The 72,089-nt window shown below is 36.3% G+C and overlaps 6 protein-coding genes and 1 non-coding gene across 8 annotated transcripts; 3 read left to right on the forward strand and 4 right to left on the reverse strand.

Moving 5' to 3' along the window:
- Nucleotides 1-9,964: 9,964 nt before the first annotated feature.
- Nucleotides 9,965-14,137, reverse strand: LOC131010684 (putative nucleobase-ascorbate transporter 10). Its single transcript, XM_057938342.1, has 13 exons — nt 14,104-14,137; nt 12,501-13,678; nt 12,154-12,428; nt 11,975-12,075; nt 11,828-11,903; nt 11,663-11,722; nt 11,427-11,596; nt 11,255-11,351; nt 11,076-11,162; nt 10,940-10,998; nt 10,768-10,859; nt 10,512-10,589; nt 9,965-10,437 (listed from the first exon to the last, which is right to left on the reverse strand). The coding sequence occupies exons 2-13, from the start codon at nt 12,649-12,651 to the stop codon at nt 10,058-10,060; spliced, it is 1,626 nt and encodes a 541-aa protein (XP_057794325.1). The 5' UTR covers nt 12,652-13,678; nt 14,104-14,137; the 3' UTR covers nt 9,965-10,057.
- Nucleotides 14,138-15,367: 1,230 nt separating this feature from the next.
- On the forward strand, nt 15,368-17,714 carry LOC131010706 (uncharacterized). 2 transcript variants are annotated; one of them, XM_057938371.1, is made up of 2 exons: nt 15,368-15,973; nt 16,113-17,714. In XM_057938371.1, the coding sequence occupies exon 2, from the start codon at nt 16,129-16,131 to the stop codon at nt 16,843-16,845; it is 717 nt and encodes a 238-aa protein (XP_057794354.1). In that variant the 5' UTR covers nt 15,368-15,973; nt 16,113-16,128; the 3' UTR covers nt 16,846-17,714. The 2 variants fall into 2 exon arrangements, with proteins under 2 accessions (XP_057794354.1, XP_057794353.1); XM_057938370.1 differs by having other exon boundaries at nt 15,370-15,951.
- An 18,060-nt stretch (nt 17,715-35,774) lies between these two features.
- Nucleotides 35,775-38,064, reverse strand: LOC131010710 (LIM domain-containing protein WLIM1-like). The gene is made up of 5 exons (XM_057938376.1): nt 37,379-38,064; nt 36,706-36,802; nt 36,563-36,606; nt 36,385-36,474; nt 35,775-36,189 (listed from the first exon to the last, which is right to left on the reverse strand). The coding sequence occupies exons 1-5, from the start codon at nt 37,511-37,513 to the stop codon at nt 35,995-35,997; spliced, it is 561 nt and encodes a 186-aa protein (XP_057794359.1). The 5' UTR covers nt 37,514-38,064; the 3' UTR covers nt 35,775-35,994.
- Nucleotides 38,065-42,480: 4,416 nt separating this feature from the next.
- Nucleotides 42,481-42,552, forward strand: TRNAP-UGG (transfer RNA proline (anticodon UGG)). Its single transcript has one exon. It is a non-coding gene; the product is annotated as a tRNA-Pro (tRNA).
- Nucleotides 42,553-44,191: 1,639 nt separating this feature from the next.
- On the forward strand, nt 44,192-49,341 carry LOC131010697 (GPN-loop GTPase QQT1). Its single transcript, XM_057938360.1, is given in 11 exon segments — nt 44,192-44,494; nt 44,731-44,775; nt 44,891-44,954; nt 44,956-44,971; nt 45,095-45,169; nt 45,773-45,876; nt 46,025-46,181; nt 46,270-46,357; nt 48,268-48,340; nt 48,419-48,549; nt 48,927-49,341. Coding segments are annotated over 11 exon segments (933 nt in total). The 5' UTR covers nt 44,192-44,402; the 3' UTR covers nt 49,015-49,341.
- Nucleotides 49,342-51,491: 2,150 nt separating this feature from the next.
- On the reverse strand, nt 51,492-52,405 carry LOC131009809 (uncharacterized). The gene is made up of 2 exons (XM_057937217.1): nt 52,231-52,405; nt 51,492-52,145 (listed from the first exon to the last, which is right to left on the reverse strand). The coding sequence occupies exons 1-2, from the start codon at nt 52,403-52,405 to the stop codon at nt 51,541-51,543; spliced, it is 780 nt and encodes a 259-aa protein (XP_057793200.1). The 3' UTR covers nt 51,492-51,540.
- A 16,120-nt stretch (nt 52,406-68,525) lies between these two features.
- On the reverse strand, nt 68,526-70,046 carry LOC131010705 (uncharacterized). The gene has a single exon (XM_057938369.1). It carries the CDS (start codon nt 69,655-69,657, stop codon nt 68,875-68,877), a length of 783 nt encoding a protein of 260 aa, XP_057794352.1. The 5' UTR covers nt 69,658-70,046; the 3' UTR covers nt 68,526-68,874.
- Nucleotides 70,047-72,089: the final 2,043 nt, after the last annotated feature.

A 72,089-nucleotide genomic window follows, 5' to 3' on the forward strand; every position in this document is an offset into this window, starting at 1 on the left:
GGATCCGATAGCTCTTTTGACAGCTCAATTGACCGCCATGAATAACAAGATTGATGCTATGTCAATATCAAGGGTAGAGCCCGTGGTTGAAGAACAAACTAGCTTCGAGGATGTGAACTACATCAACAACAACAACAACCGAGGCCAAGGGAATTTCCGGCCTTCACATCAAGGTGGTTATCAAGGCCAAGGGCAAGGGCAATACAATCAAGGATTTCAAACAAATCGCCACCCAAATCTTGCCTATGGTAATCCCAACAACTTCTTGCAACCACCACCCGGATTTGCGGTAAGTGATGGTATGATCAAGGAAGAGAAGAAACTCAACCTTGAAGAAATTTTAATGAAATTCATGACGGCCACTCAAGCCCACATGACGAGAACCGATGAAAGGTTGGAGGCTCAAGCGACCCAATTGAAAATGCTTGAGATGAAAGTGGGGCAAATTGCCGAATCCTTAAGCAATCAACGCCAACAAGGGCAATTTCCAAGCAACACAATTGTAAACCCTAAGGAGCATTGCAAAGCTATTAACATACTAGGTGAGACAACCTTTGAAGAGTCCAAGATGTGCTTGGGAGAGGAGGACATGGTTGAAATAGAGAAGAGCAATGATGGAGACATTTCTTCAAAAATGCAAAATGATAAGGAAAAGAATAAGGAAGTGTACAAAGCTCCACCTCCTTATTGCCCACCAATCCCCTTTCCTCAAAGGCTTCCCAAGAAGAATGTGGAGAGTGAGTTCTCCAAATTCCTTGAAATCTTTCGGAAGGTGAATATCAACATCCCTCTTGTTGAAGCATTGCAACAAATGCCCAAGTATGCAAAATTTCTCAAGGAAGTTCTATCCAAGAAGAAGAAATTAGAAGAATTTGAGACGGTCAACCTCACCGAAGAATGTTGTGCCATTCTTCAAAAGAAGCTACCCATCAAGATCAAGGATCCCGGGAGCTTTACTATCCCATGTGATGTTGGAAATGGTCGTTTTGGAAAGGCCTTGTGTGATTTGGGAGCAAGCATAAATTTGATGCCTCTCTCCATCTTCAACAAGCTTGAAATAGGAACCATTAAGCCAACCACGATTGCTTTGCAAATGGCGGACCGTTCCGTTTCATATCCAAAAGGGATAGTGGAGGATGTCTTGGTGAGGGTTGACAAATTCATTTTTCCGGTGGATTTTGTGGTGTTGGATATGGTTGAGGACAAGGATGTACCTTTGATCCTTGGACGTCCATTCTTGGCGACGGGGAGGGCCCTAATTGATGTTGCAAAGGGCAAGCTCACATTGAGAGTGAATGATGAGAGTGTTACCTTCTCAATCCACAAAGCTCCCAAGCACAAAGATGGGGAAGAAAGAATGAGAGTGGAGGAATGCAAATTGATGCAAGTGATTGAACCTTGCATCAACATGAAAGAAAAATTGAAGGGAGAAAGGAAAGAGGAGGAAGCCCAAGGCTTGGAGTTGAAGCTTCTCCCCACACACTTGAAGTATGCATTCTTTGGTGAGAATGAGATACATCCAATGGGGCAAGACCGTGTACTCCAACTCAAAGAGTTAGATGAGTATCACGCATTTGAGAAGTCAAGCCTCTACAAAGAGAGGACAACAAGTGCTAATGACGAGATGATGCACAAACGGGAGTTTGCACCCGATGATGAAGTCCTTCTCCTCACCTTCCGTCAATCACTACCTCCGGAAAAGTCAAGATCAAAATGGACGGGTCCTTTCAAAATCAACAAGGTTTTCAACAATGGAGCAATTGAATTGAGAAAGAAGGATGAAAGAACCTTTGTGGTTGAGAAGGAAAGAATCAAGGCATTTTTGCCCTTGAAACCAAAAGTTGAAGTGTTCGTTGGAACCACCCCCGAGCCATAACACCATCATGGAGACGTCTAGCTCATGACGTTAAACTAAGCGCTAGTTGGGAGGCACCCCAACAAGGTACCCTTTAATTTTTGTATGGTTTATTTTTTTTTATATGTTAGTTTTTTTTGTGAGTCCGAGACAACTTCTCCTTCTCTTTTCTTCCAAACTCATTTTCACTTTGTGTGAAATAAGTTTGGGGGGAGGGGAGAGATGGATTAGTTGTCTCATCTATCTTAAGCTTTACTTGTTTTTTTGTTTGTTTTAGTATTGTTGTCTTGTTTTTGTTATTGTTGAATAAATGAAAGCTTGAGAGTTAGTTGGGTTGATATTTTTGTTTTTGTTTTGCTTGGGATAATTGTAGCAAATTTTGTGACGATGAATTGTTTGTTGTTGGGCTTACAATATGATTGTTGTTTTTTGAAAAGAAATTGTGTGTATCACTTGTGGATTATGCATGAAAAGTTTGAACTTGTGACAAGTGAGTTAAATATTTTGCCTCCAAGAACTTGATAATGAGCTTGTAAGAATTGAGCCATTGATTGTCATATTATCACAATCTCATTTCATTCTTGAGTGTAAATCAATTGAACATGCTCGTTAATCTCTAGAACTTGCCATAAGTCCTCTCTAAAAAAATGAAAGTAGATGTGTTATGGATATTGAAGTGATTTAAGGCCATCCTTGCTAGCCACTTGACTTAAATTATGTCCAAATTCTCATATGATCATAGTTTACCCACTTTGTGCCTTATAGCTTTTTTTTGAATTAACCAATGAAAAGGGGTAGAACGTTGATTGTTGGTGGTTGCTTTGATGAAAATGGTTGAGAAATCATTGAAATTGCTTGTCATACTTTGATTGAGTGAAAATCACTAGTCTCCTATAAACTCAAAAAGAAAAAGAAAGAAAAATGAAGAGAAATGTTGAACAAAATAGTATAAAGGGGAGTGATTTGCCTTTTGAATCATGGTCTTGATAAAGTATTCATAGGATGAAAAAGAATAAATGTGGAGATATTGGTTATTGATTGATTAGAAAAGAACAATGGTGAATATGACTTATTCAATTTGGGAATTGTATGGGATATGAGTCACTTTGCCTATAAACACCTCACCTCACCAAAGAGCCCTCATTGCAACCTAAAGAAAAGCCCTTGTTGATCATTATTTGTAGCACATTGAAGCATAGAAAGTTAGGACAAATGGCAAGCTTATGGTAGATTGCATGCATTGTTTCAATTCGAGTGCAAACACGTCCATTCTAAACACTTGAGAGTTGAGTGCACCATTGAAACATTCACCTTGTGAGGATTCAAACTTGGATGCTATAATGTTGAACTCACTATCACTTGTGACTTCTTAGAATGCATTTTACTTGTGATACACTTTTGAAAGATTTTTGAAATTGTTGAAGCCTTGAAATGACATCAATTCATGCTCACATGTTTGTTTACTTTTATTTCTAGTCTTTTTGTCGTTTGGGGACAAACAACGCCTTAAGTTTGGGGGGTTGACAAACATGGTTTTCGTACCTCAATTCCACATGATTTGTTGTCATTTCCCTTCATATTTTGATTACTAATATGTGTTTGTATCCCAATTTTGTCCTAACTGTTGAGTTTTGATGCTTGGTGTAGCTTTTGGAGTGATTTCAGGGAAAATCAAAGATTAATTAGAGAGTTTTGAAAACATTAGGTTAAAGTTCATCTCGAGAGGAATCCGTGAGCGCAAACGGCGACCAAATCGGAGTTCGGACGAGGGAGAACGGAGCCGAACAAACGGACTGCGCATAAAGCCCAGGCGCCCGCGGTCCGGGCCGCGGCCACGGGCCCGACCGCGGGCCTCTGTCCAAAATTGCCCAGTAACCCGCGGTACGGGCCGCGGCCGCGGGCCCGACCGCGGGCCTCTGCTCCAGAGCAGTCCAGAACGTTTTTGACAGGCACCCGCGGTCCGAGCCGCGGCTGCGGCCCATGACCGCGGCCTCCCCTGCTTCCAGCCGCGTTCTCAGCCGCGGTTCATGCCGCGGCCGCGGGGAAGAGGCGGAGATCCGTCTTTTGGTGGGCCCAGACGCGATTTTTGCCCCAAAACTCCATTTTTCCCCTCTTTTCTCATATCTTTCATCTTCCTCACCCATTTTTCCATCTTCCCCAATTCCTCCACACCAAACCCTAGCCTCCATTACCACATTTTTTCACCAAGATTGAAGGCATTGAAGAGGAGAGAAGATTGAAGAAAGCTCATTAATAGGATTTGTCATTTCTTACTCTCTCTTTCATTTATGTACACCTTTAACTTTGATTTATTGTGTTTGAACATGTTAAGCTAATTTCCCATTGGTTTGGGGATTAGGCTAGATGGATGTTGTATTGGATTGAATGTTATGCTCAATATATTTCTTAGTTATTTCTATTGCTATTATCTTTTCAAGCCCTAGATTTATATCTTGTATGGATTGTTGGCCACTCTCTATGCATTTCCAATTTATGTTTTGAATTGGGAGAGGATAATCATAATAGATTAGGTGCTTGAAACATATCAACTCAATAAACCGAGAGGTTGAGAGTTGGGTGAGAGTTTGTCGATCTTTGTGTGCTTTTGGAAGTTATAGGTTAGAAGTTGACCGGGGACGGCAACTATGACCCGTAATCTACCGTTTTAGTCGTCCGGGAGGGGGCTAGAACTAGTTGGAAGATCACTCTAGATAATTAGGAATGTTAAGATTAATATTGAGCTATTTGAAATCCATTACTTGTCCATTGATGCCTAGTCCCTAAATCACCTTCATCACTTGTTTAATTCTCTTTGTTTGTTTGATCTTATTAGTCTTTGAAATTGCTAGATAATTGAACCTTTCACCTCATTGTTTAGTCTAAATAGCTCTAGCATAATGAATTAAGATAATCACTAGATTGAACTACTAATCCTTGTGGGATACGACCTTGCTTCCATATATTGCAACTACCCGTATACTTGCGGTGTGGTGAAAATAAATAGCGAACACAGTGTACGAAACCTTAAATCCTATACCACAAAGTAGTTACTCCTAAAATATTTCATTGGATTTCATGCCATATTAATATATAAATCCCTCGGTCCCCATCGATTCAGCTTATTTCTTTTTGGTATGATTATTTAGAAAGTTAAGCTTACATTGTAAAAGTGTTTGAACTCATAATTAATGTAATATAAAATAATTATCGAAAAAGAAAATAGTCCAAATTAAATGGAACAATCCAGAAATGAATAGAGACCAAATCAAATTTTTATAAAAATCTAATTTAAGTGGCAAAACTAAGTCACTGAAAATCTTTCATTAATAAAAAGATATTTGGTCCAAGTCCTACCTAAATGTGAATTATTTGGCCATTATATTTAAATATGATCTAATATTTACTAATTGATTATTCTGCTAATTATTCAGAATTATTTAAAATGCACATTCAATTCATAATATATATATATGTATGTATGTATGTATGTATAATGTACGGTAATATTCATATATTATAGGTTCAAAATTAGGTCAATCGTGGCAAAAATATGTCATATTGTGCTGCGCACAAATAATTAATTATGGCTTCCTTTTAGTGAATGCTTTCATTATAGTCAAATGTTTGGCCAAACGTTGATAGATGTATTTGTCCACAGCTTAATAAAAAAACAATAGTTTGGCCATGGTGATTGCCCCAATTATTATTTTCTCTAACACTTAGTGCACCAATTATTGAATAAATCCATGCACGCACGTGACCTACATTTTGGCGCGCCTATGACTATCAAAGGATAGGCACCTTTAGTGAAAAATTCCAACCTTCAAACCAAAATAATTAATACTCCATCCTCTCAATAATAACATCCCAAAAAAAGGACATTTAAATTAAAAAATATAGATAAAATAAGATAGAGATAAAGTAAATGAGAAAAAAGATAAAAAATAAAAATAAAAAAAATAAACGTGAAATAAAATAAATAAATAAAAAGATAAAGAAAATCGATAAAAGTAAATTATTTCTTTGTTTGGTTCAGATATTATAAATGAGATGCTCATAAAAGAAAATTTGAGGCGTGATTATTAGGATGAGGGGAGTATTATTAGAGCTTGTGTGTCTTCAATTTCCACCTATATACACACTACAAATTCCCTTGTAAGTTAAATTACGAATTATCATAAAATAATAGATTTATTGTGAAAAATGACAAATTATTATAAAAAATTAATAAATTAAAAACAAAATACATTTTTTGCCTTCATGAAATCCAAAATTTATACACTTTTGGGTGATTTTGGTGAATTGAAATATTTGGCTTAGTTTATCTTATGATTCTAATTGTAGAACTAACGGATTCTTTTAATTTGGTGGTTTTTACTAAATTGTGTAGGAACTAGCATGATTTTTGAAGGTTTCGAAGTTAATTGAATTGATCATACGTGATTATGGTTAGAATTGATTATTGGTAAATTGACATATTAAGATTAAGGGAAAAATAATCTTAATTCAATAATTATGTGTCAGAATTTATTAATTTTGAAACGAATTTCTCTAGAATTTAGTGTGGTCGAGTCATTAAATTTATAGAGTATCCCTTACTATTGTCAGCCAATTAAGTAAGTAGTTAGTCATGTGTTTTCCTAATTACCGATTAAAAAAGGAGAGATTAAATAGCATTAGAAGCGTCTTCAACTATTATAACTGATTTGTTTGCATAAATTAAAATAATATTTCTATCAAGGATTATAATATCAAGTTAGGGTTAAATTAATTTGAAGTCCACATCTCATAAAAACCTTTGTTCTTCTAGTTAATTTGAAGTCCAATCTCATAAATTTGAAGTCCACATCTCACTATTTTTATGTATTTATTGTTTGTTTATTAATTCTTTACTTATTAAGTTATCACTAATTTGGGTGGTTATTTTGCAGGTCGAATTTCAAGAAAAATTTTGATGATCCCTTAGGAGATTATTTTTAGCTTTTCATTGTCTATGAAGCGTGAGCATACCGATTAACTGTCAAAATATTTTTATTAAATATCCGATAAATAACTAAGTGCTAATTATTAAATATTAATCCTTCCATTCCATTTAAAATGTCTCAATTTTCTTTTTAGATTGTTTTTTTATTACTAGCAAAAGAAACGTACGTTGTAGGTGTAATTAATGTTGTTTTAATTGATAATCTATTATTTAAAAAAATCTATTAATTCATTACTTTTATTTTGGATGGGTATATTTATTTATAAGCCTTATCAATAGCTATAGATATAAAGTATTCTTTATAGATTTGGGTGACAAATAAATGTATATCAAAATAGATTTATATTTTATAAATATAATAATAAATATATAACATGGGTAAAATAGGCAATCCACAAGTTGTGTCTTAGACTGTCTTAGGCTCTTATTCTATTAGTATATGTTGAGAACTTAATGAAATATCATATCCCTAGTTTTGATGATACCAAAACTCTCCTTGGTCTTTTTCATAGACTAGAACTTTTTTGAACTCAAGTGTTAGAGTTCATTCTTTTTATTATCTGAAGACTGAAGACCACGACTGACGAAAGCTGGAATAGACAAGTCAAAATGCAACAGTTTTGAATGAATGAGAGCTTCACTGAACCAACAGTGAAGTTTAATGCCTTGATGCGGAGCAAAGGAATCAGCGGACTGATACTCCTGACAAGTATCAGTTAACATTCTTCATCGGACTGATATCCTTAAGATAACATTAAATGCTCCTACAGCCGCATTAAATGCAGAGATATCAGAGATCGTTCTTTCTCTGCAGAGAGCTCCTATTTGATGCAACATGTCTCAGAGGCACCCTACCGGATGTACGATGAGACGATGTTCTTCACCAAAACAGGAACCTCGAAGATTGCAAACTCAGCTAGATTCAAATCTACTCTCACAACGGCAGAAAACTTGAAGACCATCTCTCCAACGGATCTATTCAAGATTTCGCCTATAAATAGAGCTCGATGATCAACTGCAACCTTCACTGATTCAAACGTACAAGCTGAAAAATTTCCAAAATTGCAGCTCAGCCGTTAAACTGCTATCATAAGTTTGAATCGAAGAAGAGAATCATCAAAGCTCAAATCAGTTCTCTGATTACACATATTTTCTTATTTCTTAGGCAAATCTTTGTATACACAAAGCCTAAGATTTTGATTACTTGAGAACCAAATCTCAGTAATCCTAGTTGGAAGAATACAAACCTCTTTTCAACCGTAGCGAAAAGTGAGTTGGAGTGGTTGTTGTTTAGTACCGATTTAAAACTAAACAGGTTCGGTTACCTTGTCATCGAGAAAGCCAAGAGGGAGTTCAATTTAAAGGTTCTGACTCCAATGACCTTAGTGTTTCACTGTGTGGGCACGAGAGTGTCAGGGCACGCTAAGTGTAAAATCCAACTAAGAGTGGTGTTGGTAGGTTTGCAATGCACCTCAAGCATTAGTCCGGAGTACTTGTCAGATTGATCATCTGACCGTGGAGTAGGAACCTTGTTTCCGAACCACGTAAAAATTCTTGTGTTGTTCTCTGCTTTCTGTTATTGTCTTTTCTGTGTTACTGTTGCTTTCTACTGAAACTGACTAACTAAAAAGTGTAATAAAAAATTTATTTGTTTCACTTGTTTTAAAGGCTAGTTAAATTAAGATTACTTTATGTTGCTTGTGTTATCAATCTACTGATTTATCCTATGATAATCAGGAAGGCTTTTAACACTACTCTGCATTCTTTCAAATTTGACTGAAGCCTTATTTGGACTAAAGTTATCAGACTGACTCGGATAACTCGTCACCCACTGATTGTTTCATCAGTATCAATTTTGAAAACTATTAGTTCACGCTTACTTCTTCAAATCAGTTTTCTGAAAAGATTTACCCATCAGGTGTATTCCTCCCCTCCCCCATACACCTGTTCAAAGACTCTCTGGGACCCCAACAATATAGATTATTATTATTCATCCTTTTTAGATTGTTTTATTTATAATGTCTCAATCCATAAAATGAAATAAATTAGGGGCCTAATTGTACTTAAGGGAACATGTGGCTCCCTCTCATTTTTTGATTAAAGCCTTTTAAGATTTCTCTCTTCTCTTTAAACTAGGGCTGGGGAAATATACTGAAAACTCGGTATATCGTTCATAACTTCATACTATATCAAAAAATACCGAACTTTTCGACAAGGCATGATATTGTATCGATTTTTTTTAATAAGTTAGAGGTACGTGTTTTCCAGATATCGCAGTATATATATTGAACTTTTCGGTAAGGTATGATACCGTATCAAAGATTTTCGATAAGGTAAAAGTATATTGTACTGTCTCACCCCGACTTTAAACAAGTGGGGAGTACCGTCACTTTATGCCCTAAACAATCATCCATTAATTTGTGTGTCCCAATTTTTTGAGATATTATTAATGAGACAAGGAAGTACTTAGTAGTGTTGATTCAAGTTTTAATTAAAATTTATTATTCACAATTAGGATTTAGTTATATATGAATGTGACTTTCAAATAATTAACTAATTTATTAATGATGATTGCTAACCATTATATATCATCAGTGTTTACACCGTCAGCAAAAACTAACAGTTCTGTTATAGGGCGTTTACTTCAAATGATTAACTTTGATAGATAAAAATAGTAAGGTTAATCCTTGTTTACTTTGATGAATTGCAACATTGAGATATCTCAAAGCCCTTTCAAAATAGTTTTGTTTGATTCTTATCCTATGGAAAGAGAGAGATTGAAGATATCATACTCTTAAAGATAAAAATACTCAATCATTCATATAATCAATCATGCAAAGTAAACGCCTCCTTAGTGAAAATAGAGGGAGGTTAGATAATTAGGATAAAAATTTAAAAACAAAAGTACTTAAAAACTCGATTATTTAATTTATTTCTACAATTTATCCTTGTATATAAATGGTGAATTTATTCGAACTCGTTTTGATTCCATGCCCACATTATTTATACTCCATCTTTGGTTCAACTCAACTCATGATTTTGAGTCAATTTCACAACAAAGGTTTTTGCAGACTTAAAAAGTTACAGAACCTAAGTTGGGAAAACATACAAAAACAAGAAAGAAATTAAGAACATGATCATCAAATGCAAAACGATATAGTTTGATATCTCCAAAAAGAAAGAAAAGAAAAAAATCAACTAGGAAAACATCAAGAAAATTAGGAAGATGGAAAACATTTATTGAGGTGGGCAGGCAGCTTATAGAACTCATCATTTCTGATATCCTTGCCATACACAATGAACTTATCCCACCAGCAAGAACCGTTGTCTTTCCTGGCCTGCTCCGAGCCACGATCGAGGCTGCAGTCCAGCACAAGCGCCACCACCCCGCCCACAGTCGCATGGGACATCAACACCACCGAGATCATGTCGTTGAACCATCGTGCGTGGGTGTGGACGGGGCCGCCTCTCGAAACCAGCTGATGCTCTCTAAAGTACTGCGGCAGAGACATCCCCACGAAGAAGGAGATCCCCACTATCAGTTTTGTTCGGAAACTGTTTAGGTTGCAGAACTGGAGATGCCCTAAGCCTGCAGATGCTGCATAGTCGTAGAATGGTTAATGTCTAAGGCTTCGAGTCACGCAATCTTTTTCTAAGAAAAGATCTACGTACAGACATAGCCCAAGAAGATGCAGTAGGACGCTGCTATGATCGGTAGGGGTATTGATGCGAAGATGGCGCCAAATTTTCCTAAAGATTCATGTCATAAAAACTATGTTAGGTTGTGGACAACCAAGTGAAACTCAGTTAATAAAAAGCTCTGTTATAGAATTGGGCCCATAAATTTTATTGAGGGAATACAACTTGAACAAATTCTTTTGTGAGATTTTTGAACATATATATTTGGTGTTGGAAGAGAAGTGTGTACCTGAAATGGAGAAGAAGATCATGAAGATGGACGAAATTTGAATGACTCTTCTGCTCCCGGTTTTGGTGAGGGCTAAGAGGCCTACGTTTTCTCTGTGCATGCAAGAGAGGCCTTCAATATCATATATATGTTGAACTATACTTTATGTGTATGTTGAGAGAAATTTTGTTACACTGTTGCTGTAGAGCAGGTGATGCTGCCAAAGAGGGCATTGAGCAGAGTTCCAATCCCCTAAAAACACACACACTCACATTAAGCAAAGAATGTATAGTTTTTTTTCATGAATTGAAGTAGCACATATAGCTGACCAGCCAGCCGACGCCTCGGCTGATCACTGAAGGTGGCACCGGCGTTGCACTGCCGTATCTGGCTGCTGCGATGAACGAGCCAGTCGACTGCCAAGAGAAATGCCACAAAAAACTTGAAGAGACGCGCGCAAAAGATGTATGGATGTGATGTGAGAAAGACATGTATATATGTTTAAGACCTCAATGAGAGCTACAAATGAAGCGATCATGGCTGTGAAAGTTTCTCCAGCTGTGAAAGTTGGAGGCCCCCATTGAAACGGAAACGGTATGTACAACCTGCAAACTCAATTATGGCCTCAAATTCAAGAATATGGCATACAAAGAAGAAGAAGAAGATGATGATGACGATACCAAGGCGTGGAGCGAATGAGGCCGGAGCCATCAGTGCGGCAGCTAGCTTGCTTCGATTTCTTGAAAGCGCCGCTCATTGTTAGGATCTCGGCATACATCCACACGATTGCAACGGATATAAGCAGAGCGTATCTGTCGCACATTGGCCTCTTCATGTATTTTGGGATAATCTGCAACAGCTTCATGTTTATATAACACTATCTATTTATATATGCATAAAAAGGCAGTTCACTTACCTGCGAGAAAACAAAGATTAAGACAAGCGCTGGCAGGCCGACTTCATAACATTTAGCTATCTACAAACAAATTAGGACAGACTTCAATATATATTATTATTCCTTTTTTTTACACTACTATATATTATTCCTTAAAACATGATAAAAATCAGTAAGTAATTTCACCTGTGGGAAGCCAAGATAGTAGAGACCAAGTCCAGTAAAAGTAACCAGAGGGGCGGTGGACAAAGGCGTAAGCAGCCTAAAATGAAACATATATTTAATTATGGTCCATCACATGGGAGTAAAACTTGCATAAGAAATGAGCAGTACCTTGTTATGTTGCGCCACAAGCAGGTGAATCCGAAGATCATTTGGAAACAAGAACTCATGATCAAAGCACCTTGTATCTCCCTCATTGTTAGCACAAATCTCTGAAAAAACAAAATAATTCAAACATACCAAACCAAGAAGAGTGTAAGAGCATTGAATTGATCTATTGGTCATCAAACCTGCCCGGGAGGATGCATTGATGCGTATCTCTTGGATTGGATAATGGAAGTCACAGGGATGAGGAATGCGTAAGAGCCGCCTATGACCGAAGGCAGCCTCGTCCCGAAAAGGGAATGCAATAGAGTGTTTACACCAGAAACAAATAGTAAGGTTTGTATCACCTCTGCCTTGTCTTTATCACTACCACCCATTTGAGGAACTAGCAAACTTGGGATTAAGACAGTTGAGCCAAGCGCCAGAACATAATGCTGTAACCCCAACAAAATTGCATCCACTGCAATAACAAAATCAAAAATGACAAACCCAAGCAAATATTTCAAAAAAAAAAACAAGTATGGGAACTGACGCATAGGTGGTGAACTGTTGATGCAGTACTGGACTCCGGGAAGCTGCTCGAGCGCTGGATGCGACGGTGGTGGTGGCGGCTGCTGCTGTTGTCTATTGTTATTGTTATTGGTATTGCTATTGTTATGGTTATTGTTATTATTGTTTGTCATTTTCGCACATGAGAGCAAAAAAGGGAATGGGAGAAGTAGCTAGCAGTAGATGGAGATTATCATGTTTTTGGGTTTCTTGTAAATGGAATTTGAACTGATTGCAGAATCTTTCTAATGATATGTAACTTATCAAAGAATTTAAATTGGTATGAATTCTAAAGTTATTGGAATCAAAACCTGAAACCGTTACAGTACAGACATAAATAACAAGTTTATGAATCATATATGTCATATTTAATTTCCATTTGAAATTTGTGTTTCAAATATAACGAGCCATAGAGTGAGTCCATTTGTGCTGTCCTCTGTAATTCTTCACCTAACAAAATTAATCACAAAATTTTAGTTTGTCCATCAACTTAAATTTTAGTTTGTCCATCAACTTTTGGAAGTGAATTATGTTCATAGTTGTGTGCCTTTGGAAAGCTGTATGATTCTAGTTTCCAATTAAAAAAATGGAGCTAAAAGTAATATTTTTCTAAAAAGTTATGATTATTTTAAAGGTTAATCATGTTTTACGTCCCCACTTCTTAATGAATTCCAAAAGATATCTCGAATTTTTATTTTTTATTAAAAACTCCTTTCAACATTTTCCAAAAAATGTCTGGTTATACAAAACTTGGCGAGGAAATGACGAGTCACCTTGGAATGGCGTTATTTTATTGGGGAAGATTCCAAAAAAAAAAAAGCTGAAAGCAGACACATGAAACATCACTCGTAATGAAAAAAGCTCGAGATATAACTAAATGAGAAGCTCTTTTTCCTGTTTCCATTAGATATAGGCAGCATATGTAAAGAGTTACATTACATGACAAACCAATCTACTTACCTATGTTTAGTGTGAGCATGCGATAGGTCAGAAAACTACATGCGTTTCCTTTTCACAACACAGCATTTTTGGTTGTTGTGAATAAGCAAACCCAAAGATACATAGAAGAAGTATTCAATAGCAATAAACGACCTCTACCAACAGCGATCACATTCACCAACATTGTCCACTTCACCATGAGTCGTGAGAACATCAATCTCTCTATTGCCACCAGTTTGTATTTGCATTCCGGTAGGATTAGTAAATAAATATTAGGCCATGGAAAACTAAAGATAGATGATGCAACAGCTGAGACATGATATTGGTGATGAACCTAACTTAAGTTGTGTGTTTTAGTGAATAGCACTACAACTACATCGTTCGACAAATCAATAACCTTCTCAAGTTATTTGATTGAAAAGCTGTGTCTACTTGTATTAGAACAACTGCAAGAACCATAGCTAATTTGGCTACGCAAGAACTCTAAAGCATATAAAATATGAAAAAGTAATCTCAACAAGTCACAAGCAAGCAAAACGTTGCAGCTATAGCAATAGCATCAGCAGAATTAGCAAATAACGAAGCAGAAAATGTAAATTAAGCTCAAGTATCATTTACAAAGCAGATCAGTCAATGGAGAAAGTTACCCAAAGAAGCTAAGTTCAGCAGGCATCATGCATCTGTAAACACAAATTTTATTGTATTCAATAAATGAAATACAAAAATGTGTACAAATCCAAAATATGTGGATTGAAATGAATTTGATGCGGGTTGCGATTCTCTACTTTAATCCTCTGATTCTCCTCTTCAAGCTTCTTCAAATCCTTGGAGGGAAATATAATTTCTTTATCTCCTTGAACTTGAATGTTGACTTGAATTTGATTTGATAGCGTCAATCCAGAGGGCTTCCACCTTATTTCTGAATCAAACGTTGACTTGGATGAATTTGATGAAGAACTCGTTGACTTCCTTGTAGAACGCCTTGATTGTTGGAGATGACTTCGTCGTAGAGAATTACTCCTTCAATGCTTGAGCTCTCAAAATGATTTCTGTCCCCTTTGACTCCACAAATGACCCATATTTATAGGTGAAGAATGGAGTGGGCTGTGGGCTTGGCCTGTCATATTGGGCTTTTAGGGCTGAGGTGGCGCGATTTGATTGGCTCCTCAATATTTGTATTTATCTACATAAAATATTTAATATTTTATGTAGATTTTCCACATGTCTATTTCTGATTGGTCAATAAATCCACATAATCAAATATTAATTATATATTTATTTAATCTTGGAATTATATTTAATTTAATTCCAAAATATAAAATAAAATATATAATTTCATATTTAATCTATAATTTCCACATGGCAGAATTTAATAGGCTATAAATTTAATTGCCTACAAATTGCCCCATCGAGACTTGTTCATGAACATCTTGTCTTTGGAAATGGACGAGTCTCGAACTTATTTAATAGTTTAAACTCATATTAAGGAGTTCTTGAATTTGAATTTTGACTTTGTAAATAGTTTATACTCGTATTTAGGAGTTCTTGAATTTGAATTCGAATTTGACTTTGTAAATAGTTTATACTCGTATTTAGGAGTTCTTGAATTTTGAATTTGACTTTGTAAATAGTTTATACTCGTATTTAGGAGTTCTTGAATTTGGATTCAAACTTAATTCAAAAATGAGACCATTAATTGTAATAGTTCATTTCGTATCAATTGAACTTTGCCCCAAATATAATTGAAGAAATGCTTTTATTTCTACTAATAATTTTCGAAAATCAAACTTGTCTTTGGCCAACAATCAAGCTATAGTCCATTTGATTTATACCAAAGCCACGTAGGTCAATGAATCATTTCCATTTGAGCCAAAAATTGGGCAACATAACATTTATTAAATCAAAATCAACCAACTTTAGTGGTTAACTTTCTTCATCAATTTAACAAAGTCAGGTTTGGGCCCTATTAAGCCTTGATGGTCGAAAATCAGAGGCCCACTTAATAGCATTTCTTTTCTTTAAGTAATTTGAAGGCACCTACAGACTTCCATCTTGACGCGAATGTACAGAAGGATAGCTTGCAAAGCCTTTCGCTTTCAGACTTCTCCAATGACACGATTTCTTTGTTGTTTCAATTTCTCTCCCATCTGGATAACCATTAATCTTATCAGAACAGTAACATCTCATATTTATCCATGTTGTGAATGTACGTACGCAGCAATGACCAACTCATGATTATCCATAAATATGAAATCATTGAGCTAATCCTGACTCCGAATTTCAGTGTATTTGGAGTTATCACCTATTAATTCTGATAAGAATTCGGAGGTTACCTCCAAGTAGTTCAGTGGGAATAGACTTCTATTCAACATAGGAAACCACCCCTATATAAAGGTGTTAAAGCTCATATTTTTCTTCAAACTCAAGCTTGAATTGCAGAAATCCTCTTCTTCTTTCGGTTGTCTTTCATTGACAGCATTGGTGTTGAAATCTTGGTGAATTCTTCTTTCCATTGCTGTGAGAAAATCACCTTTTTTTTTCGTTTCTGCATGCCATGTGTTCGACAAATTGCTCGAAAGAGGATTTTGTTTTCTTGAAGTTCTTTCTGCTGCGTGCATTCCTGACCAGGCTCCTTTTTTTTTTTTTTTTTTTTTAGGAGTTGGAGATTTTGCATGCGTCAATTTAGGGAGCTTTGCTTGGTATCTTTGGAGCTTTTGCACCTATCAATCAAGGAGCTTTGCTTGGAGTTTTTGGAGCTTTGCACCCATCAATTAAGGAGTTTTGCTTGGAGCTGTTGGAGCCTTGCACCCATCGATCAAGGAGTTTTGCTTGGAGTTTTTTTTTGGAGAGCTTTTCTTGGAGCTTTGGAGCTTTTGCACCCATCAATCAAGAAGCTTTGCTTGGAGTTTTTGGAGCTTTGCACCCATCAACAAGAAGTTTTGCTTGGAGCTGTTGGAGCTTTGCACCCATCAATCAAGGAGCTTTGCTTGGAGTTTTTGGAGCTTTGCACCCATCAATCAAGGAGTTTTGCTTGGAGCTGTTGGAGCTTTGCACCCATCAATCAAGGAGTTTTGCTTGGAGTTTTTTTTTTGGAGCTTTGCACCCATCAATCAAGGAGCTTTTCTTGGAGCTTTGGAGCTTTTGCACCCATCAATCAAGGAGCTTTGCTTGGAGTTTTTGGAGCTTTGCACCCATCAATCAAGGAGCTTTTCTTGGAGCTTTGGAGCTTTTGCACCCATCAATCAAGGAGCTTTTCTTGGAGCTTTGGAGCTTTTGCACCCATCAATCAAGGAGTTTTGCTTGGGTACAATTTTCTTCTTGGAAGCGTGGATATTTTGCTTTTGCGTGGGCTATCTCGTCTACTCCAACATGGTTCGGGTGATGTTTAACTTGCACTTTAGGCAGCTCAATTGGCTTTTATTCAGATTCTGGGTGCGCTCGGATCTGGGCCATTGCGAGTTCGACCTTTAAAGATTGCTTGTTACATCTTCTCTTGGCGTGCTTCTATGTGGACTAGATGACTCAATTCTTTAATAGGTCTTGGGTGCGCTCGGACCTAGGATTGCTCGAGTCTAGTTCCAATGGAGTTGTTACTTTTGGCGAGCGCATGCTTCTACTCCGTTGCTAGGTGTTATAAAGCTCGAAGCTCAATGCATACTTTGGAAGCAAGGCGAAGCCCTCCACATTGGCGTATACTTTGAAAGCAAGGCGAGACCACCCTCCACATTGACGTATACTTTGGAAGCAAGGCGAAGCCCTCCACATTGACGCATACTTTGGAAGCAAGGCGAAGCCCTCCACATTGACGCATACTTTGGAAGCAAGGCGAAGCCCTCCATATCGATGTATACTTTGGAAGCAAGGGGAAGCACTCCGCATCGACGCATACTTTGGAAGCAAGGCAAAGCACTCCGCATCGGCGCATAAAGCTCAAAGATCAAGTTTAAGAAGATCGAAGACACAACTCTCAAAGGCTGCTCAAAGACCATCCAAGAATCATCTTGAAGATTGGAGAGAGCTCTTTCAAAGTGTGTTGAAGCTAGATGTGGAGACGCGGAGTTTAAATTTGATCAAGAAAAAGCTTCGAAGGTTTGGACCCGTTTTGTCACTTGCCTCTTCACTTGTATTATTTCATAACTTTCAAGCAACATTCATTGTTTCTTATGAATTAATGTACCATTTAACTTCAACCATCCACCATTCATTTTATTCACCAACTTTGAATGATAATAATCCAACTTGAAAAGACAACTCCAAATCATGACTGAACTTAGAAATATCTAAGCTGCCTACGTATCCTTTTGAAAGGAATCAAGTCAGAACGTAGTTCAAAGATCAATTTGAGTTTTGATAGGGGGGCGCCGTACACAGTTTATACTCTTGCGGGCCAGGAGTGACTATTTATTTTACCACTATATAGACAAAGTGGGGCATATAATAGTTTAGCCACATAATTTACCTTTTGGTGGGAGAAGTTTAGCAGTTTAACCACATACACTTTCTTTGGTGGGTGCCGTGCATAGTTTATACTCATATGGGCCAGGAGTAACATGCAGTTTAGGCTCGTGCGTCACGGAGCTGTCTTCATATTTTTTTTTTTTTCTTTTTTCTTTTTTTTTTTTCTTTTTTTTTTAAGGATAGTAGCGCTTCAAGAACTTCCCATTTATGGGTCCAACTCTCACATTGTCTTCCGAAAGCAACTTATATGCCCCATTGGTGTAGACTTCTTTGACGACATATGGGCCATCCCATCTTGATACAAACTTGTTTCCAACACGATGAGTGGTGATAATCGGCCTTCTCACTGCAAGCACCAAATCTCCAACTTGGAAAGAGCGTGGTCGTACCTTCTTGTTGAAAGCCTTTGACAATCGAGCTTGATAACACTCCAATCTTTGTTGAGCTTCCAATCTCCTCTCATCCAATGCTTCTAACTCTTCCAAGCGCAGACGAGCATTTTCTTCTTCGGTCAAGCCTTCTTGTATGGCAATCCTTAGCGAGGGGATCTGCTGCTCGAGAGGAATGACAGCTTCTACACCATACACTAAAGAATAAGGAGTAGCTTGTGTTGGAGTCCTATGAGTTGTTCTGTACGCCCATAATGCTTCTCCAATCCTTTCGTGCCAATCACGCTTTGTCTTCGCAACCACCTTCTTCAACAAGTTGCACAAGGTTTTGTTGAAAGCTTCCGCCAATCCATTAGCAGGTGCATTATACATGGATGACTTTCGCTGCTTGAACCCAAATTTCTCACAAAGTTTATTTATCAACGCATTGCTGAAAGGTGTTCCATTATCAGTAATGATATATCGGGGAACTCCATAGCGATAGATGATGTGGGTCTTGATGAAATCAGCAACAGTTTCTTTCTTTACTTCTTTTAAGGGTAGTGCTTCAGCCCACTTAGAGAAGTAATCAGTCGCAGCTAAAATGTATAAGTGTCCCCCTGATGATTTCGTCAACGGGCCAACAACATCCATGCCCCAAGCATCAAATGGCCAAGACGCGACTGTGGGATGTAGTGGCTCAGGCGGTTGATGAATAAGGTTCGCATGGAATTGACAAGCTTGACACCTCTGTGCAAAATCCAAACAGTCTTTCACCATGGTTGGCCAATAGTAACCCATTCTTTTGATTCGGAAATGTAGCTTAGGTCCCGATTGGTGAGCGCCACAGACACCAGAATGCGCTTCTTCCATAGCTTTGATAGCTTCTTCATTGCTTAAGCACCTTAGGAAGACTCCATCAAAAGACCTCCTATAAAGTGTTCCTTTAAAGAATATGAAACGAGTGGCGCGTCGCCGAATATCAACTTTTCTACGTGGATCACTTGGCAACTTGTCGTATTTCAGGTAATCTACCAACAATTGGCGCCAATCTTCTTCTTCTATCTCGAAGACTTCAACAGCGTTGGTTTCATTCTCTTCACAATCCTCATCTTCGAAGACAGGTGGTATGACCCAACTTTCGCAAACTGGTATAGCAACTTCTCCTCCAACCATGGCTATTGTAGAGGCAAGTTTCGCCAATGCGTCAGCTTGTTTATTCTCACTTCTCGGGACATGCTTAAGTTCGACGTCTCCCAATTGTCCAATGAGTTTTTGGGCATATTTGACATATGGGAGCAGATCCGGTTTCTTGACTTCATATAATCCAAGGATTTGATTCACTACCAATTTGGAGTCTCCATAAACCTTCAAGTGTAGCTGCTTCGCATCCATTGCCATTTCCAAACCAAGGATGAGCGCTTGATATTCTGCTACATTGTTTGAACAATTTTTGGTCAAGGTGAAAGAATATGGCAACACTTGTCTTTCCGGTGACACGAACACTACTCCTGCACCAGCTCCATCCTGATGAGATGCTCCATCAAAGTACATTGTCCAAGGTGGGGAGATTTCAATAGCAAGTGCGTCTTCGTCTGGGAGATCGTCAGTTAATTCCCATTCTGCGGGGATTGGATGATCTGCCAAAAAGTCAGCCAAAACTTGCCCCTTTACCGCTTTCTGAGGGATGTAGACAATTTCAAATTGTTGCAACTGAAGGTACCATCTTGCAAGTCTATCAGATAACACTGGTCTCGACATGACATACTTCAACGGGTTTGCCTTGGAGATGAGTCGCACCGTATGAGCTTGAAAATAGTGCTTGAGTTTCTGGATGGAAAATATCAAAGCTAGACACAACTTCTCAATTGGTGAATACTTCAACTCGTTTGGCGTCATCGTTCTGCTCAAATAGTATAAAGCATTCTCTTTCCCATTTTCATTATCTTGTGCAAGCAATGCTCCCATCGAACGTTCTTGAGCAGCAATATACAGAGTCAAAGGACGGCCTGCTATAGGTGAAGCCAAAACCGGGGGTTTCATCAAATAGGCTTTGATGCTTTTAAAAGCATTGCTACATGACTCATCCCATTCAAAAGGTATGCCCTTCTTCATGATTCGGCTAAATGGTTGGCACCGCCCGGCTAGATTCGAGATGAACCTCCGCAAATATGCTAACTTTCCTTGAAGACTTTTCAAATCATGGATGTTTCGTGGTTCTGGCATCTTCAATATTGCATCTATCTTTGCCTGTTCAATCTCTATGCCTTGGTGGCGGACGATGAACCCAAGAAATTTGCCAGACTTTACTCCGAAAGCGCACTTTAATGGATTCATTTTCAATTGGTACTTTCTCAATCTCTCGAAGATCATCCTCAAATCTTGTAAATGGTCGCTTCGTCTTTTAGACTTCACCACCACGTCATCCACATAACACTCAATATTCTTATGAAGTATATCATCGAAGATTTTCTGCATGGCTCTTTGATATGTAGCACCAGCATTTTTCAATCCGAATGGCATTACTTTGTAGCAATAAATTCCTTTAGGAGTACGAAATGCCGTTAACTCTTCATCTTCTGACGACATGCGAATTTGGTTATAGCCTGATGATCCATCCATAAAAGATAGTGCCTCATGTCCCGTGGTTGCATCAATCATTAACTCAGCAATTGGTAGAGGAAAATCATCTTTAGGGCATGCTTCATTTAGATCTCTAAAGTCGACACACACTCTAATCTGTCCATTCTTCTTTCGTACTGGTACAATACTAGAAATCCATGTTGGGTACTTGACTTCTCTGATAAATCCGGCAGTAATGAGCTTGTTCACTTCGGCTTCAATCAACGGCACCAACTCGGGTCGAAATCGTCGTTGAGTTTGCTTGACGGGACGTGAATCCCTTTTGACAGCCAAATGATGTACAGCTACCTTTGGACTTAACCCTGGCATTTCTTTGTATGACCATGCAAATATGTCTTTAAATTCTTTAAGCAATTCAACATATGCACATTTCTCATCTTTTGTCAATAATGCACTAATGAAAGTGGGTCGTGGCTCATCAATGGTACCCAAGTTAATCTCTTTTAGCTCATCAATGGTGGACTTAACGCCTTCTTCAAACTGCTGAGGAGCCATCTCAGCGTCTTCTTCTTCCATGTTCACCTCTTCACTTAGGGTGATATGATTTGATGAGACGACTTCACTTCTTTGCTCGGGGTCTTCAAAGGCTATGCATGTCTTCATCGTTTCACTCCTTCGTTTCACATGAATTATGCCCTTCACGTCACTTGATCTAATTACGCCATCCTTGATTGATTGGTCTTGAACCATGAGAGAAGCAATGTTGGTAATGTAATAGGATGATGCCACACTTTCCCTATCATCCTCAAGAATCCTTGTTTTGGAAGAGTCCACACTCTCTCTATCATCCTCAAGAGTCCTTATTTTGGAAGAGTCCACACTCTCTCTATCATCCTCAAGAGTCCTTGTTTTGGAAGAGTCCACACTCTCTCTATCATCCTCATCTTTGATTGCCTTTGTAAAGACAACAGTTTTCATCTTGGCTTTCAATTCCCTTCCACAAGAAACCGACAATGTGGTGCATCTTTTCATACGAGAAGGCACAAGACTTCGTAACTTCCGGGTCATTTGCAACTCATCATTTCCTTTTGGTGCACCATGCTTCATCTTCTTGCCTAGCCTCTTGAAAACCGATGTTCGCGGGACCTCTTCATAGTGAAGCCTCTTGAAGGCAGATACTCGCTGAATTGGCACTTCCCCCTCGACAATATGGTTTGTAGTTGCTCTTTTGATGGCAATGCGAATGGGGTTTTGATGAGTGAATCCTAATCCCATCTTCGTGTTTTGGCCAATTGGAACATTCTTTTTCAACATCCTTTCGCTAGTGTTACCATCGTGCTCTTTCTTACTTGTGGTTTTTGTAGGAGATTCTGACTTGGAACCTTTCTGTGGGTCATATCCAGCTTTAACAAGGAGTCCATATGCTTTTGGACCGAAACACTTTGCGATTTCACAATCGGATAATTCTCCGTGCTCAATTGCAGCGCTTTGTTTTGGTCGAACAAATCCTTCCAATGGTGGAGGCATTGGCTTTCCAATATCAATCTTGGTCAAAGGCATGGTGAGTCCTTCCAAAGATTTGGTGATGGATAGTTCTGGCTTGTTCTCATGGCCATCTTCTGATTCTTTCACATTCTCAATTTGGACGTCATTCACAACTTTTGCCTTTTTGACATAATATTTTGCATCGGCCAAGTATGATTCAGCTTCTGTAAAGGGCTTATGATCTCCAATTATTTTCTTTACCACGCCGTCTCGACAATACTTGAAACATTGATGCAGTGTTGAAGGGATTACACCATTTTCGTGCAAACATGGTCGACCAAGGAGCATGTTGTAAGATGTCTTAGCATCAATTACTTGGAACAGTGCGGTTGAGTTCATATCTTCAATCAATAAGTCTAACCTTATGCTGCCAAGGGCTCTTTGTCCTTCGTGGTTGAATCCTTGGATCATCAACCGACTACTTGAAAGCTCACCCACTTGAATTCCCAACTCATTAAGTGTTCTTAAGGGCAAGATATTGACCGCAGACCCTCCATCGATGAGTATCCTGTTCACCTTTTGCTCATAGGTATAACAACTCACAAATAATGGCCTATTGTGAGGTTCGGCACCAAGTTCCAAATCTTCATCGGAGAATGTTATCGCGAAGACATTCTCTTCAACAACATTTGATTCAACTCTATCTTCTTCTTGGCAAACTGAGTCATGCAAGATTTCAACACCCTCCACCATATTGTTGGACTCAATAGTGACAAGATTGGCGGTGGACTTATCCTCTTCAAGTGATATCTTCCCATGTTGTTCTAATTGCATAACTTTATCCTTGAAGATGAAGCAATCATGTATGGGATGTCCAACCAGTCGATGATATTTGCAGTACTTTGGATCATCAGTTTGTCCAGCTTCATTTGGCCTTTTCATCTCTGGCAATTCGATAAGTCCTTCTCTAAGTAGATCATCAAATATCCCGGAAACGTCAGAGTCTAAGAAAGGATATTGCTTTTGCTGCATTTCTTTCAAAGTAAGCTTTCTGTACCCCGCGTCTTGAGGAGTTTTCTGCTTGTCGCCTTTGCTGTCATCCTTTCTCAAGAATTTGACGGAGGTTGCTTTTACTGCCATAGACTCTTTCTTCGGGGTCTTATCAAAAGACTTAGCTCCCTTCTTAAATTCCTGCTTCTCCTTGAATTTACGAGATTCTTGGAGTGGTGGTCCTTCAATTCCGCTTGCCGCCATACTCAATTCCATGTCATGAGCTCTAGTGGCTAACTCTTCGAATGTTCTGGGCTGAATTCCTCGCAAGATGTATTGTAATCCCCAATGCATCCCTTGAATGCACATTTCAATGGCAGACGATTCTGACAATCGATCCTTGCAATTGAGGCAAAGGTTTCTCCACCTATTGATGTAGTCAATCACCGGCTCTTCTTTGAATTGACGAGAACTGGTAAGTTCTACCATGCTGACAGTTCTTCTAGTGCTGTAAAAGCGATTGAGGAATTCGTGCTCCAGTTGTTCCCAACTATCAATCGAGCTTGACTCTAAGTCTGTATACCAATCAAAAGCATTTCCCTTGAGTGAGCGAACAAATTGCTTGACCAAATGATCTCCATAGGTGCCAGCATTATTGCACGTTTCCACAAAATGAGCCACATGTTGTCTAGGATTGCCCTTTCCATCGAATTGTTGAAACTTGGGAGGTTGATAGCCAAGAGGCATCTTTAATTGATCAATTCTTTTAGTATAAGGCTTAGAGTAGATCATGGATGACTTGGAGCTGCCACTAGCTTTCATTGTCCCTTCAATGAACTCCTTGAGTTGATCAATCTGAATGAAACCGTCGGCAGAAACTTCAATGTTCTTATGAGATGTCTTTTCTTCACGGTGCTTCTCGAATGATTCTGAATCATCGCTCTCCTCATCCTTTTCATCATGCACTCGACTTCCTTCTCCTTTCTCTAAGATGAGCTTTGAGATCTTGGCGTCTTGCTCCAATATATGCTTGTTCATATTTTCAACAAGCTTAGCTAGGCCAGCAATTTGTTCCTCCAGAGTAGAAGCATTTGTCACCATGACGGGAGCTTCAAGAGAGTAGCTAGCGGCTGAATACTCCTTCCTTGCTGAAGCAGACTTGGACATCTCCTCCAATAGCTTAGCTTTGCCTCGAGTGATAACACCAATGTTCTCCAAAGTGATGTTTAGGGCAGCGCTTGAAGCTTTGTTCTCCATTTGAATTTGCTTGAGTTGTTGTTGGTGAAGAGGAGAGATGAGAGGTAGAGAGGTCCCACCGGGCGTGCCAAAATTTGTAAACACAAATTTTATTGTATTCAATAAATGAAATACAAAAATGTGTACAAATCCAAAATATGTGGATTGAAATGAATTTGATGCGGGTTGCGATTCTCTACTTTAATCCTCTGATTCTCCTCTTCAAGCTTCTTCAAATCCTTGGAGGGAAATATAATTTCTTTATCTCCTTGAACTTGAATGTTGACTTGAATTTGATTTGATAGCGTCAATCCAGAGGGCTTCCACCTTATTTCTGAATCAAACGTTGACTTGGATGAATTTGATGAAGAACTCGTTGACTTCCTTGTAGAACGCCTTGATTGTTGGAGATGACTTCGTCGTAGAGAATTACTCCTTCAATGCTTGAGCTCTCAAAATGATTTCTGTCCCCTTTGACTCCACAAATGACCCATATTTATAGGTGAAGAATGGAGTGGGCTGTGGGCTTGGCCTGTCATATTGGGCTTTTAGGGCTGAGGTGGCGCGATTTGATTGGCTCCTCAATATTTGTATTTATCTACATAAAATATTTAATATTTTATGTAGATTTTCCACATGTCTATTTCTGATTGGTCAATAAATCCACATAATCAAATATTAATTATATATTTATTTAATCTTGGAATTATATTTAATTTAATTCCAAAATATAAAATAAAATATATAATTTCATATTTAATCTATAATTTCCACATGGCAGAATTTAATAGGCTATAAATTTAATTGCCTACAGCATCCAACTTGTTTTCTTTTTTCACCCATTGCATTTTACAGTAACCAGATATTTCAGGCATTGTGTATCTCCTTCCACTCCCAAAACCTCCTCTCTGTCTCTCGTGTCCACAATATCCCCTCCCGTAGCCCCTGTTTTGACCGTTTCTTGCAAAAACCTTACGATCCACCTTGTTCTCAAGCTCAACTGCCACTATCTCACCATTTAAGCCTTCCCCTTCAACTCCATCCTCTTTAGCCTTGTTGTCACGCCCTCGGATTTCAACTGCTCGATATCCCGTCCAAGAGCCCACATTTTCTCATTTTCTAGCTAAAACTCTATCCTCCACCTTCTCAATCTCAACTGTCACTTTATCACTATTTGAGCCTTCCCCTTCCCCTTCAGCTCCATCATCCTCTTTGGCCTTGTTGTCTCGCTCCCAGATTCCATATTCTCGACCTCACCTCCAGCCCCTGTTGTCACCTTTTCTTGGTAAAACCTTACGGTCCACCTTGTTCTCAAGTTCAACTGCCACTACCTCACCATTTGAGCCTTCCCCTTCAACTCCATCCCCTTTTGCCTTGTTGTCACACCCCCGTTTTTCAATTGCTCAATATCCCTTCCAAGAGCCCCCGTTTTCTCCTTTTCTGGCTAAAACCCTATTATCTACCTTCTTCTCAATCTCTGCTGTCACTTTATCACTATTTGAGCCTTCCCCTTCAGCTCCATCCTCTTTGGCCCTATTGTCTCGCCCCCACATTTTATTTCTATCTCCAACTTTCAAACTAGCTATTTCACTACAAACCTCAGAAATTCCACCCTGATCAGCCTTGTCTTCCAACTTCAAATCCACTTCATTACCCTCTAAAACAACAGGCCTACATTCCTTAAACATGTTTATCTTCCTCTCCGGATCGCCTCCATTTTTCCCTCCTCTCCCTCTATCCCCCCAACTCTCACTCCCTCTCCTTCTGTCTCCCCCTATCTCCCTCCCTCTTCCTCTATATCCCCCCCCTCTCACTCCCTCTCCTTCTATCTCCCCCTCTCTCTCCATCTTCCTCAGCCCCTCTCCCTCTATCTACACCTCTACCTCTCTCACCCACACGCCACTTGTTACCACCCCCGTTTTCACCCTCCTGCTTCAACACATTCACTCTAGGTGAACCCTTATCTCTGCCATTTTTCTTGAATTCACCTCTCAAATCAGTTCTATTCACATGCGCAATCTCTCCATTTCTTGGCAAAACCTCAACCACACACACATACCCTACTTCCTCTACCCCGCTTGTCCCACCGCCACTTCCGCCTTCCCCACTCAACACCTCAGCCTCAGCCCCAACTTTCCCCTTTTCCTCAACCGCTGCAGCCCCTCTGAAATTCCTTTTTTTTTTTTACCTTTTTGTCGTTTTATCTTGTTATTTTCTCCTCCATCACCGGGCCCACCAAGGACTATATCCTTCCCCTTCCCTTTCTCTTCAATCACGCCCGTCTCTTTCTGATTCCGATTCCGATTCCTCTCATTCTGGGCCCGTACATCTCTCTCTCTCTTCTCATCTTCTTCCTGTTTTTGCTTCAGCGCCAGCGATTGTTTCTCTCTCTTCTTCCGGCTTTTGCTTCCGCTTTATCTCTTCTTGCTTCTGCAGCCATCGCTCTTGGAGTTGGGCCAGCGAAACGTAGTCCGGCGGCAGCGACGCCTCCTCCTTCCATCTAAGCCACCACAAAATCGCACAGAAAAAAAAGGATCACGAACAAAAACCCTTAAAAATTCCCAGTTCAATTACTGTTTTCTACCCTTTCGGAGTGCCAAATATTGTACGTATGTAAGGATTTGATTTGACCATAAAGTATTAATCACTGGACAAATGCGGGAGAGAAAGAAGAAGCTTGAAATTGTTGGAAATGTCTTAGCTGCGCAATGCGCAATGCGTTTCCCTGCTAAGATTGAGACACGTCTCCTGACACAATATTCCTTTTTATTTCATTTCTTTTTTTCAGACCGGTTTGAGCTTCTATAATACCGCCGGTTATTTAAGAAATCATTTTATACAATACCACCATTTTATTTATGTTTTCATGGCAGCACAAGATTGAGACACGTGTCCCTATGTGTTTATGGTTTGTGTCTACAAACATCTATTCAAATTGGGCTTTTTAATTTTTTTTACAAGGGGACATGTACTGATGTACTCAAAGTAAGGGTGATTCTATTAATAGCCCACATTTTACTCTTTACAGCCCCCTATTTAGTTAATAATTATAAATAATTAGAATTTTACTAATTTACCAAATACTCTATAGCCTCTAAATTAAATTAATTTATCTTCCTTTCCACTTTCTTATCGCTTAAATTCTTTGATTTGTCAAGCAATTTTCTCTCCGGCCATGTTTTCTGATCTCCCGCCAGCAGCTTGGCCTGGTTATCAAGCACAGAGGTCGACGAAGAGATCTCAAAATCAATATAGCTAATATTGTCGAGTCTGAAACGAAACAAAATCCATCAAAAGCAATATAACATAAAGCGATTTCTCTCATTGACATAGATCCAAAATTAACAACCATTAAAAAAATCACAATCTAAAAATCGACCAACCCTCCTAATCGATAGTCTGCGTAATATCCTCGGAGGTGAACTTGGTGCCCTTCTCCTTGTCGGTGGCGGCACGGCGCTTGGCCTTGCGGTCGAGCAGCGACTTACGGTCTTTGTCGAGGCGGAGCTTGGTGATGACGACCAAGATGGTACACTTTAATGCATATAAAATTTGATATTTGACAATCAATTGAAGTGGGCACATCAAATTTCTACCCAATTTCTCCTGATCTCCTTTCGATGTCTCCTCACCTTTGCCATCGTCAACAGAAATTCCATATCCCACATTTAGCTGCCCCCACAAAACACGCACCTATACATACACTCATATACATATAAATATACATCGAATCCAAATTTGTAATGAATCGGAAGAGGACCGAGAGTCCGGTCTACGCCCGCCAGTGGAGCGGCGGATCCAGCAAAACCAGTTCGTCCTGTCCGATCATCAGCTCACCCCTGGTCCAGGCTCCCCCCCTTTCGCCGGCAGGATGTCCACCAGTTCGTCCTCGCCTGTCCGATCATCAGCTCAGAACATCGCCACAGCGCAGCGGCGCTCGAAACAGAGAACAAAGTCAAAGGGATGATAAATTAATTTAATTTGGGGCTATAGAATATAGGGTAAATTAGTAAAATTATAATTATTTATAAATATTAATTAAATAGGGGATTGTAAAGAGTAAAATGGGGGCTATGAATAGAATCACCCTCAAAGTAATTGTGCATGCGGTAATTGTCGTCCCAATTTTACCGACCCAAGAATTAATGAATGAAATTAATTGATTATCTTATTTCATTACTACTAAAGTCTTGAATTTATGAATGAAATTAATTTCACAAATATTAAACAAATCCGAAAATTGTATAAGTGTTGTTTATTTGCACGATATATGTGGCTTCATTATTTCAGTCGTGCAATATGTCTTTCCATATGCAACAATAAATTTAAAATTGTCCTTACCAGATGCAACAAGATATGATTGGTGACTGTTGACTTTAGAATCTCAAACTTTATAATTCATTAGTGGAAGATTGTCTTTAGAATCCGAAACTCTAAACTTGTTTAGTGAGTAATTTAGTTTAGAATATTAAGATTCTCACTTGAATTAGTGGGATCTTAAATTGGAATCTTAAAATTCTCACTTGAATTAGTTTCAAATTATCGTTAGAATGTTGAAGTCTAATTCAAGATTACGTGAACGTTCTTTAACATAATAATAATGTATTTATATATGGTTTGTGGTTTATTTTTATTATAATTTTATCTACTGAAGGAATATAAATTATAAAACGACAGCATTAGAATGATATATTTGATAGTTTACAAATAAATTACTAATTTATTTAAATTGGTAAATATTGATATAAATTTAAGTAATAGATCCCCAATTCGATTATGACTAATCAAACTTGAATTCTCATATCCTCAATTCGATTATCACTAATCAAACTTGAATTTTCATATCCCCAATTACATTATCCCAGGTTTCTCACTTGAATTAATGAAATCTTAGATCGAATCTTAGGATTCTCACTTGAATTAGTGGAATCTTAGATTGAATCTTAAGATTCTCACTTGAATTAGTGGAATCTTAGTTTGAATCTTAGGATTATCACTTGAATTAGTGGAATCTTGGTTTGAATCTCATGATTCTCACTTGAATTAGTGGGATCTTAGTTTGAATCTTAAGATTCTCACTTGAATTAGTGGAATATTAGATTGAATCTTAAGATTCTCACTTGAATTAGTGGAATCTTAGATTGAATCTTAAGATTCTAACTTGAATCTTATGATTCTCACTTGAATTAGTGGGATCTTAGTTTGAATCTTAGGATTATCACTTGAATTAGTGGAATCTTAGTTTGAATCTTAGTTTGAATCTTAATATTCTTACTTGAATTAGTGGAATCTTGGTTTGAATCTTAAGATTCTCACTTGAATTAGTGCAATCTTAGATTGAATCTTAAGATTCTCACTTGAATTAGTGGAATCTTATATTGAATCTTAAGATTCTCACTTGAAATTAGTGGAATCTTAGTTTGAATCTTAAGATACTCACTTGAATCTTAGGATTAGTGGGGAATCGATTGGAGATTCTCAAATTCAAGTATGATTAGTGAAATTTCAATTGTGGATTCTCGAATTCAAGTATGATTAGTGAAAAATCGATCGGGGATTCTTAAATTCAAGTATGATTAGTTGAACATACATTGAGGATTCTCAAATTCAAGTATGATTAATGAAAAAATCAATTGGGGATTCTCAAATTCAAGTATGATTAGTGAAAATTCAATTGGGAATTCTAAAATTCAAATATGATTAGTGGAAAATCGATTGGAGATTCTCAAATTCAAGTATGATTAGTGGGAAATCGATTGAGGATTCTCACATTCAAGTATAATTAGTGGAAAATCAATTGGGGATCTCAAATTCAAGTATGATTAGTGAGAAATCGATCGGGGATTCTCAAATTCAAGTACGATTAGTGAAAAATCAATTTGGGATTCTCAAATTCAAGTATAATTAGTGGGAAATCAATTGGAGATTCTCAAATTTAAGTATGATTAGTGAAAAATCGATTGGGGATTCTCAAATTCAAGTATGATTGGTGGGAAATCGATTGGGGATTCTCAAATTCAGGTATGATTAGTGAAAATTTCATTGGGGATTCTCAAATTCAAGTATGATTGGTGGGAAATCGATTGAGGATTCTTAAATTCAAGTATGATTGGTGAAAAATCAACTGAGAATTCTCAAATTTAAGTATTATTAGTGAAAATTCAATTGAGAATTCTAAAATTCAAGTATGATTAGTGGAAAATCGATTGGGGATTTTCAAATTCAGGTATGATTAGTGAGAAATCGATTGGGGATTCTCAAATTCAAGTATGATTAGTGAAAAATCAACTAGGAATTCTAAAATTCAAGTATGATTAGTGGAAATTCAATTGGGAATTCTAAAATTCAAGTATGATTAGTGGAAAATCGATTGGAGATTCTCAAATTCAAGTATGAATAGTGGGAAATCGATTGAGGATTCTCAAATTCAAGTATAATTAGTGAAAAATCAATTGGGGATTCTCAAATTCAAGTATGATTAGTGAGAAACCGATAGGGGATTCTCAAATTCAAGTATGATTATTGAAAAATCAATTGGGGATACTCAAATTCAAGTATGATTAGTAGGAAATCGATTGAGGATTCTCAAATTCAAGTATGATTAGTGAAAAATCGATTGGGGATTCTCAAATTCAAGTATGATTAGTGGAAATTCAATTGAGAATTCTAAAATTCAAGTATGATTAGTGGAAAATAGATTGGGGATTCTCAAATTCAAGTATGATTAGTGGAAATTTTATTGGGGATCTTAAATTCAAGTATGATTAGTGGAAAATCGATTAAGGATTATCAAATTCAAGTATCATTAGTGAAAAATCAATCGGGGATTCTCAAATTCAAGTATGATTAGTGGGAAATCGATTGAAGATTCTCAAATTCAAGTATAATTAGTGAAAAATCAATTGGTGATTCTCAAATTCAAGTATGATTAGTGGGAAATCGATTGAGGATTATCAAATTCAAGTATAATTAGTGGTAAATCAATTGAGGATTTTCAAATTCAAGTATGATTAGTGGAAATTCAATAGGGGATTCTCAAATTCAAATATATTTAGTGGGAAATCGAATGAGGATTCTCAAATTCAAGTATGATTAGTGGAAAATCAATTGAGGATTCTCAAATATTTATTTTCATCTCAAATATAAGTTTTAAACTTATACTTATAATTTGATATTCATTAAATAACAAGTGAATCATTTACTTACAACTCAAATATAAATTTAAAATTTATATTTATAAGTTTATATTCATGAAATAACAAGTGAATTATTTTACTTACATCTCAAATATATGTTTAAAACTTGTACTTATAATTTGATATTCATGAAATAACAAGTGAATCATTTACTAACATTAAAAATGTTGGGAAAATGATAGAAATATCATTTCCTTGTTTTGATGATCCCAAAACACTTAGCTTTTTCTTTCTAGACTAGAGTTTTTATGGACTCAAGTGTTAGAGTCCATTTTGTTAGCTAGACTAAAGACTGAAGGCGAAGACTGCAGAACTGAAGAACCGAAGACTGAAGTATGAAGTTTGAAGTTTGAAGAGTCGAAGAACTGAAAGTCTAAAGAACTGAAGATGCTGCCTATAAATAGAGCTCAATGATCAACTTCAATATTCGTCGATTCAAACACATACGCTGAAGCTCTATCGAACTCAAGTCTCAGCAATTACTTTGCAAAAAGTTTGAATCGAAGAAGAGAATACCCAACGTTGTAACAATCAGCCTATATTCGTGAAATTCAAGTATGATTAAGGCACATATTAACAATTTTTAATATTAAAGCTTTAGTAACAATTTTTTTATTTAGTTTACGTTAGTCATTTTCAACAAATGTATTTTTAAATATTTTGACGCATATTGACCATTTTTTAAGGCACATATTAACGGTTTTTAATATTAAAGCATTAGTAACAATTTTTTTATTTAATTTACGTTTACTTTGAAATCTAAAACATACTTTTTTTCATTACCATAATATTTTATTCTAATACACACACACACACACACATATATATATATATATATATATATATATAATACTCCTTTATGAACTTCGATTCACAAAAAATATCATGACAAAAAATATGTACTATTTTTTTCTATTTTGATTCTTTTTCTAAAAATTATCAACTTCGATTTACAAAAAATATTTAATATGGATATTAAATTAAAGATCATGACAAGCTATTTAATTTGATATAAAAATCATAAAAATGAATTTGAAACAAATGATTTATGATCACTTATAATGTCTAGATGAAATCCAATTGAATCTTTATATTGAGGATGATATAGAATTTCTGAAACATTACGCCACTCCAAATTTCCAAAAATGTTAATCAATGAAGAGCCAAAATGTATCATGGGATAAATTTGCAAAATTTTACATAATTAGTCTAATTTGATTATTTAATCAAAGAAATGCAGAATGGCCTAAAATCTTAGCATTGAAATAAGGCACGCATTGAAGTGAAAAATATTACACTCATCTCTGCATGTGACTAACACCACAAGAACACTACCCCCAAGAATTTCATTTTATGATATTAATCGAATTCATTTTTGCATCTTCTGCAACTTCTACGGCTAATAATTAATCTGAGGATCAATCGAATTCATGTAGGGTCGAAACGTGTCCTATACCATTTTTGAAATTAGCTAGCTTAGACCTAGGTTAATGTTAGAGACACGTGTCTCAATCTTGTGCAGCCATGAAAACATAAATAAAATGGTGGTATTGTACTATAAAACGGTTTCTTAAATAACCGGCGGTATTATAGAAGCTCAAACCGGTCTGATAAAAAAGAAATGAAATAAAAAGCAATATTATGTCAGGAGACGTGTCTCAATCTTAGTGGGGAAACGCATTGCGCATTGCGCAGCTAAGACATTTCCGAAATTGTTTGCGTATCTATGCAAGGACAAATTTCCTTTAGTTTTTCTTTGGGCTGATTGAGGAAATCGCAATTAGCGAGACTAGGGATGGCAGTGGATCTTGGACCGGGTCCAGATTTTTACGGATCTGGATCTCAATTTTTTGGATCCGATGGATCTGGATCTGGATCTCAGTTTTGAAAACGGATCTGGATCTGGATCTTGAAATTTTAGATTCGGATCCGGCCCAGATCCGACCCGTGGATCCGTTTTATTTTATATATATTTTTTATATTTTATATATTTAGTTTACTAATAATATTAACTAAATTAAAAATAATAAATAAATTATATTCAAAAGAATAAAAACTAAAATTAATTAGATAAAAGTATTTTGTGTTATATTTTTCATAATGGAAATTAGATGTTGTTGATTTTGTGAAATTTTTTTAATTTAATTTAAAAATAGTAGATCCATGGATCTGGACCCGTGGACCCGCGGATCTGACGGATCTGAATCTGGATCCAAAATTTTCAGATCCACGGATCTGAATCTGAATCTGGTATATGAAAACGGATCTGGATCTGGTATTGGTCAGACCCGGTCCAAATCTGGCCCGTTGCCATCCTAAGCGAGAGGAATTCACAGCTTGTTTATTTCAGCTTGATCAATTCAACACTACTTTAATCAACCTGGATGGTTCGGGTTTTGACCCGGACCCGGACCCGTCCCACACGACCTAACACTAACAAATCATATCATAGCATAGGTCCATATGGATATGGCCCATGGGGTTTTTTTTTTTACACCAAATCTATGCATTGCATGATTGCATCCACATTCTAACCATTCATAAATTAGTTAAATAGAATTTTATTTATTTATTTATTTTAAATAAAAATAGAATTAATTGTTTTATTATATTATATATATTTCACTTATTTTTGTATACCTTTTGTTTTTATTTTATTTAAAAAAAATAAAAGTTATTATTATAAAATTATAAAAAATAGTCACACTTATTATTTTTACCCTTCACATAAAAAACTTAAAATTTATCCATTAATTTTTTAGTGTGTTAATTCGAGTTTTTGGGCTCGAATTTCTATCTATAAACTCGAATTCACGACCAAGACCAATTCTAATTATGAGTTTTTAACTTTAAAAGTTAAAATTATAATTCACAATCAAGACTATTTCTAGTTGTGCATTATATATATCTTTAAAACTCGAATTCATAACAAATTTTTATTCGAGTTCTAGTTTTAAAACTCGAACTCACAACCAAAATAATTACGAATTCTAGTGTTAAACTCGAATTCACAATCGGTATATATTCGAGTTGTGAATTCTATTTTTAAAATTCGAATTCACAATGAAGACAATTAGTTGTAAATTCAAAGTCGAACTCACATCCAACACTAGCGATTCAATTACGAATTTATTGATCTGATTGTGAATTCAAGAATATTAATCATCCAAACATCACAAAATTATAGTGATTCACTCCACGATTAGGTAGAGGGCCATGCTAATAAATCTGAAGATGGTAAAACATTTCATCAAATAATTGGTAAGAATATATCGATTTTCAATCGAACTCAAGTTGAAGATCCATAAAAATATACTCTAACTTATGGAATTGGGTTTACCAATTCAGCCGAAAAAATAATAAAAAATTCTAATTAAAAATTATCAAATTTTAATTGAAGATCCATGAAATCAAAAATGAGATACAAAAGTTGGGGAACATACGAGCACATGCACATCAGACATATTATACCCCATAAATACATTTCAATTCATAAATGTTGGATTTATAACTAGTTGCGCCCATGCATTAGAACTATATAACATCAAATTTTGAAACTAGACAATGAATATAGTTATTGCAACTAGGACAAGCTCTAAGGAAAAGATTCTCAAAAATCAAAATCAAGATTTCAAATGAATATAGTCTATTACACCTTAAGCTCCCGTTTAATAGGTTTATTAAGATCCTTTTGTATTGTAGATGAAAGGTTAATTTGGTCAAACTATATTGCTATATGGTTTATTGTTCAATTGTGGGACATATCGAAGATTTATTTTATAAAGAGTAATAGTGTTTTTCGTCCAGGCCAAGGCCAACCCATATTTGAGCCTTCGTCAATACGAATCTAATATAATATAATTGGTATAACCGAGATGTGTATTTTTTTCTTTTCTTTCTAGGAACTAAATAAGGCTATGTAACCTAAACAATGAAAGAGCATACTACATAGAATTTGAACTTAATAATATTATAATAGAGGAAGAGCTTCCATCACTTGAATTATAGAATAAAAAATCTCCAACACATTCCATCCATTTATATATGTTCACTCCCAACATCCAAACCTTATGTAAAATCCATCGTACACCTCACTCTCAGAGTTCCCACTGCTTTCTCAATCTCCATTTCATTCTCAAACGCAACAAAAAACACACCAACATATGAAAATTAATGTGGTCTCAATTAAAATATTATGATATGATCCATGATCTGCAGCTGGCTACACTACACCACTTGTGTTCTTGTTCTCACCTTCCAACTGGCTCAAGTTGCCCTTCTCTTTGATGAGTTGAATGTGGTGGTGCTTGCAGTAGAGGCGTCCCTCGTGCGCTATGTAGTTCGATGGGCTAATCGTGCACCCACCGTGGCTGCACTTGAAGCAGCTCTTGTGGTACGACGTCCCATTCACCGACACCTGTCATCGTGGTACTAAAGTTGGTCCAAAGCTCATGAGTTTGAAATCCTAGACCCCCAGACATGGGCCTAGGCGAGAGGTCCAATCGCCTAGAGCCCAGCCCAGATTGGGAGGGGGCCTAACTCCTAAGAAGAAGTACCATATTGCTATATTGAAAAAAAAGAGGATCCATAAAATGTGTTAATTAATTTATACCTTCTCAGTTGGGTAGACAGTGTTCTTGCAAGCCAGGCATTTGTCCCTTGTCCCACCAAACATGCTTGAAACCTTATTAGCATTAGGTTTCTGCACAAACACTCAATCTTGATTAGTTAACTAAAAACCATGAAACAAAATATGCAAAAAAATCTGTTCAGACACAGAGTTTGCTTACCTCAAACTCTGCAGGTTTCTCTGGCTTCACAATTTTGGGTGTGCCTGGTGGGAATCATGAGCACAATGTGAGTGTTTTTGGCCTATAAAACTTGATCAATTTCTACGTTGCTACGATGTTTTCCTTAGCTGAATCGATGATACCTTCGAAGCTTTTGTCGAGGCTGCCAGTTCTCTTAAAGAGCTGATCAAAGTGAGGCCTGCAGTAGAGTACTCCCTCAAAAGAGTTGTAGTTCCCTAGCTGCAATCAACAAACTCATTGTTATTTTACATAATTTTTTTTATCAAAGTCAAGATTTCCCCCCTTGAACTCTTGTTTTCATTGGCTTGAAATTTAGGATACTGATCCATTGAAGCAAATCTTGAAGGCAAAAACTGAAAATTACAGAATTAATTAACTACACTTCTCATTATTTTCAAGACTAGATCCAAAATTTCTTGCTAAAGTCAATTTTGTGCTATTTATTACACTTATACCTAAATCAAGAAAATCAAACTTAATACATTAATTAGATCGAACCAGAATACAATAAATTACTAATGTTGATTTTTAGCTACATGATTTAGAACCTATTTACTTTTGAAATGAGATCTTAATACAGAAGATTTAAAAAGTGAAGCCTCCCAATTCTAAGCTCTAAGATCCAACTGACTAAAGGCTTAATCACTAGTAAATATTTAATTCCAGATCAATCAAGTACACCAAAACACTTCTCTCTCTCTCTCTCTCTCTCTCTCTCTCTCTCTCTCTTCCACACACACACACGCAGAGAAATGAAGACATAAAGTGCGATGCAAGAAATGAATGTAAGAGAACCTTGAGAGTGCCCTTGCAGTGGTGGCATCTAAAGCAAGCCTTGTGGAAGACTCTGTTATCTGCAGTGAGCTTGTCTACTAGATACACAGTCTTCTCACATGCCATGCATTTCTGGGTTGTACCTGCAAATGCCATGGCCTGTACAATTCAATACAATACAATGGGATATCAGTGTGTGTATTGTGTGTTGGGAATGAATGGGAGGAGAGTGTGAGAGAGATAAAGAGATTATGTGATTGAATAGTAATATGAGTGGGTTGCAAGGTTGGATTGGAAGAATTGCTATATGGCACTCATTTGGTCCCAGTCTAAAGATATATACCTACTCATATTTTTATTCTTTTTTATTTTATTCCCTCTTCTCTATTTTTAGATGCATATATTTTCCTCTTTCACAGTCGGACAAAATTCATGGTATATTTGGACGTGAATATTTTAGGATACGAGATGAAATCTCTTGATGATTATAAATTTACAAAACTGTTTTATGTAAAATGATAAGTTTTGGTAAATCCTCCTTTTTCAGATGGTCCAATTAGTCAAAATGGTGAGTTTGAATCTCATCAATACTTTTAGTTAGTTTTATAGCATGTCGGCCAAAAAAAAAGCAAGGCGGAAAAAAAATTGAAGGAGGCTAATAATTTAGTTGATAATCCTGAATTTTCCAGATATAGTATTACATAAATGGATGTTGTTGATGTTATTAGATATATTTATATTGGTTGGTTCAAGAAATTAATTGGATATATGGGGTTAGATTCTTTAGAGGTACGCATAATTAGATCGCATGATTGTTACTTCAAAGATAATTGAAGTCACACATTCTTGGTAGGAAGCCACAATTGGTTGGCTATGTGACTTTTTTTTGACCAATTCAATTAGTTTCTAATATGTTGCGATATTATTATAATTACATACTTTCAATATGTTAGTTAAATAAAAATAGATAAATATAATTCTAACTCCTAAAATTAAACTTGATTCTTAAAATATAAATATTGTTGCTAATTAATGACAGATTGGGGAAGGATCTACGACAAGTTAAGTCCCCAAGTAAGGGGGACAACGAATCACAACTTAATTGGTAAGACACTTTTTTTATAGGTTAGAAGTTTGAGTTATCAAGGCGACAAATGGAGAACCATTATTAATCCTATTTTTAAGAAAGAAAGAAAAAAATCCCCAAGTAAGATGTCAATTTTAATCCTACTAATTCTAAGAATTGAGTTATGTAAATTATTTTTGTCCTAATTTTGTTTATTCCACCACTAGAAAAGGGATTTTTCAAGCAACATGGTCTCAATTTTAGCATTATTTTCATTAAATCGTTACAAGGAAACTTGATATTCCAATGGAATCTTCATATTTCATGTATAGAACAAGAAAAGTAGTCATTGAAATCTCAACATTGTAAATTCTGCGGCAACAAACTCATAGTTAGTGTAAATTATGACTGAGATTGCTACATTTAAGAAGTGACGATCAAATTTAATCCCCACCCACCCACCCAAAACAAAAATACAAATATCTAGTTAATTATACATAATAAATGTATTCACGTAAATGGGCCATATAAGAGGTGGTGGACCACATTTGTTGCTATGATAATTCAAAAATCCAAAATAAATGAGAGTGATTGATGCTTATTGTTATGCCAGACAGAATTGGTTTGCACCACAACCCCCATAAAGAATCATGATTAATACTGCAGCTATGTGTCATAATATTTTATACTTTCAAAATTAAAATATATGTTATATATTAGTATTAGAGTAAAATTTTGAAGTAGCCAAAATGAAGCATAAAACACAATTTATGGCCACACATTGAAAAAACACAAATTTTGGCCATTTTTATTGATTTGGACGCTTTTGCCCTTAATGAGGCGGACTGGGTAGGGTCAGACACGCGGATCGCGTGCCGGGTCGGGTTAGGCACTTATGGCACTAATAGTGTCATAAGTGCCATCGAAAATCCAAAATAAAACCAAGTAAAATAGTCATTTTGGCACTTATGGCACTATTAGTGCCATAAGTGCCAACGAAATTCAAAATAAAACTAAGTAAAATGGTCATCAGCACAAATACAGAAACAACAACATCATTTAAACCCTAAATGGAACATCTAAACCCTAAATGGATAATCTAAACCCTAAATGAAACATCTAAACCCCAAATGAATAATCTAAACCCTAAATGGAATATCTAAACCCTAGGGGGAAGTGTGCACTTATGGCACTTATGGCACTATTAGTGCCATAAGTGCCATCTTGGCACTTATGGCACTAATAGTGCCATAAGTGCCTAACCCGACCCGGCACGCGACCCGCGTGTCTGACCCTACCCAGTCCGCCTCATTAAGGGCAAAAGCGTCCAAATCAATAAAAATGGCCAAAATTTGTGTTTTTTCAAATGGTGGACAAAATTTGATTTTCATTCTTCATTATGGCCATTTGGGTGGATTGTTTCTTAGTATTAATGAGATCTAAATCAGTTTAGAAGCGTGCTAAATCATTGAGACTTGCATATGAACATATATATATATATATAGGAGAAGGCTAAAATAAGAACGCTTCTTAAAATATAAATTAGGAACCATTTTCAGCCCTTAGATCATCAAGATCTACGGTTGATTCATCACCTTGTTGGATAAATTCATGGTCCTGAGTTCGAATCCCAAAGGTAACAAAAAATTATTTTTCGCAATTCATACCTTTATACAGTTTATTCATGCGTGTTATACATAAAATTCATGCATTTTTGTTGGTTCGTAATTCTTAAAATAAGGGTGGTTTATTGAATAACTGCCCCCTATATATATATATATATATATGCATTACACAGGTCATACTTCAGTTATGTGGCAATTATACTGATTAAGTTTCACTAAGTGAAAAAAGGGGGCAATAAAGCAACATATATAAAGAAGAGATTCTTCAACTTTCCCCTAAAAGAATAATACATCTGGAGATGAAAGTATCATCAATAATTCAATATAATAGTAAAGCCAGATCCACGAATAAAATTTAATTTGACTCAAATTTCATTGTGTTATCAAAGTAATTTCATATTCAAGCAAAATTTATAGTATAATAAGGGATTAATTTGGTATAAATTCACCAACTTTCGCCGATTTTGAATTTAGACACCACCTTTAAAATTGGTCTGACAATACACAACTTTTGCACCCATTTTAATTTTTGGCTCGAATCTCATCCAAGTTAAAATTTCGTGTGACGTGGCAACCGGAAATCTTGCGTGGCAATTTTTTCTGGTGAGTTATACTACACCGTTTTGAAGTGACTAATACTACGTCGTTTTGTCCAAATTAACCTAATTATAAACTAAATGTGCCCTAACTAGTTATTCATTTTCACGTTTTCTTCTTCAGTTTCGGTGCAAGGTCTTTGAAAAAATGGAAGCTTCTCCATCACTTTGCCAGCACCAGATCGAAACAACGATGAGGACGTCTTGGTCCGACGCAAATCCGGCAATGAGATACTACGATTGCTCCTTAGGCTTGGTAATGTCTTACCTCGGTTTTCCTTTTCATTTCCTAAACTCTCCGATTGTGGTCTGACATAGGTTATGTAAACTCTCCTAAACACACCCAATTCATTAAATTTCATAGAATTGCAAACTTTACTTACCCATCTGCCATCTTCGACCTTCCTCGACGATTCATTCAAAGATTCAGTTTTTTTTTGCAGCCCTAATTTGGAAATGAAAGAAGGCGATGCAGGCGACAACGTTTTAACCCAAACGAGGGCATTTTTTTTAAAGAAAAGCCATGTCATTATTCTTGCTATACAGGTCAGACAAGAAATGCACACGTTGGCTAATTAAGTTGTGCCACGTATTTGGCCGGAAAGTCTCGTCGGGCCAAAAATTAAAATGGGTGCAAAGGTTGTATATTGTCAGGTAGATTTTGAAGGTGGTGTCTAAATTCAAAATCGGCAAAAGTTGATGAATTTATACCAAATTAACCCTATAATAAATACGTGAGAACAAGTTGGAATAGCAGAATTTGTGGAGTAATAAACATCTTAAAAGATTTATGTCAGTGTAGAAGATTCGTTATCAAATATTACTCGATTTGAATAACAAAAAATTTGTGGCAGATTGTCTAATATGTTAAAATTCATTAGAATTTATATTTTTAATAATTATATTTAAATTTGAATATGGGAATGGTCTGATCGATATAATGCAGTTGGCTCCAGATGTTAGCTGGTTTACTTTATCCTCACTTATAGTTGAAGTGTCCATTACCGAATATTGTTTTTGAAGCATATCATATCGGCAACAATTATTAGATGCCTCTCTAAAATACTTAGCTTCACGTTTGGATTTTTAAATCAAATCTCCATGCAATAGTCTTGGAATTTTATCAAAAGGACATTCTTTGTTGAGATACTCATTTGTGTTATTGTACCTTTTCTCTATTTTTCAAATTCAAATTTGAATCTCATTATTCTAAGGTCTTTGCAGCAAAATAACCGCACGACATTGTTACATAAATTTATGATCTCTCATGATCTCACTATCTCCACAATGAAATGACCACACTACATTATTACACATATCCATCATCTCTTACAATTCCAATATCTCTGTAATGAAACGACCACACAATATTATTGCACTTATTCACTATTTTTTACAATGAATTAAGATGACTATATTAATACTATTACAATCATAGTGTCTCAACAATATAATGTATAGCATATTAGCACTTATCTCCTGCAAAATTACTTTGAAATTACCATTTGTGTTTTATCAATTTCATCAACAAATAGTTAGTAATGCGATCTATATTGCTAGTAACAACAACAAAATTAAATAGTATATATGACTATATATATTTTATTAATAAAAATAGTGAACATATATGCTACTATTATGACTATACGACTTAAAAAAAAAAAAAAGACAATACTTTTTGAATGATGTTGCAGGCAAACTGGCCTCACGGACTAACATGTGATTGACGCTGTTAAACAATTTAAATTGATTTTGTTTATAACTTTATTATGATTTAATAATTTTCCAGAAGTTATAATTTGTCATGTAAATCAAATATAGTTAACTTCATCACAAGGGCATTTGGTCTAGTGGTATGATTCTCGCTTTGGGTGCGAGAGGTCCCGAGTTCGATTCTCGGAATGCCCCTATTTTTTAGCATTCTTTTACTACCAGCGGCAAAATTATCTAAACTAACTACTGACTCCAAATTGTGTCGACTTTACACAAAATTATCATCATATGCTATCAATAATATTAATATATTTAATAATTTTATTATAATTCTCTCAAATTTTTTTTTTTTATTATAATATAAACTTTTCTATAGTTTTCAACTTTTCATTAGGGGTGTGCATCAGTCCAAAACTACACAAATTTTGTTGAACCGAATCCCATATCATATATGGGAACCAAATTACACCAACTAAAATCTTAAAATCGAGTAAAAATTGAACCACAAAAATCGTTGATTTTGATCGATTTAACCGTATCGATCGAATTTTGTTACTTTTTTCTACAAAAAAAAAAATTATTTTTTAAATCATAAAACATATATAAATGAATAGTATAGACCAAGCCAATTCAGTGAGAGCACTAATATATATAGTTGAATCACGAATATATAGAACATGACTTGAATGAATGTATATAAATATATATATATAAATATATATACAACACGAATGAGATGGATCTTGAGGAATTGTCAAGCTCTTGAGTACCGTAATTGGGAATTCCCTCTGCACACTAAGCAACAAAGCAGGCTGAAACGGATGAAGTAAAAATCTACGATATTATTCACTTGCATAAACTTACAATAATCTATTCATAACCTTGACAGAAACATTTATAAGTCGCCACTATTTTGCACATGATACATAAATTCAAAGCTCTAATTTCATGTGATAACCCTTGGCATTCTTTCTTTGAATGCTCTCCTTGCGTTTTGTTGATGCTCCGCCTGTGGGGGGGCAAAAGGAAGAACGGCAGCAGAATGAGGGTAGATGGTAGAGAGCGATGGGAATGAGGGCATTCTTTCTCCGGATGCTTTTTCTGCATTTTATGGTATATATATAACACTTATTTTTTCTTAACAATAAAAATAGAATTGTAAGATATATATTCGTGTTCGTTCTTTTCGTCATTTAGATTATATCATCAATGTTGATTTCTTAGTGCTTCTCTTCTCTTTTTTTTTTTTTTTTGTCGAAACCTCTTTTGAATAATTGGTATATTAATATATTGTTATTGTGTCGTTAATATGAAAAAAAAAAAAAGAATTATAAGGATCCATTTTTAAATTTTTGCTTGTGGCCTCGTAAGATACAGGACCGCCCCTGATTACATTATGATACAAATAGTACTCCCTCTGTCCCAGCTGAAATGTCCTGCTTTCCTTTTTGGGTTGTCCCACTTGAAATGTCATGTTTCCTTTTTTGGCAATACACTCTCTCTCTATACTTAATATTTAAATAATTTCCACCAATCCACTTTATCTACTTTATACACATTTCTAAATCTCCGTGCCGAAAAGAAACAAGACATTTCAGCTGGGACGGAGAGAGTATTAAATATGTGTATTATTGAGATATTATTGATCATGTGACCTTTTGTTTTGGGGGATAAGCTGATAGTTTGGATTATTTTGAATAATGTAACCTATTTTTATTATTTTAACACATAAAATCCCTTTTTTCTTATAATAATAATAATAATAATAATAATAATATCCTTTTTCATATCGACAAACTATAAAATAAAATAAAAACAAAAACAAAAAAGAAGCAACTCTTTTGTGAATTGAGGCAAAATTTTAAAAACCTATTTTTGCAGTGAAAGAGGGGTTTAAGCCCTTCTCCAAGCCAGAGCGCCAAATTCCAATTTCCGAAGCTTCCAGTTTCATCTTCATCAATAAGCTGCAAACACACTAATTCTGACTTCTGAGCTACAACTACAACTCGTCAAATTTTCAAGAAATTAACCGCACCGGAAGCAAAATGGTGTTCGGTCAAGTGGTTATCGGACCACCGGGCTCCGGCAAGACCACCTACTGCAACGGCATGTCTCAATTTCTCCAGCTCGTCGGCCGGTACTATCTCGGAACTTTATGCACTTTCGTCAATCTTTTCCTTTAGTATTCTTACTTTTTTTGCGCCAACTCAAAGTTTATGATATATACGGGCATCCATTTTCTGTATCAAATGTTGCTATAATGCCTTCTCGAATGTGCTATTTTGGAGAATGTCTTATCTTGATTGTTACTGAGATTTAGGGTTTTGGACTTAAATTGGTGTTCTAGTTTTGAATTGTTGTCGTTGGTTGCAGGAAGGTTGCGGTGATCAATTTGGATCCAGCTAATGATTCTTTGCCGTATCCAATTCGTTTGTTGTTTTTTGTGAGATTTAAATTAGCCTATTTCTGCTTTCTATTTGTGTGATTTTGAGTATTTGAATGTTATATGAGCTTATTCCTTATTGGAATGAAGATATGAATGTGCTATTAATATCGAGGATTTGGTTAAGCTCGAAGATGTCATGGCGGAGCATTCCCTTAGGTCCTAATGGAGGTATAACTTTTATGCTGCTTGTGGAGCTTTATAGGGTTATTCGGGTTGCAGATATGCTGCTAGACATCATACATCGGTTTCCAATGATTCTGTTTTGAAAAAACATTGTATCATGTCTGACAGGTCTTGTTTATTGCATGGATTATTTGGAGAAGAACATCGATTGGCTAGAAGCCAAACTGAAACCCCTTCTCAAAGGTTGCATAATCTTTAGAAAATTAGTTCATCTTGTTTATTTTGTTTTTTATACATTCTATCTGTTTATAATTTTTATGCTACCAACAGATACTAAATGATTCATAAAATTGGTAATTGTATGGAAATGATAATTTATTTTCATTCAGATTTGAAAGTATAAATGATTGCGGGAGAGTTTCTAATTACTCAATTCAAGCTTCTAGATCATCTGTTCTTGCTTTCAGTGAAATAGAAGCAAAATTATGAGAGCTGGTAACAAGTTTGGGGTACCAAACTTTATTGTTGTTGTGTTAACCACTTTTAAACTTAGTAACTTTTGTTAAGTGAAATCAAGAGATTCTTTGTGTTACTCAACAGTAGAGCTATTAATGGACTTATACAATTGTTTCATACATAGAGCAACACTTTTGTCTCCGCCTTCGTAATACCCTCTTGTATGCAAGATTGACCTTTCCATCAATGATTGATGTTTAATTTACTCATATCGCATACTAGTCTTATTAGTTTATGCCTGCTTCTAGCAATCGTATCTTACTGTTGTCTAAGTCTAATCTTTTTCATTTGATTCACTCCGGAACTAGTGAAACTGATGTCATTTTGCAGATCACTATCTTCTCTTTGATTTCCCTGGCCAGGTGGAACTCTTTTTCCTTCATGAAAATGCTAAAAAGGTTATCATGAAACTCATCAAGAAGTTAAATCTCAGGGTATAATTATTCATCTCCACAATTGTTTCCATTACCTTGAAATATTACGGAATGCATTTTTTTCTCAAAATGACAGACTTGTTTTTTTAATGCTGTTTTGGAACTCTAAGCATTGCAGAATTCTTAATGGTGCCTCCCCTTTTTTCAGTTGACTGCTGTTCACTTGGTTGATGCCCATCTTTGTAGCGATCCAGGGAAGTATATTAGCGCACTGCTGCTTTCACTTTCAACCATGCTACACATGGAGCTTCCTCATGTCAATGTTTTGTCTAAGATCGATCTTATCGAAAGTTATGGCAAGCTAGGTTAGAGCTATTTGATTAGCTAGGACATAAACTATTTTCTTTAAGTACTGATGTCAATGTTCATATTAATTTTTCGCTTGTTTTGCAGCTTTCAACCTTGACTTCTACACTGATGCCCATGATTTATCATATTTACAGTATCATCTTGATCAAGATCCTCGATCTGCTAAGTATAGGTATGAAACTTGTCTGAGTCATATGCAGGGGAAAACTTAGCATGATAATATTGAAGTTGACATTGATGTTAAAGCACTCTATCTGTCATATTAGTCTTTATCTTTCTCTACGTCTGAATAAATGTTGAGCTTTGGAGCTACATGTTAGCATCTCGAGGTTCGAAGCCATCGTTTGTTTTAGTTTTGTCTATCTATCCTTTATCATTTTTGTATAGTCACATATCAAAATGAAATTATTTTCTATTTTATTTACTCAGTAACTGCTCTTTCTCATTGATTTTTGTGAAGTTTGTAATTGGAGTTATTGCCATAAAATACATCAAGTTTGCCAATTTTCTGGTTTATATCATCACTTTTTTTTTTGCCAAAAAATACATGAATTTATAATTTGTTCGTAACTGTCCCACCATTTATAATTTCGCTCAATTTAATCTGAGGTGGCAGTTGGATTGCCAACGTGGCTGTCGGAATTGCCAAATCACACATACACACACTTCTCTCTATCTCTCTCACAGACACACACACACAAACACACGCACACACCCACTGCGCCGGCCCGCACACACACACGCACAGCCCCTCCCCCTTCTTCCTTCTCCGGTGACGGTAGCACCGCCGCCCTCTCATCCCTTAACCAACCCCTCTCTCACCGCCTCTCTCTCTCTCACACACACACACACACACGCACACACACAGACACAGATACACGCAGAGCTGCCGTCCTCCTCTACCAGCAGAGCCGCCGCCTTCCCCCACCAGCAGAGCCCCCTCTCCTCCGCCCTCCCCGACCAGCAGAACCTCCCCCCTCCGCCGCCCTCCCACACCAGCAGGCCCTCCCCCTCTCCGCCGCCCTCCCACACCAGCAGGCCCTCCCCCTCTCCGCCGCCCTCCCACACCAGCAGGCCCTCCCCCCTTCGCCGCCCTCCAGTCTCTCTCCCTCGACCAAAACCACCAATTTCTTCAAAAACTCGACCAAAACCACCAATTTCACCATGCTCAACTATAGATCTGCAAATGGGAAGACTTTGGGTGAAGGCGGCAGAGATCGAGAGGGCAAGTGGTGGCGGCGGGGTTGGGGGAAGGGGAAGGCTCCGCCCACCGGGCAGGAGAAGTGGTGGCGGCGGGGGTGGGGGAGGGGGACGGTCTGTTGGGTTGGGGGGGTGGGGTGGGGTGGGTGGGTGGGGGGGAGTGGCAACACATCATCATTCTCAAATAAATTAAATGCCACTTCAGTGCCACATAAACCACATAAATGTACACATAAGTTTCGATTTTGCCGGAGATACTCACCGTAGGATTTTTACGAACAAATTATAAATTCATGTATTTTTTGGCCAAAAAAAAGGTGATGATATAAATTGGCAAACTTGATGTATTTTATAGCAATAACCCTTTGTAATTTATCATGTTAACAATTGCTATATGTTTGTTGCTGAATCGTATAATTTTTTTCAGTCACAAACCAAAAAGAAATTCTTCTCACCCAAAATTTCTTAAATAGTCCCCTTAGAACTTTTCTATCTTGCATTTACATTTTGCATACATGATTGTGAATTTGAATTTAAGGCCTATCATTTGGCTCGATTTTGACACTAATACTGTATACAATGATAACCTATTTTACAAGCTCCAGCTATTAAAGATTATAATTGCATTGTATACCAATTCCAACAAAATGGCTATCTGCTTTAACTTTTGTAGTTTCATTTATTTGTTGCTATGTTTTCTGTGGAGATTCACTATAATTTGGAGTCCCAAAAACAATACCATGTATGATTTCCCATTATCTATCACATATAGAAGGCCCATTTTTTGCAATTTTCTTCCTTTCGAAGATTAATCCGGTTCCATTATTGTGTACGTTTCATATAGATCAACTACCAATTACTCTATTTCTTTACTTTTGCCAGAAAACTAACAAAGGAGCTGTGCAAGGTTATAGAAAATTTCAGTCTGGTCGACTTCACCACTCTGGACATTCAGGCATGTTCGCATCTCTTTGTGATATAATGATCAGTTCTGATTATATATTGACCTAGCTTTTACCCATGGATTTTTCAGGATAAGGTGAGCGTCGGGAATCTAGTTAAACTGATTGACAAGACCAACGGATACATATTTGCTGGCATTGACGCAAGTGCAGTTGAATTCAGCAAAATTGCAGTTGGTCCGGTTGATTGGGATTATTACAGATATCCTTTTCCCTTGTTAATCTTTCGTCTACACATGCTAGCTTTCCTCATATCAGCACCTTCTCTCTTCATATTAATTCCATTAAGCAATATATATATGCAGTTTCTTTTTACATTCTCTCTTGATTTTGCACATTTGAAAACAGTAAATCTGTCATGTATGAGTAAATTCTTGTTTAGATAATCTCATAAAGCTACTACATTTTGCATAAAACTGAACCTGAAAGAGTCTTTGAAAGCAACAATTTAGAGAATGTTCCAGATATACTATGAGTTATTGTTACTCCTTTGTCTGAAGCTGTTTCTGATCAAACGCTTGAATTAGCAATCGATCGCTCTAGGAATTCAGTTTGGTATTCCTTGATATAAATGTTCACAGTGGCAGCCGTGCAGGAGAAGTACATGAAGGACGATGAAGTATTTGATGACGAGGATGATCCTGATCATAAGTTGGAGCAGAAGTAGTAATGGTGTGGAATCATCAGTTCATCATCATTCATCTACCACACTGAACGTGATCTTCAAAGGATGAACGTCGATGATGAAGCTCGTGCTCTGGTATACGTTAGTTTTTGAAAGCCCTTTAAACCTGTAAGTTTCCTCTGCAGTAGCATGCGCCATAGATATCGGCTACAGCTTGATCAAAATGCGGTAGCGAAACAACATTTTTGTACGTGTGAAGAAGATGAATTATTTTTCGCTACCTTAGTTTTGAAGGTCTAGTTCAAGATCATGTTTACTGATTCGAAATTTCTAAAAAAAAAATTGTGAAAAATATGTTTGATTAGTTTATACATCAGCTTTTATGTATAAGCTAAAAGCAAAGTGATGTAGAATATGAGTGGTTCTACAATCTCTCTTTCATTTAACCTTTCAATCTAGTAAGTTTACTATTTCAAGAACAAATATTTTAGAAGATTGTGTGATGGTGAAGTTGAACCTGAATTTTTTTACTTCAAATATTAATCACTCTATGAACACACATACACTAATTTTCTTCTAATTATAATAACCTCCTTAGAAATGTAATACTCGGACATGTTAACTTTCTCAAGGCCAACAGAATCGAACCAAAAATAAAAAATGGTAACAGAATTAAGATTAACAAGTGAAAAGTGAATTTAATTTTTGTATTGCAGCTTATTTCGACATATATGGTAAGTCCTTTGATATATTCTTTCCGTAATACGTAGCATCCCTTCCTACGTAGAAAGTGAGATGAACAGTCCAAACTACATTGTTATCCTCTCTCCGAGTAATAAAAAAAAAAAAAAAATAGAAGAAAAAAGTTGAGGACGTGATTGCTTATTCCACTATCATATTCACAATTAGCAAAACAAAATGACAAAACCAGATTGCGAGAGACCGGAGAGACCGGGTAAACCCACTAACCAACAACTACAAGTGTGGCTAAGTCAACAAAATTATTCAATAAATTGACACAAGTGAAATATTTTATTTTTGGTTATGTTATTTTATTGTTCATAAATTTATTACAAAAAAATGAGGGACATTAAAATTTACTCCTTTTAAATTCCCTTTTTTCACTCTCTTTTTCTACAAAAGAGAATTTACACTTTCTCATCTCTCATTTTCACTTCAAAGACGGATAATATTATCACACTAAAAATGGAGGGATATTATTATCCCTCCTTGGAGTGAAAAGAAAGGATGGAAAGTGATATAATTCTCTTTTATAGAAAACTAGTACCTCAATTCGTGCGATGTACGACGAACATCGAAATTAATTAATTAATATATTTAAATAAAAAAAATATAAATAAATGCAAAATATATTTTAATAAATAAATAAATATTTCATATACAAACATAGAAAAAAAAAGTTGTGAAAAGTAATGGAGAGAGAAAATAACATATTTAAAAAAAAATCATAATTTATTTATTTTAAATTTATTTTTAATGGTTTTTATATCTCATATTAAAGATCTTTTCACGAACTTAAATTTAAGATGAATATTGAATATTTTTTTCATTAATCAAATATGACGATATTTAGAAGAAAAAAAAAAGAGAGGAGAAAAAAAATGATAGGAAGAGAGAAAAAAAAATAATGAAAAAATAGGTGGAAGAAGAGAGAGAAAAAATGGAGGGAAAAACTCCTCTTTTATATATTATATAAGATAAGATTATATAAATGAATGAAAAGAAAGAAGGAATTTAAATGGATAAATTTTTGTTATTCCTCCATTTCCCATGATAAATTTATCAAGCAAATAAAACACAACTTTGTATAAGAATAAGGTAGTAGTTATCACCAACTTGTGCAAAATACAATTTGAACAACAACACAAATGGCACACTATTTCATCTATTGAATAGTGTGAAATTATGCATGAGATGTAAGTAACATTTTTATTGATTAGAATTATTACTATTGGATATAATAGAATTTATTACATTAATTTACATAAGATAATTTTAATAATGTCCATACACTGATACACATATGGATGTATTAATCATATTAAGTCGTGTGATATATCATATATGAAAAAAATTAGTTTAATCACAAACTATTGACCTTTTAACGAAAATATCTTAATACAATTAAATTAATATAAATAATTTTATAATAAATTTCATGAATAGTACTGTTGATAACTTAAAAAAAATCGACAATTTTGGAGGTATTGTCCCTTTAGTTTAAAATTAAAATTATTAATAGGGAAATTGTAGGTTAATATAAGGGTTAATTGCATGAAAATACACGAACTTTAGTCACTTTTTCATTCTGCACACCGACTTTGAAATTTACATTTTAAACCATGAACTTTGCATTCGTTCCATTTTTTCCTTAAAATTCACCTCCGGCCATCGGAAATCTGAGGTGGCGCCTTTTGGCGCCACGCGTATGTGACACGTCATTAATGTGTGCTGACGTGTCTTTAATTTAATACTCTCTCTCTAATACTCTCTCTCTCTATCTACTTCTCTCTCTCTCTCTCTTTCTTTTCTCTCTCTCTCTAATATTCACCTCCGTCCCCGCGCTTCCCTCGTCCCACACAACTCGAGGCCGCCGCCGCCACTGCCGCCGCACGGACCGCCGCCGAGACCCGTCTCCACGTCGCCATAGACGACGTCAAAGAAGCAAATAAACTTCTTTTGGTTCTGAGAAAGATCGGTATAGTATCCCTCTTCGACGTCCATACCTTTTTCCCGAGCGAGGCACTCGACTGCTCGCTGCACATCCTCGCCACCAGCTTTACTCGTATCCAACAGGTTGCAATCCACCTCGATCATACCTTTACCGTGAGCAAGAGCCATAGACTGCACGGATGGAAGCCCGCCGCCTCTGCAGCTGATTCTCTTTGCTATTCTCCGAACAACAGCCATGTCAGTCGAGAATATTGGGACGTTGTAGTTTTCGACCCACTGTGTGGCTCCAACGACAACGACCCCTTTCGTCGGAACAGCATGAGGATGGCCCTCATCGGGTTTCAGCTGCAAAGTTTCGGATTGGAGGTTGCCTACCCACTGATTTCCATTTGCATTCCGCTTGAAGTAGCCGAGCTCCCTCCTGATTGTGTCGAGCGACCTCCCCTCACCGTGTGCAGCTCCGTACAAGAAGGTAGCAACTGCAGGCTATGGATAAGATCATTAACAAAAGAGAAAAGTTGATGAAGAAACAAAAAGATGATACAATACCAATACCGATTTTACCAATTCTCTGAACAGTGAGCAAATTCCCTACTATCTCAATAGATGCTATTTTGATGCTCCCTTTTGTTCGTGACACAATTATGTAGTCATCCTCTATCGAACATCTCACTTCTAAACGATTTCCCTTACTCTTAATCACAGACTTCATCACACACTTAACAATCTTGCTAGCCATTCTTAAAGCTCAAGCAGAAACAGAAAAATGTAACCATTTCATGGATTCTAGCGTCTGCACTAACTCTCAACGAAAACCCCTTTAAATCAACGTCGCCGTAATATTAAAATTAGTACACATGCATGCACAATAATCTTCTAGTGGTTTAGATAATCTAATGGCTAACTTCTTTTAGCATACAATCTAAATCTAGATCCCAAATTTCATGTCAGTAGCAAATAAACTTCTTTCGTAGTTTGGAATATGATTATGAGGATGTATTTCCTTCTTCGGATCTTTATATTTATATGATTGACCTCGTCTGATTCTTTGCAGCACAGGCATACTTAATACTCGCAATCCAAACCTTGGAGTTTAGCATTGTTTTGCTGCTCCTAAAGTACCCCAGTAAGCCTCAGTACATCTACCAGATTTCTTCCGTGCAAACAAATCTTCAGAACAACGAAGTTGTTGCTGGCGTCGGTGCTTGGGTTTGGAGTCCTTCTGTGGGCTTCTTTGACGTCGTCTACGGCGACGTGGAGACGGGTCTCGGCGGCGGTCCGTGCGGCGGCAGTGGCGGCGGCGGCCTCGAGTTGTGTGGGACGAGGGAAGCGCGGGGACGGAGGTGAATATTAGAGAGAGAGAGAGAGAGAAGTAGATAGAGAGAGAGTATTAGAGAGAGAGTATTAAATTAAAGACACGTCAGCACACATTAATGACGTGTCACATACGCGTGGCGCCAAAAGGTGCCACCTCAGATTTCCGATGGCCGGAGGTGAATTTTAAGGAAAAAATGGAACGAATGCAAAGTTCATGGTTTAAAATGTAAATTTCAAAGTCGGTGTGCAGAATGAAAAAGTGACTAAAGTTCGTGTATTTTCATGCAATTAACCCTTAATATAATTAGGTGCGTGATATTGTCTTTGTCCTATAATTAAAAATAATGCCTAATTTTTGGATGCCTCAGATTATACTCCTATTTTTTAATTAATAGTGTATCAAGTTGTCTTTTTTGTCAATTATTATTCTGGTTAACGATTCTTCAAATTTACGAAAATAAATTATACGAGTAAATAATGGTGTACTATTATTTTAAGCCTAGCTACTTTTTCAATTGCATCAAAATACTTTTCTCAATTTGTGTGAAGAAAATAGAAAGGCCAAAGTGAGTACGTATTCTATGCAAAGAATTCTTTCAAAAAAAGAAATTCTATGCAAAATATAGGTGAGGACAAACATGAAAAATAATTTTGCAATTATTTTGCAATTATTTGGTGTGCCTACAAGTACATGTAAATAAAGTGGACATGAAGTGCAGACAGATAACATAAAGTGCACGCCAAGTATATATTTTAATTATTATTTTTCTCAATATCATTATTTTTTTTAAATGAAAATAATATTATATAATCGTGTTCATATGTTTCAATTGTAAAAAAAATCTAAAAACTCGAATATTTAAGTTATGGAGTTTATAAATTCTGAAATAAAAACTTGTAACCACGCAAATATTTTTCTCAAAAAAAAAAAGAACAGCAAATATTGATTCAATAAATTATGAACAACGAAAAGGTATTTGAGAAACTAACCACCATGGTTAATTACGTTACACAAAAGAAAGAAAGACACCTCAGTAGCCCAGCTTTTCTGATCAAAATCCAATTTGATCAAATTTCTTTATCAAAAATAGAATGTGTGAATTACATATTGTAATTGAGAGACAATTAAAAAAAAAAAAAAAATGAAGAACTAAGAGGAAAAGTAAAGGTCGAAATAATTAAAAGTACATTCTAAACGTACGTTAGTATTTAGGTTTTTTGAAAAAAATATTTTGGTTATCGATTTTAAAAGCTGGTTTTGAGACTTCAGTGATAGTTGTTCTAAATTCTGATGAAATGTTGGAGATAATTAGAATTTCCTTAATAAGACGTTTCGATTTTCATATGATTTTCACGGACTCTCTCTTGGCTAGCTATCTATAACCAGTAATTTTTTTGGTGGCTCTGCAGCGACGATCTCTTTGAAACTTAATCTCATGCCAAGAAAATATGGGGTTCTCGAGTTTTGTGATCACACGTGTATGAAAGCTAATCAAGCTGCTTATAGACTTGCTAATTTTGTTATTATTTTTTATATGACATGACCGAAAAGAAAAGAGTAATTATCGATTTTGATATGACATTATGAGATTACAATGGTGCATGGTTAGCAACTTATAACATGATTTAGTCAAAAAGTAAAATGACATCTCTTAATAATATGATAAAGATATAAGTTTGGATTGAGAATATATGGATCAGATATAAGTTTGGATTGAGAATACGGATCTTGACTTGCTATACGTTAATTAAAACATTGCGGAAAATTTGCATTTTCTTAAATTTTTTACCTAAGTTCTTAAATCACTATTCTATAAGTTGCGAGATTTGGAAGCACGTTGTGTCGTATTCTACCAGAAAAATTCAAATTTGCCTCTAATTTTACTCAGACATATGTTTAGTCTAATCATAATATGTATAGGATCGGAGGGGTTTTGAAGAATTTAGATAAAAATATATAAGAAGTGAAGTTTTCTAAATTAGCAACTTAAGCACTAAAACGGAAATTATGTTTCTAAACTTTAAGTTGGGACTAGAAGTAATTAATATAGATTTAATTTGATCGTTTTCCTAAATTTGGGATCGAAAATATCTTGCAAATCCGAGAGAGATAGATAACAATCTTCACATCACATGGAGAGAGAGAGAGTCAAGTAGGTCGCACGACTTAATAAATAATCAATTTATCAAAATAATGTAAGAAAAACCAACCGCAGAGTCGAGTCGTCTTCTAGATACCTTGATTTTATTTAATTTTTTCTTCTTCTAGATACCTTGATTAAGAGCCCACATTTTAATTTTCATGCATAGTTTGACTTGCAGAAATGGAATTTTCCATTTCATATATGAAGCTTGAAAATTCTCGCAACACGGATAAAATACCATTTGGCTTTATCACATGGTTGGGTTTAAATTCTTGGGATCTTATCTTCAATTATTCAGAAATTATATGATAGGACAATAGGAACCAAAATTCAACTTAAGATCGCATTTTTACTTATTGTCACATAATTGGTGAAATGAAATAGTGTCACTCTGGCGTGGGCTAATATTCCTCTACTATATTATATATATAAACCAAAGTAGATATGGAACAGTGTCACATTCACACAGCATTTCCAATTTCATGAACAAAAAAAAAATACTCGACCTAGTTTCTAGAACAGCTAATATTCTTAATCGAGATGATTTGTGCGGTCTAGAATTTATGAATTCATTGAAATGGGGCTGTGTTAAAAAAATCATAGAGCTATTGTGAGGAATTAATCAAGATGAGTAAAATAAGCGTTTGATTTTCGATTTGGCATTCATCTTTTATTACTTAGAGAAAGGAAGAACTGATGGAATTTGAACCATAGATTTACCTGTTTATAGATTAATGTCTGTATCGCTTTGATGTGTGCTTTGGCATTCATTAAAGGATTAATTTGTTTTTTTTTTTTTTGGTAAGAAAAGCATTTTATTCAAATGAGGTACCAGCGGTACCAAACTTACAAGATTCGGGAGAACAAATCATTGGAGCTCCATAAGGAGAACTCCATCTCATTGTTTAAAATACCAAAGCATCTATTCCAGCTCCACAATCTAGCTTTAAGCTCCAGCACCAGATTCTTCGGCTCCCAGTCCTTGTCCTCGAACCTTTTGCCATTCCGTCTTTGCCATAACAGCCAACAACATCCGACCCAAATTGCTTTCAACAGCTTCTCGATCTTCTTGCCCTTGCGAAGGTAACAGAAACTCCGCCAGTGGTCAATCGGCGAGGCAGGCTGAACTGTTTGGATTCCGGTCCACCGCTGAATTTCATTCCACACTTCTTGTGTTGTTGAGCATAATGTAAAGACGCGGCAGATCGATTCAGTGTGTGATCCGCACTGCTTACATCGATCTTCTCCTTCACCAAGGTTGACATTTCGCTTTCTCAGCTCGTCGCAGGTCGGAAGTCGTTTCCTCAAAATTCTCCAAGCGTTGACGATAGCTTTTTGAGGCGCAGGCGTCTGCCACACCGACGCAGCAGCCATCATTTCTGAACTTGGAGCAGCAGCCTGATATCTCCTTTCTCTGATGACGTCGTACGCCGAAGATGTAGAAAAAGAACCATCAGCAGATGCACTCCACATCCATCTGTCTTCCGCATCTGCATCCAACACAAACGAGGAAATAAAAGAGATTAAAAGATTCACGGTCTCCATCTCCGTCTCCCTCAGCGTCCGGCGCCATTTGAGCTCCCAAATCCATCTCCCCTCCTCCCATCTCCCACACTCCTCAACCTTAACATCCCTCCTGAAGCACAATCTGAAAAGTCGCGGGAACTTGTGTTTCAGCGGTTCCAATCCCGCCCAAGGATGATCCCAAAACAAGGTTCCTCTCCCATTACCCAGTTTTCGGCGAATATTCTCCCTGAACCACCCATCACTTCCCCTCCCTCCCTCCTGAATAATTTTCGTCCACCACCCTGATTTCGTCCTCCTTCTACCCTCAAGTGAAAATCGTCCTCCCTCCCACTGAATCTCCCCATACAAGGATCTGACAACCCTTGCCCAAAGAAGGTCATTCCTATCCCAATATCTCCAAATCCATTTAACCACCAAGGCCGAGTTAACCCACTCTAAGTTTCTAAAACCCAGCCCCCCCCTCCTTTTTTCCCAAACACAGCTCGCTCCATTTCACCCAAGGTATGTGACCCCCATTCCGGGCCCCTTCCCACAGAAATTTACGGCACAAAGAATGAATGGAATTCACTGTAGATTTAGGAATATGAGAGAACGACAGCTGAAAGACAGGGATTGCTTGAAGAACGGATTTTACCAGGGTGATTCTACCTGCCATTGACAGCTTCAAATGCTTCCAGCTGTCAATTCTCTTTTTGATTTTCTCCACCAAGTATTGCCAATCAACGATACTTCTTGCCTTTCCTCCAATCTTAACGCCAAGGAATTTAAAAGGTATGGAATCCACTCTGCATTGGAGCAAATGGGCCATACGTTCCAGCCTTCCTTCCTCCACGCCAACACCCATCACACTGCTCTTCCCAAAGTTCACCTTAAGTCCGGACATCAGTTCAAAGAGTCGTAAAATTTTCTTCACAACCTCAGCGTTTTCAACCTTATCTTCAAAGATGAAAATTGTGTCGTCGGCATATTGGAGGTGTGAGACCTTCACCTTATCCGTTCCGATTTCCGCCGGGATCAGACGTCCCACTTGCACAGCTCTCGACACCAGCGCATGTCGGCCTTCTGCAACAATCAGGAACAGGAACGGGGATAAAGGGTCTCCCTGTTTCCAGGAAAAATTCCCCTGACGGGGATCCGTTAACAAGCACATTGGCGGAGGCCGAAGTCACACATCCACTAATCCATCTCCTCCACGTAGGGCAAAAGTTCATTCTCTCCATCAAAATATCAAGGAAATCCCATTCCACCGAGTCATATGCTTTTGCAAAGTCGATTTTAAAAAGCACTCTACCTTTGCCGGACTTCTTTGCTTCATGGATAGCTTCATTAAGAATAATAACTCCGTCAAGAATGAATCTCCCTTGAAGGAACGCGCTTTGATTTTCCGAAATGACGAAGTTCATCACTCTTTTCATCCTCTCCGCCAACACCTTTGCGATTATCTTATAAATACTGCCAATAAGGGAAATCGGTCGAAAGTCTTCCAGTGACCCCGCCTCCTCTTTTTTTGGAATAAGAACAATGAAGGAGGAATTACATCCTCTCGCAATCTTGTCGTTCCGCTGAAACTCCTCCAAAAGACGTATGACATCCCTTTTAACAGTCTCCCATTCTGATTTCCAAAAGAAGAAGTTAAACCCATCAGGTCCCGGGCTTTTAGATGCTTCACAACTCCAAACTGCATTCTTGATTTCTTTTTCGGAAAACGGTCGCGTGAGCCACTCCTTATCGCCTTGAGTCAGTCTTCGCGGCATAAAGTCATCTGGAAGAATAGGCATCAGCCTCCTATTCTTTTTAAAGAATCTCGCAAAATGATCCGCCACCTTGCTCTTCAGCTCATCTGGTTTGTCAACCCATTGCCCTTCAAACCAAAGCCCTGCTATTTCATTTCTCTTTCTCTGACCAACGATGATTTTATGGTAGAAGCTTGAGTTGACATCGCCCTCCCTCAGCCACCTCGTTTTAGATTTTTGAGCGAGGAAAGCGTTCTTGTTTCTGGTGTGGAGCGCAATCCTAGCCATCGCTTCGTTTCTTTTAAGAACACCTTGTTCATCAAGGCCTGCAGTTTCGTCGACCTCATCCCACTATTGGAGCTCGGCCTTCCCCTTCTTAATCTCATCATCAAAGTGACCGAAAGAGGTTCTATTCTACTCCTTCAAAGCGATTCTCAACGCCTTCAATTTTTCTTTGAGCACGAAGCATCCCTAGCCCTCCACTGTCGTTTCCTCCCACACTCTTCTCACCAATCCCTTAAACTCCGGGTGAGTTGTCCATGCATTCACGAAGCGAAAAGGTTTTGGCCCCCATTCCACCTTCTTGGTAGAAAGGAGTACCGGACAATGGTCCGACACCGATCTCTTCAGACATCTCCCCACTGTTTCCGGCCAAGCTTCAAGCCAAGTATCATTCACAAAAAATCTATCAAGTTTGGTCTTGCAACCGCCGCTGGCCTGGTACCAGGTGAACCTCCTCCCCTGCGTTCGGACCTCGGTCAGGCCACAATCTCTGAGAAATGAGTCGAATCTCCTCATATCAGCTCTCCCAAACTGTTCACCTCGTCCCACCCTTTCACTTTCGTCCCTAATTGCGTTGAAATCACCCAAAAAACACACACATCTCTCAGAATTTTGTTCTGCCACAAGCTTCAGCTTGTCCCACAATTCCGACTTTCCAAAGGAATCGCAGGGAGCATAGATATTAACAAGACAAAAAGCCAACCCATCATCTTGCCGGAACCCATTAACAACCACCGCCCCTGGAATATCCCATTTACTCGAAGCCGTGAAAGAAGCTGTATTCCAAGCGCTCAAAATACCGCCCGCTCTGCCCTCGGCATTCCGAACCGCAACATCAAAATTGTGTCTTCCCCACCAACCGGAGCAAACGTGCTCCTCAAAAACCTCCAATTTAGTTTCTTGGAGAAAGCAGAAATCAACCCGCTGCATTCTAATATTATCCAGCACATCCCGTTTCTTCGCTGCACTCCCCAAGCCTCGAATATTGTAAGACAGAAAAATCATAAGGAACTCACCTCTACGCCCAGAACTTCCTTCGACTGTCGTTGAAGCTGAAATTGTGCAGCCATGGTGGAGTCATTGCACTGGCTTGTCAGCCCAAGTTCTTTGCCCAACTCCCAAATTTTGTTGCCATCCTCTGTCACAAAAACACCTTCGGAGGTCAAACGGGATCCGTCAACTTCACCCTCCTCGCAACTCTCACGTCCCATTGGCGCAATAAATTCCTTCCATTCCTTCCTTTGGCAAGCCTTTGAGAAGACTTTCTTCTTTTTCCCCTTTCGATTCTTTGATGGAATCCGCCCGCCCTTCGACTTTCCTTTGCAGAGAGATTCCCGCAATTCGTCACCCTTCCTCCCGCCGTCCTCACAAGTACCTGCTATTTTTTTAGAGAGCAGATCCAAACTCGCTTCATCCTCGGTTTCCCGACAATCCTCCGGTACCGGTCCCTGACGTTCCTCCAGAAATCCCTCGGTCCTCCCAATTTCCTCCGCCAAAAGGGTTTCCTGGATTTCAATTTTGTTAGGAGAATCCTCCGTAAGAGAAAAGGGCAACTGGGCCGCCTGCTCCACATCACAATGGGCCAAAGTTTGTTGAAGAGAATGTTCTCTAATTGGGCTCAGAATTCTAAGAGGGTTCGGCCCACTTAGCAAATTCGGCCCTACAGAATTCAAATTTGGATTATCGGAAACCGTTAACTTTGGGGAACTCTCAACCGACGCCCTATCCATGCACACCTCGCAACCTGTGTCCTCATGATTTGATTTTGCGGGAACCGAAGTGTCTCCCTCGAAAACAACCGAGCCGCCTTCCCCTTGATCGACGATAGCGCCGTCGTCTCTGATGATTGCCTCTGCCGGCTCCGCCGAGAACTCTGACCAGGACCAATCGGACTCCGTTTCCGAGTCCAACACCTTATAGTCCACCTCTGAAGGCACGTCTTTCCACTCTCTGTATTCTTCAATCCTGATTTTGAAGCTCAAACCATCGATTTTGCACACTGAGATTCTATCCACCGAAGGGAAACCTGTAGAAATCTGGACTCTAGCTTCGTCGAGTCTGTCCTTATTCCTTGTTCCTTGTTCGAGCTTGAGGACACGCCCAAACTTCGAGCTCACCAATTCGAAGAACCTTAAATTCCAAGCATGCAACGGTATTCCGGTCCATCTTGTCCAGACGATACACTGAGGGTTCACGTCGATGTTCTTCCACGGTCGGATCCATTGGAACCAAAACTCACTCCACTCATCAAAGGTTTTGAGTACCTCCTCCAACTCCTCGCCACACGAACTCTGGACCAGAACGAGATTTCCACCCATCGTTGTCACCTTCATTCTTCCCGCGCATTCACTGTTAAGTTCCTCTTTAATGTCGTCCCAGCTGTGTTCGTTCTTAATAAAGGCTGTGAATGCTCCCCGAAGCCATGCAACCTCCTCCTGTGAAGTCTGAAAAATAGTTTCATCCCCAAAAACTTGTTCTCCGCCTTTCGTAGGCTTCTCTCCCGTCAGCACCTCTCGAAAAGAAACTCCATCTCTTTTATTCCCTTCTCTGTTGCCCAAGACCAGCCTGGGACGTGGCTGGTTCACTCCGCTCTTCGAAAGGCGTCCATCAGCCTTTGCGTCGTTTCCTCTATTGAATTTGGGTTTGTATACCCGAATCTTATAGCTCCCGATCCAAAGCTTGTTCAGGCTCTCAAGCAGCTCCTCTTGGTTCGGAACATCTTCAAACCTGACGAAGCCAAAAGGGTTTCCCTTGAGATCGCATTTCCTCGGACAAAACACGTCAAAGGTCTTTCTAACAGATCCGAATTTCCTCTTCAGAAAATCCACGCTGCAATCAGGTGGTATGTTATTGAAGAAGAACGTTGTGATGTTATCCCTTTCTTCCCAAGCTTGGAGGCTCTTTCCTTGAGCAGGACCATGGTTCCTTCTATCCACCAGGACATGCTTATGGGAAAACCGAAAATTGGATGTCTGCCTTGCCGGGGTTTGCTCGGGGAAAGCCCTCGTCTTCCCTCCTCTCCTCCTCACCTCTCTCCACTCTCCACTCTCCATTTGTATTCTATTGGAGTTTTTGGGTTATGTCATCATCTCCCCTGGAATACCAGCCTATTTTTTGTCTTATTTCTTTTTTGATTAATTTGTTTTAAATCCATAAATTTTACCCCATTTTTGATTTTTCTCAAAATAAATAAAAATTTGTTCTAAATACATGAACTTTCATAATTTTTGGAATTTCCCATAAAACTCAATTCAAATAAAATTGAATCTGACGTGAGGCTGAATACAATCAATGAACGCAATTGTTTTGAAAGGGAGAAAATATCTCTAGTTTTGTTGGAGCACATCCCACCCCTTGATTCGGTGAATGTATTAATTCCAAGGCGTTTGGCTAAATTTATTGTAAAGAACTTATAAGTTTCAATAATTTATAAAATATTTTAAGAGCTTATAAAATATATTTTTTCAATAACTTATACTAAGTTGTTAAATTATTTGGATAATTGAACTTATAAGCTAGATTTTTTTTTTCTTTTTTTTTTTGCTAGAGAAAAAATTGAAAAGATATGAAATTATGAAAAAATAAATTGGGATGGATAGACTTATTTTTTTAAGGAACTTATAAGTTCTCGGAGTTTATTTTTAGAGTTTAAATTGTTCAAATTTTATTTTACAAAACACTTTGAAGGAGCTTATAAGCTCTTAAATAATTTATAAACTCAGCCAAACAACCTCTGAAAGCTCACGTCTAACCAGATCCTGAAACCAAACATCATACCTAACAATTCAATCACACTTAAATGAGACTTGAATTAAAAACCTTTTCATTAAGGATATGGTTTTTCTAGTGCTCCAACTTTTCATTTAAATTACACCTTATATAAGGTGGGCAAACTAATTTAACTTATTTTCTTGTATATTGATTAATTAATAGCCTCTTGTTTTTAAATTGATGCATATGGGATACGGATCCCTAGCTCATTTAGATGACAGAGTTGATAGCTCCATCAAAAATGCAACATACCATGTTATTTGATGCACCATGCGTCCACGCATATCACACATTTAATAACCATATATGTAGTCGTCCGTATAAAACTAAATAAATGAAGGATATATTTTTTTTTGGGTAATGAAGGGATAAGTATTATGTTTCATGAAAAAACAAAGGTGTTTTTGCAAATAAAATCAAGAACACTTTTAAATTTGCAATTTTAACGTGACTTTTAAAGTGTGGCGAATTAAATCATAACCTTTTCAATTTTTGCAATTTCGTCCCCTCATTTTTTTCCGGCCACCAGAGTGATGAGTTGGAGCTTATGTGGATTATTTTTTCCTACGTAATTAATTTCTAACTAAGATTAAATTGCTGACTAAGATTAAAACAAAATCAAAACCTAATTCTTTTATTTTACTTCTTTTTCGTCTTTAAAAAAAGTATATTTGATGTGTATCTTAAGTTAAAGATTATGACAAGATCTTCAATTTGATTCAAAATTCATTAAATATGAATTTGAAATAAATAATTTATTATAATTTAAAATTATGAAGTGATTGTTTTTCTCCCTCCTATCTCTTTTACAATATTCTTTATTTTTTTCTCTTTCTCCTTATTTTGTTATTATATTATTTCTATTTGTATCTCTTTCTCCTACAAAATTTATATATCTTCTCTTCTCTTTTGATTAAAAAAAACATATTTATTTGTTGAATTATTTTATCAAAGCATACATAAAAATATTTAAATTAATGCACAATTATCAACAAATATCGAGACAATATTATAAAAGTATTTATTAACTTTAATTTTAATAGAAAATAATAATCAATAACAAAAAACTTTCGGTAAATTTAATTATTATTATACAATACTCATTGAACTTAATATTATACTCCTACTCATTAAGTTGATAAAATTATTACTATACACTATTTTAAATCAAATACTAATATTTAAATTAATATATTTTTTGTTATTAATTAATTTGATTCATAAATACTAATATTTTTACATAATTTCAAATTTTAAAAATAAATAAATATATCGTGGTCGTGCATCGTACGGGAAGGCGTACTAGTTTAAGGAAAATGGGGGATACTGAAATAAGTTCGACGAAAAATAAGAAAAATAAAAGAATTAAGTTTTGATTTTATTTTATTTTAACCTTAGTAAGAAATTAATTACGTGGAAAAAAAATAATCCACATAAGCTCCAACTCATCACTCCGGTGGCCGGAAAAAAATGAGGGGACGGAATTGCAAAAATTGAAAAGGTTATGATTTAATTCGCTACACTTCAAAAGTCGCATTAAAACTGCAAATTCAAAATTGTTCGTGATTTTATTTGCAAAAACCCCAAAAACAAAATATTATTTTGCATCATATCAATATATATCAACATATATGCATTTTATATTGGAACGTAACATCATATATAGCAAACATGAAATTCCGAACGGCATATGATATATACTACAATTCTATAATTTGTACAACTAACGATAGCATCAGTATCTGCATTTTTTAGACACGTGAGCTAGAGGATCCTTTAAAAAAATCTTATCTATACTCTCTCCATTTATGAAATTAAAAGTATGGTATTTTTTTTATTTTGATCCCTCTATAATAAGTGTGGTGTTTTTATTTTAGTATACATATCCTTTTATTTTTAATTTAATTTATATTTAATATTTACAACAAAATTCATCTAATAAACTATTTATTAGTTGTCTAACAAATTAATTTTAATAGATCTCTTTTTCCACTTTATATACACCTATCAACTATTTAATTATTAAAATTAGGGATGTCAATCGGGCCAACCCATCGTGTTTCGGGCTAACCCTATTGGATTATGGATTATTCGAGTGCAGGCTAATCGGGTTGAAAAATTTTCGGATTAGAAATTTTCAACCATAACCCTAAATGTTCAGGTTTCGGGCTAGCCCATTGGGCTAGTCGGGCTCACAGATTTATTTAAAAAAATAATTAACATATTTATTTTGACAATATTATATTTATAATAAATAAATACACGCATAAATAGGTAACATTTCAACATCGACTTATATAATAACTAATATGCAATTTTTAGAGATATAAATATCCAATATTTTTATTAAATAATTATCACATTTTTTTTTATTTTTACATCTAAATAATTTATGTTATGTATTTGATTAAAAATACTGAGAAGTGAAATGATGAATAAACTTTCTAATATTGAATCAAAATATATTTCACAAACTTTTGGAAAAATTATCTTATAATACTAATTTTCATAAGCAAAGTATTGAAGTTGAAAATTAAATAACGAAAAATCTCATTTAATCAAGCGATCACATTATTTTCGGGTCAACTCTATAGGGTTTCGGGCCGATCCTATCGGGTGCTAGACTATTCAGTTACGGGCTAATCGAGTTGTAATTTTTATCGGATTGAAAATTTTCAGCCATAACCCTCTCGGATTGGCGAATTAATCGGGCCAGTCCACAGGTTTCGGGTTTGATTGACATTCCTAATTAAAATATATGCTCCCAAACCACACCACATTTTTTATGTGTGAAACATGTCACTTATAATGAGACAACCCGGAATGAAATATAGGTTATTTTTAATGGGACATGATGAGTATATTTTATATAAATATTTAATTTTAGCACTTTTTATCATAAAAAAATGTCGATTTTAATTAATCACCAATACGTCTCTGTATCCGCCACTAATCGCAAGTTTATAAGTGTTCAAAACTCGAGCGAACGTGGCGCTACTTGAGTCATGGTGAGTGTAGCTTCAACATCGAGGTATGATGCCTTGATGACTTGAGGCTTCATGCATGACTTATACATACTTTAATAAAATAATATATATATATATATATATATATATATATATATATATAAATTAAGAAGACTAAAATAAAAATAGTTCATAAATTATATAATATGAATAATTTTCATCTCTTAGATCATCAAGATCTAAGAGCGATTCATATTTTGTTAAATGAATTCATGGTTCTAAGTTTGAATTTCATAGATGGCAAAAATTTTACTCTCTTCATCCCACCTATCTTAAGACATTTTCTTTTTTGAGTAGTCTCACTTATCTTGAGACATTTTTTTTAGTAGTCCAACTTATCTTGAGACATTTCCTTATTTAACAAAAGTTTTATCTTTTATTCACCTTTTTATTTTTTTCATGTCACACTTAACACCCTAAATACTAATTTCTTAAATCTCGTTCCCAAAATTTTTATCTCAAGATAGATGAGACGGAAGGAGTAATTTTTTTTTGCTATTCATATATTTATACACCGAATTCATACATATTCTACATAAAATTCATATATTTAAATACAATTTTTCTAAATTAATCTCAATGGTTAAATTATAAATATATCAATAATAAATCTATTCCTATTTTACACTCTAACCATTATTTTCTCCTTGGGTTGAGATGTGAATATTCACAATCACAACTACTAACAGACTCATATTATTAAGGCACACCATTGTCTAAATTTATCCAATACGCACGAAAAACAACGGCGGCTACAAATTCTCGTAAACATAAAAAAAGGAAAAAAGAGAGAAGAATATAAGCTTTTATAGATGATTATATATTTAGCATGAAATCACAGTCGGAACCAATAGCAAGTAATAAATCCCATATTCAAATATGACTACCTCTTATTTATTAAAAAAAAAAAAGTCAAAGTCAGTGCCTATAAGTTATGTTTTTAATGTGTTGCTGATTAACGTGGTACAACCAAACAAGATATACCAAAAATATTTCTCATCCATCGCCTTCATATAAATATATTATTGTATATATTATGTTTTCAGGGTAAAAAAACGAAAAACAAAAAAACGATGTAGGACGATAGAAATGGATCATGTGCTCGATCAAGAGTCAAGCGGATGAGATTCTCCATCCATTCCACTATTTAATGTGTCTTATAATTATAAGAAATTGTCATACAATGAATTATAACTTATCATTAAAAATAAAATTTTACAATGAAAATTAAATATAAAAAATAATTATGATCCTAATTAGATTAATAAATTCTTACTAATTATCTTTAAATTATAGTACTAAAATATAGTAATAAAAATAAAATCCTAATTAATTATCTTAAAATTAGGACACATGAAAAGGGATTTTGATACACGATTTCGGGGGGGTAATTTTCAATTAAAAACTATTTAATCTATTTCATTGAATTACAATTTACAATATCATATCATATTGCAATATTGGCGTGGTATTTTACCTTTAATTTGGCAGTCTAATTAAAATTTTGAAAAACAATAACCGGTAGCAGTTGCTTGCTTGCAAGTTACTCCACCTAATTATTTAATATTCCAGCCGCCATATATAGTAAACAAAAAAAGGGTCCCAACTGAGTAGAATTGTTATAGCTTTTGTGATTTATTTTGAAATATTGAGATCAGATTTTATGATTATCATACTTTGCATTATCTAAATAAAATATATAGGCCGTATTGACCGCTGCGTAGCTTCATAATACTCTTCTAGAAGTATAGAGTACAGTTGGGATTAATGACGCCGTATAATTAATTAGAAAACAATAAATAACAAAGAGTAGAAGGATGTCTGGGCCGATCTATTCTATTTTTAAAAAGAAAATTGTAAGAAATATTAAAAGCTTAATTATAAACGCAATATAGGTTGCTAAATCTTCAGTGTAGGCATTTCAAATTAAATAAATAAATCAACAGCTCAGGTTAATAAATAAATTAGGTATTGCCTATATGTCTAGGTTGCTAAAATCCAGTGTAGGCGATTCAAATTAAATAAATAAACCAACAACTCAGATTAATAAATAAATTAGGTATTGCCTATATGTCTGAATGGGTAATTAACTACAATTAATATTTCTCATTTGGACTCTCTTTACAAAAAAAATACTTATTATTTGGACTATTTTCTCCTGAAATATCATAAAACCAACAAATTAAAAGATCTTCTAATTAACATGGTAATCAGACTGGTGAATATGAAATTCATATCGACAAATGCATTAATTTACAATCTTAGACTAAGATTTAATATTCTTTTTTGAATTAGAATTATAAGTGGTATCTGAATATAATCAATTATGCAATCCACACGCAGACGGAACCTCAACATCACATAACTGTGGGAAAGCTACACCGCGCAACCTCAACATCACACAATTGTTTGTGGAAAAGCTACACCGCACGCAGGCGGGAATACAACCACCTAAAAGTGGGAAAACATTATCGCACGCTGGCGGGATTAAACTCAAGACTTTTTACAATGAGGCTCTCTCATGTGCAATTGGTTTCTGAATAACACTTCTTCAACATACAAATGACACTTGAAGATTTTCAAGTGTCATTTGTATGTTGATGAAGTGTCATTTTTCGAATAAAGTAGTGTCATTCTGGAAACTAATTGCACATGAGTATTTGTGTTTTACAAATGAGAGTCTTTGGGTGTCTCATTTTTGCCATTACAGCAAAGCCCTCATTGGCCCACTTGAGCAAGGCGACCGATATTTAATACTATTAAAATATAATGTTTTGAAATCTTTCTTCCAGATATAAATTTCATTTATATACCAACTAGTAATTTCTAAGTAGAAGCCTCTAGCCATTTAATTTGTGAAAAGAACTTGTCATTTTGAAGTTTAATTTTTATTTTTCTAATATAAGTTGGATTTTTATTTTTATTTTGCACAAAAAAAATCTTTAGCACCATGCATCGTGGTAAAAAGTTGGAGTCATCTTCCAAAACATCGAACAAAAAAACTGGAAAATGAATGGAATTTAAGATTTACATAATCAACATGTTATGCTATGCATACGTAAAAATGTAAGATTACATTCCCTTGAACCATATGAAAAAATTTGAACTACAAAAACCAAAATTCATGGCTCTTGAACACAAGGAATCTCGACCGTCGACGAGCATATCGATCTTCTATATCACGTCGTTGCTGTAATATCTTTATTGCAACACAAAATATCAAAAATACGAGCATATTAATGTACACCATGTAACTACACTCGGATCATTTTTCAATCCGAATTCACCTAACATCTTGATTAATTTTTCCCCCAAAAAAAAGTATTTACATCAACCACCCTTAAGAAGATCACTCTTCGATCGACTTTCACGAAAATTGTAAAACTATATAAAAAAATTGGAAAAACTTCACCAACTTGTCTTACGATCATGCTGTTGCTGAACTCGATTAAGTCCGTTTATCACACTTTTAGGTGAAGACGGGCCCTCACTATGCACAACCTCGCTCTTCTTCCTCACATACTCCTTCTTCCTCTTCGGCTTTCTCTCACTAGCCACTGCCGCCGCGCCGCTCCCTCCGGCGATCGTCGGAGCCAGATACCACCCGATCGACGTGCACAGGATCGCGAAGGAGCGGCCGTAGATCGCGAGAAACAACAAAATCAGCACCACCATCACCGGGAAATAGAAATGAGGATGCTTCAGATCCTCCAGCTTAAAACTCTCCTTGCATCTCAGTGACCTCTTCTTCTTCATAGTCTTCTCGCTCTTCGCCTCCCCCGCCGGAGGCGGCGCCGCGTCCGCGCCGCCGTTTTGATCGGCGGCGCTCTTGAAGCTGCGCTGCTCGTTCAAATTCTTGGCCGATTTCGGCGGATTCTTCTCCTTGACCTTGACGACGATCGGCTTAACACTGTCGGAATCGTTGGCGTAGACGAATCGGACGAAGGAGATGTCCTCGGATCCTTTCTGCGTGTAGATCTTCTGCTTCTTATCGTCGAGATCTGCTAAGAGAGCGTAGAATTTGTCGAGGCCTCTATCCGCGTACGGATTTTTGCTGCCGCTGTCTCTCCCCATGAGCTTGCAGAAGCTGGTGCTCCGCCGCGACCGCTTCGGCGTGGAGCAGGGGCTGGCGTAGGCTTCGTGATCGCCGTCATCTTGATTGCTGAAACTTCCACTTCCGCAAATGAACATCTGAGAATTTTTCTTGGTTTGCTGTGATTTTTGATGATTTGAAAGGTATTTTTAGGATTGATTGAATTGAAAGGAAAAACGAGGCATGTGATATGGGGATATATATGTGTGGAGACTTGATGAAGAAGGGGCGAATTGGTCAAAGAAAGAAATGGTAGTTTTTCTTTGGCTGAATCTCCGATTCCATGGAAGCTTCTACTTGCTTACTTGTTATTGTATTTATACAGAGATTTGACTTCTTGTGGGAATTGGGAATTGAAATATTAGCGCCATGTTTGAACGTGGCCCTCTCACTTTTCACCTTTTAGTAATTTTAGTGCCTCCTATTTTAGGAGTGTTATTTATTGTTTGGGGATTTAATTTTGAAGGAGTAATGTGTAATTTGAATTTAATAACTACTATCAGATCCCCTAAGAAAAAAAAATTACTACTATAAGATATTAACAAGTTTGTAAATGTGTTATCGACTTGATTCCTACATTTAATTTGCCTGTAAATTTTAGTTCGTCATGCCGTCCTACATTTTTTTTTTTTGTAATTTAGATGATGCTGTAGTTTAATATGCATAGGCATAAAATTGTTAGGTTGGTAGCTGTATGTATATAATCAATGTGAAATTTGGATATTAATGACTTTTTTTTTTTTTTGAGAAGGAAACCAAACCATTATATTAAATCACGGGAAGCAATATCTGTGAGCCAGGATGGAAATTCTTGCTTCCAGATCATTACACCATCAGACCAAGCAGTTAAATTAGTTAAACAATGAGCGGCTCTGTTCGCCTCACGACGAACATGCCAAAAATCTAAAACAATCTTCTCTTTGACATGAACAAAGGCTTCGAAAAGGTCGTCACACAACAAATCCATACCTTTATAATCATCGTGAACAACATGCACTGCCAAGAGAGAATCCGAATAAACAAGAATAGGGCCGATTTCATTCTCCAGACAGAATCCAATACCCAAGAGCATAGCATGGAGTTCACCCATAAGAGTAGTATGAGTTCGGCTCACTCGATGGGCCGCCGCTGCCACAATCTGTCCTTCCCAGTCGCGAATCAGAAAACCAGCACCAGCTGCGCCACTCACTTCATGTAAGGAGACGTCAACGTCCAATCTATACACCCCTTTGCTAGGCGGTATCCATCGCCGATCACCCTCTTTTGGCAGTAAATGGAGCTGTGCAGCAGCATTCAAACGAGTATCCTGGTAAGCTTTCAACATCAGCTCTGCACTTCACTATGTCTTTTTTTAGTAAAAACTAGTAGGATGCTAAGCGTGATACAAGTAAAAATACTCCCTCCATCCACGAAAGAACTTCTTAGGAGGGAGTGGCACGAGTTTTAAGAAAAAAATTGTTCAGTGTATTGATGTGGAGAAAAGGTTGTTAAGTGTATTGTGAGTGCGGAAAAAGTGTTATAATTAATATTGGAGTTGTGAAAAAGTGAAAAGTAAGAGTAATTATAAGTGGCGGGATATAGTCCAAAAATAAGTAGGAAGTTTTTTTGTGTACGTCCCTAAAAGGAAATATAGGGATTTCTTTCGTGGACGGATGAAGTATTAAATTTAAATCATGAATATATATGTAAATAAATGATAAATCTATCACAATTTTAAAAACTTTTAGATATAAAAGTATTCTTATTTTATATATAAAATATATATGAACAATTAATACTCCATATATTAGACTAATAAACTATTTTTTTTACAGATTAATAAACTATCGTTAAAAGTTAAAAATGTACAAATATTATAGGTAATACCCAAAATTTGTATAGGTACATATAACATATCATATTACACTATTACTTAAATAGGTAAAATAACACTTAATGTAGATATTCAGGACCATACATTTATATGGTTATTTCAATGAGTAAGAGATCAATGTCCTAAAATTTTGTGTGTCATCACATGTCCCATTATTGAATTGAATTTATTTTAATAATAATTTTTTATAAAAATAAAATGACTATAATATTATGAATCATACTATAATATTGTAAATTTGTATAGTGTTTTTTTTCTTTAGAAAAATACTCCTATCTTAATTTTAGATTTATCGGCCCTAATAATGAACTATTAACTAATAAAGGCAAAATTAATTAAATTTTTTAATTATATTCTTATTGGATGGATTAAATTCTAGTTAATATTATAAAATTAAATTAAAGCATATAAAATTGAGAATGAAAAATAAGACACCATATTAAATTTCAAGTGAAGGGTTCGGAGCATGAAATCTCTTAGATATGTGTGTGGGGCACACACATGTAGCTAGGGGGCCGAAACAATGTAATTTGATTTGAAATGGTCCTTACACTAAGAGGGAAATTTGAGTATTTTATTGAATAATTATATTAGATGAATGTGAGCACGATGTGACACGTCGAATCGGATACCTGCTCTATTGGTCTAAGGTAACTT

The sequence above is a fragment of the Salvia miltiorrhiza genome, chromosome 2 (assembly GCF_028751815.1).
Source record: "Salvia miltiorrhiza cultivar Shanhuang (shh) chromosome 2, IMPLAD_Smil_shh, whole genome shotgun sequence".
Lineage (NCBI taxonomy): Eukaryota > Viridiplantae > Streptophyta > Magnoliopsida > Lamiales > Lamiaceae > Salvia > Salvia miltiorrhiza.

Coding starts and splice junctions, on each gene's coding strand:
- LOC131010684 (XM_057938342.1), bottom strand. CDS start 12,651: ATGACAAACAATAATAACAATAACCATAACAATAGCAATACCAATAAC. Junction 11,597..11,662: donor TAATCTTTGTTTTCTCGCAG/GTAAGTGAACTG, acceptor AAGCTGTTGCAG/ATTATCCCAAAATACATGAA. Junction 10,999..11,075: donor GCCGAGGCGTCGGCTGGCTG/GTCAGCTATATG, acceptor GTGTGTTTTTAG/GGGATTGGAACTCTGCTCAA.
- LOC131010706 (XM_057938371.1), top strand. CDS start 16,129: ATGCGTCAATTTAGGGAGCTTTGCTTGGTATCTTTGGAGCTTTTGCAC.
- LOC131010710 (XM_057938376.1), bottom strand. CDS start 37,513: ATGGCATTTGCAGGTACAACCCAGAAATGCATGGCATGTGAGAAGACT. Junction 36,803..37,378: donor ACTGCAAGGGCACTCTCAAG/GTTCTCTTACAT, acceptor TGTTGATTGCAG/CTAGGGAACTACAACTCTTT. Junction 36,607..36,705: donor CCTCGACAAAAGCTTCGAAG/GTATCATCGATT, acceptor GATTCCCACCAG/GCACACCCAAAATTGTGAAG.
- LOC131009809 (XM_057937217.1), bottom strand. CDS start 52,405: ATGGCTAGCAAGATTGTTAAGTGTGTGATGAAGTCTGTGATTAAGAGT. Junction 52,146..52,230: donor GCTCACTGTTCAGAGAATTG/GTAAAATCGGTA, acceptor CATAGCCTGCAG/TTGCTACCTTCTTGTACGGA.
- LOC131010705 (XM_057938369.1), bottom strand. CDS start 69,657: ATGTTCATTTGCGGAAGTGGAAGTTTCAGCAATCAAGATGACGGCGAT.